We start from the raw sequence: 72,089 nt of genomic DNA on the forward strand, positions 1-72,089 counted from the left end.
CAGAACATCATTAACTAATGCCTGAAAAACAGCTGGCGCATTGGCGAGACCGAACGGCAGAACCCGGTACTCAAAATGCCCTAACGGAGTGTTAAACGCCGTTTTCCACTCGTCCCCCTCTCTGATGCGCACGAGATGGTAAGCGTTACGAAGGTCCAACTTAGTAAAGCACCTGGCTCCCTGCAGAATCTCGAAGGCTGATGACATAAGGGGAAGCGGATAACGATTCTTAACCGTTATGTCATTCAGCCCTCGATAATCACGCAGGGCGCAGAGTACCGTCCTTCTTCTTAACAAAAAGAACCCCGCCCCGGCCGGAGAAGAAGAAGGCACTATGGTACCGGCGTCAAGAGACACAGACAAATAATCCTCGAGAGCCTTACGTTCGGGAGCCGACAGAGAGTATAGTCTACCTCGAGGAGGAGTGGTCCCCGGAAGGAGATCAATACTACAATCATACGACCGGTGAGGAGGAAGGGAGTTGGCTCGGGACCGACTGAAGACCGTGCGCAGATCATGATATTCCTCCGGCACTCCTGTCAAATCGCCAGGTTCCTCCTGAGAAGTAGGGACAGAAGAAACGGGAGGGATGGCAGACATTAAACACTTCACATGACAAGAAACGTTCCAGGATAGGATAGAATTACTAGACCAATTAATAGAAGGATTATGACATACTAGCCAGGGATGACCCAAAACAACAGGTGTAAACGGTGAACGGAAAATCAAAAAAGAAATAGTCTCACTGTGGTTACCAGATACTGTGAGAGTTAAAGGTAGTGTCTCAAATTTGATACTGGGAAGATGACTACCATCTAAGGCAAACATGGGCGTAGGCTTGTCTAACGGTCTGAAAGGAATGTTATGTTTCCGAACCCATGCTTCGTCCATGAAACAACCCTCAGCCCCAGAGTCAATCAAGGCACTGCATGTAGCACCCGAACCGGTCCAGCGTAGATGGACCGACATAGTAGTACAAGATCTAGATGAAGAGACCTGAGTAGTAGCGCTCACCAGTAGCCCTCCGCTTACTGATGGGCTCTGGCCTCTTACTGGACATGAATTAACAAAATGTCCAGCAACTCCGCAATAGAGGCACAGGCGGTTGGTGATCCTCCGTTCCCTCTCCTTAGTCGAGATGCGAATCCCTCCCAGCTGCATGGGCTCAGTCTCAAAGCCAGAGGAGGGAGATGGTTGCGATGCGGAGCAGGGAAACACCGTTGATGCGAGCTCTCTTCCACGAGCCCGGTGACGAAGATCTACCCGTCGTTCTATGCGGATGGCGAGAGCAATCAAAGAGTCCACATCTGAAGGAACCTCCCGGGAGAGAATCTCATCCTTAACCACTGCGTGGAGTCCCTCCAGAAAACGAGCGAGCAGCGCCGGCTCGTTCCACTCACTAGAGGCAGCAAGAGTGCGAAACTCAATAGAATAATCCGTTATGGACCGTTCACCTTGGCATAAGGAAGCCAGGGCCCTAGAAGCCTCCCTACCAAAAACTGAACGGTCAAAAACCCGAATCATCTCCTCTTTAAAGTTCTGGAACTTGTTAGAGCAATCAGCCCTTGCCTCCCAGATAGCTGTGCCCCATTCTCGAGCCCGGCCAGTAAGGAGTGAAATGACGTAAGCAACCCGAGCTCTCTCTCTAGAGTATGTGTTGGGTTGGAGAGAGAACACAATCTCACACTGCGTGAGAAAGGAGCGGCACTCAGTGGGCTGCCCGGAGTAGCAAGGTGGGTTATTAACCCTAGGTTCTGGAGGCTCGGCAGGCCAGGAAGTAACAGGTGGCACGAGACGTAGACTCTGGAACTGTCCAGAGAGGTCGGAAACCTGAGCGGCCAGGTTCTCCACGGCATGGCGAGCAGCAGACAATTCCTGCTCGTGTCTGCCGAGCATGGCTCCTTGGATCTTGACGGCAGTGTAACGAGCGTCTGAAGTCGCTGGGTCCATTCCTTGGTCGGTTCCTTCTGTCATGCAGGTGAAAGAGGACCCAAAAGCGACTTAACAGAAACAGAGTTTATTCAAGTCCAAACAGAAAACGACAAATCCTGAATCCTTAACAGGAAATGTCCAAACAGGGAATAACAGAAATCCTCTAGTCTGTAGAGGGAATAACAGGAGAAGCGGCCACAGACTGCAGGTCGCCGGGTAGGCGCAGGCCGTAGCTGACAGAGACACCTGCTCACACGCAGCATCTGATGAAGGCAAAAACACGACAGGACAGGGCGATACACAATCACAGCACGGTGAATTCTAAACAAGGAACCGACAGGACAGGAACGGAACACAAAGGAAGAAATAGGGACTCTAATCAGGGGAAAGGATCGGGAACAGGTGTGGGAAGACTAAATGATGATTAGGGGAATAGGAACAGCTGGGAGCAGGAACGGAACGATAGAGAGAAGAGAGAGCGAGAGAGTGAGAGAGGGAGGGGGAGAGAGAGGAATAGAAAGAGGGAAAGAACCTAATAAGACCAGCAGAGGGAAACGAATAGAATGGGGAGCACAGGGACAAGACATGATAATAAATGACAAACATGACATTCTGGTGCTCCTAATGTTTATGTTGTGCTCTTAACGTTTGTGCTCTTAAGAGCAGTGCTACCAATGGAAAAACGTTGTCAGTAGGCTTCATGTTCCAACTCATTCTGTGTGCGTGCCCCCTCCAGATTTTTTTTTAAGCTTAAGAGGTATACTTAGATATGCATAAAAATATACATTTTTTTACATACTGTAAAATTAAGCATGTTTTGAGTGAGCCCCCTCAGATATTTGGGGTGCATGAGGCCGTGGAACATTTGTATAGCTAACAAGCTCTGCCAAGACGAAGTGAAGACTACTTTTGTCAAGGGAATTTTCACTGTGTATGTACTTTTATTTGGCTCTGGTACGAGACTTTCTGTAACAGGTAAGAGATCCATTCCTCTGATTTTCGGGCAGAATCAACTAAGCAGTAGTCATTAATAATTAATCAGTCCAACATAATTGACCAAACATCCTGCAGTATTGCTACCCAAATATGCACACCTATTTATGATCAACCCATGTTAGAAAACAAAGCTATGAATTTGAACGTTTGTTATTAGCCTGTATAATTGATTATTCCGATTTTCAAGGAAGCCATATGCACAATTTGCAGTATATTGCATGTCCTTAATATTAGATATACACACTCAGTTAAATGTGTGACCATGTAAAGTAATCTGATATAGGGAAGAATGTCAAACTGTTTACTGAGCTAAGAATCTGATTTAAATCATTTTGAATGTTATAATTGACTTTATTGAAATAATATATTCCCTAAACGATAGCTAAGAAAAATCAGTTGGTTTATTTATGTAAGTAATTGTTAACTTGACTATAGACAGTAAAGCTGGATATAAAACAAATGGTGTGGGACATCACAATTCCTTTTGACAACAGAATACATCTGAATTCTGAACGTGTGATGGCTCTTTAAAGAAGTCTGTAAATGTTATTATTTCTCTTGAAAACCAGACAATACCCTACAAAAACCCAAAGTGACGGTCTACTCAGAGTCCAACCCTGAGTCGAAGGTGAACACCCTGCTATGTCTGGCTGGAGACATGTTTCCAGACTTGGTCAAGATCTCATGGAAGCTGGAGGATAAAAACGGCAGAGCAGTTGAGGTGCCTAAAGCAGAGGGGGAACAGCTGGAGCAGAGGGAGGAAGGACGGACGACCAGTATGATCATCATTGACAAAGAGAAGATGGACAGGAACAAATACATCTGTTCTGTGGAGCATGAAGGGGGCCCTCAAGATGTTTACATGCTAAAAGGTAAAGCCAGTCATTGAAATAGGCCTACATACTAATGTAAAACTGTTTTATATACATCATTATTCATTTAATATGTATGTAATATAATTATGAGTAGGTTATTGTGTATTCAACCTTGTAAAATGTACAAGCCTATTACCTTTTCAAAGAAAAAAAGAAAGCATACAAAAATTGGACTCATACTTGGTAATTGTATTGGAATGTTGTTTAGTTAGTCTCAAGTTTTGAAACAAAATAGCCTTTTTTTCTCAACAATTATCCTCGACAGTAGCCTACAGAATGCTCGGAAAAAAATCTTATTCTGATCTTTTTCCATTTCATTCTCAGATAAACCAACTGAAGCGCCGCGAACCACCGTGGCTGCACCAACCTGTCCGTTCAGAAATGACACGCAGCAGTCACAGACTCTACATCTTGCCGACGGTAAAATTTATGTGTATTTCATGCATGGTTCGGGTCAATTCCAAAATATGGGGGGGAGTGTAAGTGGTTGGATAAATTGACCAATTTAGACAGGTATTAAATTCGATTGCGCTTTGTCACAATTGCACCTTTTATATGGAGAAGGCATTCATGGCTTATGTCTGCTGAATTGAAAATGACCTTTAAAGGGTGCTTTCACATACAGTGCATTCGGGAAGTATTCAGACCACTTGACTTTTTCCAAAATATATTAAATAAAAATGTTCTCTCGGATTAACACAATGAAAACGCAAAAACAGGTTTACATTTTATTTTTTTACAATATATTTACGTAAGTTTCAGACCATTTGCTATGAGACTCGAAATTGAGCTCAGGTGCATCCTGTTTCCATTGATCATCCTTGAGATGTTTTTACAACTTGGAGTCCAAGTGGTAAATTCAAATGAATGGACATGATTTGGAAAGGCACACGCTTCTCTCTATATATGGTCCCACAGTTGACAGTACATATCAGAGCAAAAACCAAGCCATGGAATTGTCCGTAGAGCTCCGAAACAGGATTGTGTTGAGGCACAGATCTGGGGAAGGTTACCAAAACATTTCTGCAGCCTTAAAGGTCCCCAAGAACACAGTGGCCTTCATCATTCTTAAATGGAAGAAGTTTGGAAACACCAAGACTCTTCCTAAAGCTGGCCTCCCGGCCAAATTGAGAGAAGGGCCTTGGTCAATCAGGTGACCAAGAACCTAATTGGTTGGCCGATTTCAAGTTTTCATAACAATCGGAAATCTGTATTTTTGGACCCTGATTTGGCAGATTTTATTTTTAACACCTTTATTTAACTAGGCAAGTCAGTTAAGAACACATTCTTATTTTCAATGACGGCCTAGGAACGGTGGGTTAATTGCCTTGTTCAGGGGCAGAAAGACAGATTTTTACCTTGTCAGCTCGGGGATTCAATCATGCAACCTTACGGTTAACTAGTCCAATGCTCTAACCACCTACCTCTCATTGCACTCCACGAGGAGCCTGCCTGTTACGCGAATGCAGTAAGGTAAGGTAAGTTGCTAGCTAGCATTAAACATATCTTATAAAAAACAATCAATCAATCATAATCACTACTTATAACTACACATGGTTGATATTACTAGTTTATCTAGCGTGTCCTGCATTGCATATAATCGATGCGGTGCGCATTTGCGAAAAAGGACTGTCGTTGCTCCAACGTGTACCATAAACATCAACGCCTTTCTTAAAATCAATACACAGGTATATATTTTTAAACCTGCATATTTAGTTAATATTTCCTGCTAACATGAATTTCTTTTAACTAGGAAAATGGTGTCACTTCTCTTGCAACAGAGTCAGGGTGTATGCAGCAGTTTGGGCCGCCTGGCTCGTTGCGAACTGTGTTTAGACTATTTCTTCCTAACAAAGACAGCCAACTTCGCCAAACGGGGGATGATTTGCATTTGCAAAAGAAGCACAGTCATTACACGACTGTACCTAACCATAAACAACAATACCTAACCATAAACATCAATGCCTTTCTTAAAATCTATACACAGAAGTATATATTTTTAAACTTGCATATTTAGCTAGAAGAAATCCAGGTTAGCAGGCAATTTCAACCAGGTGAAATTGTGTCACGTCTCTTGCGTTCATTGCACGCAGAGTCAGGGTATATTTCAACAGTCCGCCTGGCTCGTTGCAAACTAATTTGCCAGACTTTTACGTAATTATGACATAACATTGAAGGTTGTGCAATGTAACAGGAATATTTAGACATGGATGCCACCCGTTAGATAAAATACAGAACGGTTTTGTATTTCACTGAAAAAATAAACGTTTTGTTTTTGAGGTGATAGTTTCCAGATATGACCATATTAATGACGTAAGGCTTGTATTTCTGTGTGTCATGATATAATTAAGTCTATGATTTGATAGAGCAGACTGACTGAGCGGTGGTAGGCAGCAGCAGGCTCGTAAGCATTCATTCAAACAGCAATTTTGTGCGTTTTGCCAGCAGCTCTTTGCAATGCTTTAAGCATTGCACTGTTTATGACTTCAAGCCTATCAACTCCCGAGATTAGGCTGGTGTAACCAATGTGAAATGGCTAGCTAGTTAGCGGGGTGCGCGCTAATAGCGTTTCAAACTCGCTCTGACACTTGCTCTGCATGGGTAACGCTGCTTCCTGCTTCTAGGCTGGCTGTGGTCGATGTGTTCCTGGTTCGAGCCCAGGTAGGAACGAGGAGAGGGACGGAAGCTATACTGTTACACTGGCAATACTAAAGTGCCTATAAGAACATCCAATAGTCAAAGGTTTATGAAATACCAATTGTATAGAGAGAAATAGTCCTATAATTCCTATAATATCTACAACCTAAAACTTCTGCCCTGGGAATATTGAAGACTCATGTTAAAAAGAACCACCAACTTTCATATGTTCTCATGTTCTGAGCAAGGAACTTAAACGTTAGCTTTCTTACATGGCACATATTTGCACTTTTACTTTCTTCTCCATCCCTTTTTTTGCATTATTTAAACCAAATTGAACATGTTTAATTTACGAGGCTATATTGATTTTATTGATGTATTAAGTTAAAATAAGTGTTCATTCAGTATTGTTGTAATTGTCATTATTACAAATAAAGAAATAAAATAAATTTGCCGATATATCGTTATCGGCTTTTTTGGTCCTCCAATAATCGGTATCGGCATTGAAAAATCATAATCGGTCGACCTCTAAACCTAATGGTTAATCTGACAGAGCTCCACAGTTCCTCCTCAGTCAGACACATGACAGACTGCTTGGAGTTTGCCAAAAGGAACCTAAAGGACTCAGAACATGAGATACAAGATTCTCTGGTCTGATGAAACCAAGATTTAGCTGAGCAGCAACACTCCACATCCAACCTGACAGAGCTTAAGAGGATCTGCAGAGAAGAATGGGAGAAACTCCCCAAATACAGGTGTGCGAAGCTTGTAGCGTCATATCCAAGGAGACTCAATGCTGTAATCGCTGCCAAAGGTGCTTCAACAAAGTACTGAGTAAAGGGTATTTCCTGTTTGCCGAGATGCCATCCACAGTAAATGTTGCATATGTCGGCTTAAAAGGAGAATGTCTTTAAAAACCGCAATGCCTGTAACCAACAATCAGATTGAATCCCGGCCTTACTCTTTTCTCTTCCACAGAATCCTTCCAGTCAACATTTAGTCTAAACCTGGCCTCTCTGGTTTACACAGTGATGATAGTGAAGAGCATGGTGTACTGCTGTGGGCTCTCTATCCTGCTGCACCACAGGAGCTTGGGAAGAGGACCCAGCACCTGTAGACACATTCATTGAAAAGAGACCACCCCCCATGTATGGATAGAATTATACTGGGCGGTAAACAACATGGACTTTACATCCCATTGAGGTCTAACATTCCATTTGTATTGCTTTTATTTTTCCTGCTTTATTTTTTTAGATGCTACAATATTGTGAGCCATAGTTTTCCATGTCTTCTAATAGCTTCAACTGCCAAATATGACAATTGCAGCACATTTAATGTTGTATATGGAGTAATGTTACCCTCCTTATGTGGGAGCTACCCACTGCAGACACATGCATAAAGGTTTTCTGGAAAATAAGCAGAGCAAATCTTGAATGTAAATCAATTATGATTTGAATTTAGATTTGGTAAAGTTGCCCTGCAATATGTCAGAGGTAGGCCTAAATTATACTCACAACTTGTATTTAATTTATACAAAATATTTACCTTAATATGTAGGCCCATGAGTTCGAAACCATTGTCCAATATAATATGTTGTAACTTGTCTTGAGAAATTTGTTTTTCTAACATAGTATTTCACATCTTAATTAATGAGTAGGATCATCAATTGTTGCTTTAAATATCTAAATGCTGAGTGCTTATTGAGCATAAAAATTGGGCTATGCGCAAAATCATTTATTGGTGCTTTTTTACATTTAATACAATGTTTTTTTTACGCAGCTTTTATGAAGAGTAACACAGCCTGCTCAAATTAACCAAGTTGCTCAAAATAATAATATCCTTTCAGATGAGGATGGATTTAATAAACGCTGCCTTTGCGAATGAAAAGTCACAACAATGGTTCTGCAAATTATTGTAAATAACTTTTTTACAGTTGCTATCTGCTTTGTATGAATAAAGGCTACCTAATCCCCCCCCCCAAAAAAAAATATATTTAACATAGCATTTCGTTACTATAAGATCATCTATTCATATTTGTGAATGTTATTTGATTGAATCTCATCAGAAGTGAAACAATAAAATTGTAAGATCTCCTATTCTCTGTTTTCAACTTGTTTGCTTCAATGTGCATGTACCAACACAGATGTTGAGCCTAGACTCAATAGTGGTGGGAAAATGTGGTTAATGTATATTTGGTTTTCTGAAGAAATGTGAAACGGTAGTTACTGGAAACAAGATATAGCTACTTGCATAACCACAGCTCGAGTGTGTGAAGAGATAGTTATCCAAAGCTGCTGGATGGTTCATTTTTATCTTGGTCCGTTTTCAGCTCCATTTGTGGGTTCGGCTCCTGCCATCGAATTGAAGAATATGACCCGATTGGAAGACGAGTCCATAATGGTAGCTTATGGTTCCTGCATTTGTAGAATTATAGCCCTATGACAAAACAAGCTCTTACTTCAGTTTGTGTACTTTGTTTTTACCTTGAAACAATCAAATTAAAAGAAATCAGGGTTGAGTGTTTAGTTTGTTTTTAACACATCTTTGGAAAGGAAACTAACATTGTTATCCAAAGTAGTAAATACAGTAGACTTATGTTTCCGTTATGTTATTACCATTTATTCTGTTTTAATGTAACGCCCGAACAAAATGTTGTCTTAATTGCTTTCTTTTATCTACACTTCCCAAAGAAGAACAATATGTGCAAGTGTTACATTTCATTAAAATCTAAAGAAATGCAAAACAGAACTTATACACGCCTATAATACGATCAATAACAGAAATTAATCATAGAATTGTAGCTTTCACATATACACTTTATTGAATTGACAACCAATGTAATTCATGATCAAATATGGTAGGTCATTGTTAGGCTACTTTATAAACACACACAAGCTTGTCACTGAAAATTAACTTGGTGTCTTAAAAGGTCAACTTTATTCATTTACTGTATTGAATACTAGAGTGCTCTGTTTAGTGGCTCTTCAATATAGAACACTAAGGCCAGGATTAAATCTGATCAGGCTTTGACAGCGTGCAACTTTAAAAGGCAACCCAAAAGGTCTCTGTCTGCCACCCCACGGAAATATTACCACAATACAAAAATCCCCATAACCAGTCAGTTTGAGTTATGAGTTGCATTGAATGCGTCTCAATGCACCGCATCTGTCAATGTTGCACTTCTGCATCTGCGGTGAAAGGTGACAGAGCTAGAGCAGTGTTTGTCAAATCATGAGACGTCCCGGTAATCAGTCTTCTCACAAAAATCATCTGTAGCGTCCGAACGGTTTGGCCTATACCCTATTATGAACGCTCTATGGAAAGATGACACTCCCACGAACACGATAGTGCTCTGTATTTTGTGGTGTCCGAACAGTTTCGGCTACATACCCCTCTGTGGAAAGGTGAGACTCTCACAGGCCCTATAAAGATTATATATGGTTACTGTTTAAAATAAGTGGCTAAAATGTTTCCTGAACTGTATTAAATCTCTCAGATAGACATTTCAAAACAAACGTCTTTCGATTTTTTTTTTTTGGGGGGGGGACTACGTTGTTCCATGTATTGAATCTGTAATTCAATGACTTTCTATTGGCTAATAGCAGTAAGTCCAAAATATTTTCTCAATTTATTTTGTTGATACTTGAAGGGATCTTAAAATAAAAAGCCTAAATGATCCTTGGTATAACCTCCTTAACCTGGAACCCTAAGCTATATGGAATTGTTTTATCTCATGGGGACAGCTTACATTTAAGCAATAAGTGGGTGTGGTATATGGCCAAAATACCATTGACCAAGGGCTGCTTACGCACGACGCATCATGGAGTGCCTTGGCCATATACCACAAACCCCCGAGGTGCCATATTGCTATTATAAACTGTTCACCAACATAATTAGAGCAGTACAAATAAATGTCTAGTCATACCCGTGGTATACGGGATGATATACCACAGCTGTCAGACAATCAGCATTCAGGGCTCTTGAACAACCGAGTTTATAAGTAGCATTTCATCACGTGTAACTATGACAATGATTTGAATTGGCTGATGTGCATTTTGATACATTTAAACCCTTTCAAATGTATGCAAGTATTAACCACAGAAGTTTTATTACCATTGACACTTTCGTACTCTTGTCATGGTGGATAGAAATGGGGGTGGGAGTCATTATATTTAATTCAAACACAGCTTCTGTAAACCACTACAGGTGGCTGTTAGATGCCAGTGTGAACTCCAAAATGAGTTCATAGAAAAAGTATTCTGTCCTGTACAACATGGAAGACATGTTGAATTTGTACATTGATGTAATTTGCAAAGCTAAATGCAAAGTTTATCAAGAAGCTTCCACACTAATGCCCTTCTTTCAAAATGTCAGTTTAGCAAACGAATAGTATAACACTTCCCAGTGGCTTTAATGGTTGTACTGTATGATTACACAATTTGTTCACTTCCTACAATGAAGAGATGGCAGCCATAAAAATGTAAACATTGTGTCATTGAGTTCCCAAAATGCATGCCTTTGGACATTTGTACTGTATATAGAGTCCTGGCCAAATGTTTGGAGGATGACACAAATATTAATTTCCACAAAGTTTGCTGCTTCAGTGTCACTATGGAATACTGAAATAAAATAAGCCTCAAATGCTTTTATTGACAATTACAAGAAGTTGATGCAAAGAGTCAATATTTGCAGGATTGACTCTTCTTTTTCAAGAACGCTGCAATCCACCCTGGCATGCTGTCAATTAACTTATGGGCTACATCCTGACTGATGGCAGCCCATTTTTGCATTAATCAATGCTTGGAGTTTGACAGACTTTGTGGGTTTTTAAGGATTCTTAAGGATTGACCACAAGTTCTCAATGGGATGAAGGTCTGGGTAGTTTCCTGGCCATGGACACAAAATATCCCGATGTTTTGTTCCCCGAGCCACTTAGTTATCAATTTTGCCTTATGGCAAGGTGCTCCATCATGCTGGAAAAGGCATTGTTCGTCACCAAACTGTTCCAGGATGGTTGAGAGAAGTTGCTCTCAGAGAATGTGTTGGTACCATTCTTTATTCATGGCTGTGTTCTTAGGCAAAAATGTGAGTGAGCCCACTCCCTTGGCTGAGAAACAACCCCACTGTTGAAGGAATTTAATTCCTCTGTTTTAATTCCCAATTAAAACTAAACACTCTGTCAATTCATAAGAATTTGTAAGACCCTTATTTTATAGGAATGGACAGAGCCCGGTCTTAAAAGTCAAGTAACAGCCTTTATTCAAGAGATTATTGAGTACACACACATTTTACCACAGGTTATAAACTGAAAATGACGTCAGCATTTTCTAAATGTTCCGTCTCTTCTTGACACTGGTAGAAAGGCTCTATAGCTCTCAAGCCTTCCCTCCTCGCCTAGAGCCAAGGTCAGTCAGTGTAGATAAGCATTCCAGTCAGTCTGGAGATATAGTTAATTCATTCGTACCAAGGAACAGACCGTCATTGTTCTAAACTCTTGACCACATACACACACACACATTATTTTCAGTACTGGGATCAAGAAAGAAAACTAATACATATACAGTAACATTTAGTATTCTGATTAGTACATCCTAATTGAAATGTATACATAATTAGTCATTATAGATTTAAAAAATTCCTTTAACACCCACACATGAATGGTCTCAGGATGCTTTACTGTTGGCATGACACTGGACTGATGGTAGCGCTCACCTTGTCTTCTCCGGACAAGCTTTTTTCCGGATGCCCCAAACAATCAGAAAGGGGATTCAGAGAAACTTACAGTCCAATCCCTGTACCTTTTTTCAGAATATCAGTCTGTCCCTGATGATTTTCCTGGAGAGAAGTGACTTCTTTACTGCACTTCTTGACACCAGGCCATCCTCCAATAGTCTTCGCCTCACTGTGCATGCAGGTGCACTCACACCTGCCTGCTGCCATTCCCGAGCAAGCTTTGTACTGGCGGTGCCCCAATCCTCCAGCTGAATCAACTTCAGGAGACGGTCCTGGCGCATGCTGGACTTTCTTGGGTGCACTGAAGCCTTCTTCACAACAATTGAAACGCTCTCCTTGAAGTTCTTGATGATCCGATAAATGTTTGATTTAAGTGCAATCTTACTGGCAGCAATATCCTTGCCTGTGAAGCCCTTTTTGTAGAGGCAGAGGAACTTTGCAATTAATTGCAATTCATCTGATCACTCTTCATAACAGTCTGGAATATATGCAAACTGCCATCATACAAACTGAGGCAGCAGACTTTGTGAAAAGTAATATATTTGTGTCATTCTCAAAACTTTTGGCCACGACTGTGGATTATGGATTGAACAGCTGTGTTGGTTATGCAGCCTATTCCATTTTCCTTTCCTTTTCTTTTTTTTCTTGATAGTATTCCAAAGGAGATTACTCTGAACTTATGTTCTTATTTATATTAGGCAATCGATTGATATTCAAGTGCCATCATTAAGGACTCAATGGTCATACATTGCCCATGCTGACTTCTCAGTCTTCAACTCTGAACTGATTTTAGAGCCATGGTTTACCAATATAAAGTTACCAATATAAACACATCAGGATCTAGTTTTATATGAAAGAATATGGTTTCAACAAATGTTAACTGTATGCACAAAGTCAAGGAAAAATGTAACATCTTCATCTTTAAATACAACTGTTTGGAAGCTTGAGTGACGAGGCGAATAGAAATGAAGCAGATGTGTAGACGGTGAGTAGGCTGAGGAATGTGGATCTCTGTGGAGGAATACAGAACATGCATGTAACGCTCGTCTGTAGTGGAAGAAGAGGAGGACCAATGCGCAGCGTGGTAAGTGTTCATAGCTTTTAATGACGTACTAGAACACTGAACAAAACAATAAATGACAAACGAAGAGTCCTGTAAGTTGAATGTCAAAAACACTAAACAGGAAATAATCACGCACAACTCAAAGGTGAAACCAGGCTACCTAAGTATGGTTGTCAATCAGGGACAACGATTGACAGCTGCCTCTGATTGAGAACCATACCAGGCCAAACACCGAAATCCCAAATCATAGAAAAAGGAACATAGACAACCCACCCAACTCACACCCTGACCATACTAAAACAAAGACAAAAAAAAGAACTAAGGTCAAAACGTGACAATGCAGTGGTTGTAAGGCAAAGTCTTCCTTCACAGTTAGATGGGTTAGCTGAATTTGGGTAACTTTGGGTTCTATCGCTCAAAGTTGTGATATTCAAACGTTGCAATTTCCAGGATGGCCACTTAAACTGGTACTTCTAAAAAACTAAAAGAAAGCATGTTGTAAGCAAGAAAAACACAAATTAAATTATAACCTTGTATTCTAAAATAAGTGATCAGTGAACCACATAATTAATCAAAGCAGAATTAGTGTCCTAAAAATAATGTAATGTGGAAGTATTTTCATGTCAACATTATCAAAAGGACATTTTGACAATAAAGCCATACAACTTTTATATGTTCTTATATGAAGAAATGAATTAGACCTATTATATACACCATATCAACTTTAAAATATTTGAAAATAAATTTGTGATATATTTTGTTCGTATCGCCCAGCCCAACTCAACCCAGGTGTCAGAACAGCCTTTGCTTTGCCTATCCAGCCTTCTCCCTCGTATCCAGCACGTGTTTGGCATCGACTAAATATATTTTGAGCACAACAGCATTTCGGTTTTGTCCCACTTTGATCTATGGTGCTTAAATAAATTCAGTAGTTCTTAACCTGCTACTGCCTCCTCCACTCTACATCAGTAGAAGAAGCAGGACATTCCACTGTAGTAGCGAAGGCATCCCAGCTCGTTGTATGGGGTTTTGTCCTGCAGTGTGATCTCCTTTGTAATCTCGGTGCTGACAGGCCGGGATCTGGAGTGGGTGCACACCATCTGGGAGAGGGCCAGAAGTGCAGTCCTTATGACAGCTTCACACAACTCTGCCGTGCCATCTTCGACCAACCTACAGAGGGCCGAGTTGGAGGTGAGCATCTCCTCTGTCTACACCAGGGGTCTAGGACAGCGTTGGAGTACGCTCTGGATTTCCGAGTGGTGGCTGCGTCCACTGGCTGGGACGACCAGGCCTTGTTGTCCGCAGCGGACTACAGGCAGATGTCCAGACCGAGCTGGCCTGTCGCAATGAGGACCAGCTCATTGCCATGGCCATCCGCTTGAATAATCTCCTGCTTGCCTGTCGTCACCCATCTCAGGGGTTCGGGTCTGTCCGAGGAACCTCCAGCGAGACTGAGCCTATGAAGGTGGCACGACCCACCTTCCCCCCTGAGGAACGTCAACGCCGCCATCAACAGGGTCTCTGCTCCGACTGCGGGGACTCGGACCACCCCTGGAACACCTATCCCAGAAGGAGAACCAGGCGAGTAAGTGACAGGCCGAGGAGCGCTCCTGCACCTTCCCAGGTTGGCATGGATGTGCCTTACTCCTCTGTCCACCCAGCCCGTCCTCCTCCCTGTCACCTTCCCTAACTATGTAACAAGAATATTTAGACTTAGGGATGCCACCCGTTAGATAAAATACCGAACGGTTCCGTATTTCACTAAAATAATAAGCGTTTTGTTTTCGGAATGATAGTTTCCGGATTCGACCATATTAATGACCAAAGGCTCGTATTTCTGTGTTTTATTATGTTATAATTAAGTCTATGATTTGATAGAGTAGTCTCACTAAGCAATGGTAGGCAGCAGCAGGCTCGTAAGCATTCATTCAAACAGCACTTTTGTGTGTTTTGCCAGCAGCTCTTCGCAAGCACAGTGCTGTTTATGACTTCAAGCCTAATGGCTGGTGTAACTGATGTGAAATGGCTAGCTAGTTAGCTGGGTGTGCCCTAATAGCGTTTCAAACGTCACTTGCTCTGAGACTTGGAGTAGTTATTCCACTTGCTCTGCAAGGGCCGCGGCTTTAGTGGAGCAATGGGTAAAACTGCTTTGAGTGTAGCTGTTGTCAATGTGTTCCTGGTTCGAGCCCAGTTAGGGATGAGGAGGCTCATGCATGCTGACACCGTCACCAGTTGTACGGTTTTCTCTGACACATTGGTCTGGCTGGCTCCTGGGTTAAGCGTGCATTGTGTCAAGAAGCAGTGCGGCTTGGCGGGGTTGTGTTTTTATAATAATAATAATAAAGAAAATAAAAAATTAAAATTATAATAATACTTTGGCAGTAGGCTTCATGTTCCAACTCATTCTATGTGTGTATATATATATTTTAGCTCAATAGGTATGCTTAGGTATGCATAAAAATATACATATTTTTGTGCACACTGTAGAATTAAACATGTTTTGAATGTGCCCCCTCAGATATTTGTGCCCCCGAAGACATTTGGGGTGCATGATGCCGCTGAACCTTTGTATTGTTAACACAAGCTCACCCAAGACACAATGCAGACTACTTTTTGACAAGGGAATATTCACTGTGTATGGATTTGTATTTGGCTCTGGTACGAGACTTTATGTGACAGGTAAGAGATCCATTCCTCTTATTTTCGGCAGAAATAAACAAAGCAGTAGTCATTAATAATTAATCTATGTCTAATCAGTCCAAAAAGAATTGACCAAACTTCCTGCAGTATTGCTCCGAATATGCACGCACTATTTAAGATCATCAAAGTTTTAAAAAATCTCAATTTTTTTTAATTTGAACGTTTGTTATTAGCCTGTATAATTGATTATTCAGATTTTCAAGGAAGCCATACGCACAATTTGCAGTATATTGCGTGTCCTTAATCCTATAGATATACACTCTCATTTAAATGTGTGATATACATGTAAAGTAGTCTGATATATGGCAAGAATGTCGAATTGTTTACTGAGCTAAGAATCTTAATATTTTAAATAATATTGAACGTTATAATTTACTTTATATTGATATGATATATTCCAATAAAGGATAGTTATTATGACAAAAAAAGACGAGTTGGTACGTGGAAATTATTGATATATGTAGTTAATTGTTTATTTGAATATAGGCAGTAAAGATGGATATAAGTAGAAATGGTGTGGGACATTGCGATTAATCTTGACACCATAATACATCTGGTCTGAAAACGTGTGTGTGACGGTCCTTTCAAGAAGAGTGTAAATGTTATTTTTTCTCTTGAAAATCAGACAATCACGTACGTAAACCCAAAGTGACCGTCTACCCAGCGTCCAACCCTGAGTCGAATGGGAAGATCACCCTGCTATGTCTGGCTAGAGACATGTTTCCAGACTTGGTCAAGATCTCATGGGAGATGGAGGATGAATGCGGTCAAACAGTGGAGGTGTCCAAAGCAGAGACGGAACAGCTGGAGCAGAGGGAGGAAGGGCGGACGACCAGTATGATCATCATTGACAAAGACAAGACATACAGGAACAAATACATCTGTTCTGTGGAGCATGAATGGGGCGCTCAAGATATTGACATGCTAAAAGGTAAAGCCAGTCATCGAAATAGTTTTACATTCGTGTGTATTCTCTATGTAAATGTATTCATGTAATATATTTATATGAGTCGGCTATCGTGTAGGCTATTCAACCATGTAAAAAGTGCATACCTTTCAGTACCAGGCATAGGTGACATATTCAGTCGCTTTGGCTCCCTCAGTCGTGGTCGCTGTTTACTGTGGAGAGTTAGAATAGTAGAATACGCAAGGTGTAAATTCGAAATGAGCATGTGCATCAGCAGTTTTTCTCTTGTTTTGTCAGTCACTGACAGTCATTTAATTGGCCATGTCAGCTAACCATTTTCGGGTTGGTAAATTATACCCTTTACAGACAGACTTTACGGCATGTTGCCTGTAAAACAACAAATCGGGAAATGCTTTTTACAGACCAATTCATTCAGTCCTATTTTTACCACATTCTGGGATAAGCCTTTTATATCCCTCAGCAAGTTTAGGAGTGGGACTAGACCTGTGAAGATGTGCGTGGACATCAATCTTAATAACATACACTATCACAAAGAAATCCATTATTAATTCGTTTTAGGTAGGTCCTAAGAAACATGAGACTAATAAAAAAAAATCTCTAAATAATATAATGGCATATTTAGAGTTTAATTTTGGCTACTGGTAGGTGCAGCCTATATGCGCTGTCAAATATAAAAGTCATATTTTGAAGGCAAGCCCATGCTATTTTTTTATCCTCCTTTCAACTCTTTCCTACCCTTACTCCGCTTTGTTAGGGAGCACTTAACATAGGCTACATTATTGCATGCTAAATGTTTCTGAACAGTGTTAGATGAGCATGTGAATAGATGAGCTACACCACCTCCGCGTACCATGGCACTGCCATTAGGCCTAAAACCTAAATATCACCACGGTATTGCATCATTTATACCATGGTATAGATCTGAACAATGGTTTTAGCTTTGAAGTGTGATGGTACTGCGATGCACCTAAATAATACCATAGATGTGGATCATGGAAATACCATGGTTTTAAACTGCATTATACAATCAACCATGGTAACACACAATCATGATAAATGGTGCCAAAAAATGATCATATTGTACCATATTTATTAAGTGAAAAATGCATTTTATCTCAATGAGAAAAACCTGTATAAATAAAGGATACATAAACATTTTAAAAAGTGTGTGTGTTACCATAGCGCAGTGGCAGTATAATGCATTAAATAAATAAACACCACAAGGTCAAAAGAGGTTGCTTGGTATTATATTGATTCATTTATATACCAGTATGGGCAAGTTCCCCATCAAATCAGAGGCAGGCTGCTATTGTTGGTCCTCGTTTGTCTGTAACATCAATGAAACAGGGGTAATACATTCTGTATTAATAGTACCGTTTTTATTTCAGGTTGGCAACACAGGGAACCCAAACATGAGCAAAAAACGGTACGATTGATAAAGAAACTGAAGTAGCTTAATCTTTGTCATTTTGTAATAATTTAGAGTATTTATAGTTAAGGGGTGTTGTGGTTGTTTCGCCCCGCAGAGGGAGCCGCTCGCTCTGGTGGTTGCTTCACGCGCACTCACTCTACAGTGGCTCTTGCGCTAGCATCCTAGTAGTCAGTAAGTCAGTTGCAGTGTTGCCATGTACCCGCAAATTGAGCTACTTTGCAAACAATTTCCCGGTTGCCGGGTCTTGGCCTATTTCTAAATTGCGCCGCGGCATTTCTCTTATTAAAATATATTGTAACGACCCTGTGTTTATAAGCGCGGATATCGACTCTGCCGCTTGAGCATGCTTTTGGGGTACAGTCGATAGCGCGCTGGACTTAGGGCCCAGAAGGTTGAGGGTTCGAGACCTGCTCCCTGCCTGTTTCATTACAATATATATTTCACTGTGACCTGCTGCTTACTGTCAGGCCGTGAGGCCATGTGTGTTGAGAGCGCTACAGTTGTAAGGCTGAGTCACGGAGGTGGTTTAAACTGCATTATTATGTTGACTGCTTATTAAAGAAAACGGTATCAAGCTAAGTGCTTTATGTATAATCATGTCTTGGGTCTCGGGGGCTGCCCGAGTGTACATTTTAAATGGAAGTTACGGAACTCCATCCTGTGGTTCTTTTTATGTGGAAAAGTCTTCAATGAAACTGCCATTGGGCTAAATTTGGAGAATTATACATTTGCCTCTGTTGGCCATCAAGTAGCCTATGAATGTATAAACCATTGTATAGAATACATATTGTAATGAAACAGCAGGGAGCAGGTCTCGGCGCGCTATCGACAGTGCCCCAAAAGCATGCTCCTGCTGCAGAGACGATTTCCGCACATATTAACCCAGGGTCGTTACACTACTCCCTCCTTTCAAAGAGTGCGTCCTAGCGGTAGCTTGTGACTCTACGTCTTACTGGAACGTGCTCACCGGCCATGCACACGCACTGTCGTGGATGCAAGGTCCGATCACTTCTGACACCAGTGTAAGGAAACAGCAGGGAGCAGGTCTCGAACCCTCGACCCCGAGGTCTGGCGCGCAATCGACTGTGCAGAGTCCTTTTCTGCTATTATAAACCCAGGATCGTTACACTATGTTGAAATGACAATATCACTGGAATCATTGCAAATCAATTCATGCCACTTGTGTAGCCTACCTGGAGCTGGTAAACCAATTTAATAAATAGCCTATGACTTCAGTTTGTTGTTGTAGCCTTGTGTTATTTTGAACGCATTCGATTGACGGTAACAGTAGTCAGATAGGCTACAGGTAAAACAAATTCTAAAAAAAATAAACACTGACTGTTGTTGACAAGCATATTCAGTTCATATACATATTATTCATATTTAATTCAGTGATTGAAATTATGACCCCCATCCTTAGTAGTTTATTCCAGCATGCTACTGGGAAACACAAGCACTTCTTATTATGAAAACGCCTTCCTATTCATGAATAAATTCGTCTGTTAATTTGAACTAAGCAAGCTGCTAAATTGAAATTATGCTTTACAGCGAAAGAAATACAAGCATTTGTGTAAGTTTATCAATCGCACGATAAAACATTAAGTACACTTAGCATCAGGTAGCTCGAGTAACGGCTCTCTTCTATCTCCTCCTCTGATGAAGAGGTGGAACAAGGATCAGACCAAAATGCAGCGTGATGATGATTCATGATATATTTTAATGAAGGAAAAACTATACATGCAGAAACTACAAAAATAATGAAATGAAATAATGAAAACCGAAACCGCAAACACAAAGACAGGAACAATCACCCACGAAACACTCACAGAATATGGCTGCCTAAATATGGTTCCCAATCAGAGACAACGATAATCACCTGACTCCGATTGAGAACCGCCTCAGGCAGCCATAGACTATGTAGACACCCCACAAAACCCCAAGACAAAAACACACCACAATAACCCATGTCACACCATAATAAAGAATAAACATAATATATTTCGACCAGGGCGTGACAGCTCGGTCACGAAAATCAGAAAAACAATCAAATTAATCGTTGTACCTTTGATGATCTTCGGATGTTTTCACTCACAAGACTCCCAGTTACACAACAAATGTTCCTTTTGTTCCATAAAGATTATTTTTAGATCAAAAATACCTCCGTTTGTTTGTCACGTTATGTTCAGAAATCCACAGGAAAGAGTGGTCACGACAACGCAGACGAAAATTCCAAATAGTTTCCATAATGTCCACAGAAACATGTCAAACATTTTTTACAATCAATCCTCAGGTTGTTTTTAAAATATATAATCGATAATATATCAACCACAAATGTCTTTCACAGTAGGAGAGGGGAAAACAATAACTATCCAAACTCTGTTGCGTGAGCAAAACTCATGTGACCACTTGACGTGATGTTATCGTTCTGGTTCATTTTTCAAAATAAAAGCCTGAAACTGTCTGAAGACTGTTTACACCTTGAGGAAGTGATGGGAAAAGGAATCTTGTTCATATCCATTTACATGAAGCAAAGGGAAGCTATGGAACATGGAGCTTTCAAAATAGAAGCCACTTCCTGTTTTGATTTTCCTCAGGGTTTTGCCTGCAATATCAGTTTTGTTATACTCACAGACAATGTTTTAGAAACTTTTGATTGTTTTCTATCCAATACTACTAATAATATGCATATATTAGCAACTGAGACTGAGGAGCTGGCAGTTTACAATGGGCACCTTTTCATCCAAGCTACTCAATACTGCCCCTGCAGCCATAAAAAGTTAAGTGATAATGCCCGTGAAGCCTGTGTTTGTTGGATATATTTGCAGGGGTGTTGTTATGCCCGAGAGGAAGTCGACGGCTGGCAAACAGTGCCAGTACATCCTCCAAATACCAGCTTCGAGGGCATTATCATTTTTATACAACAGGTTACCAACATATTCAAATAATGATTGATATACTTTCATTAAAAATGATATTTTGATGAGTTTATTAATACTATTTCATCCTTCCACAAGATATAGTCCCGACACAAATCAAGGGTTGCTACCCAAGCCGGCTGGTCTTTCATTCTATTGGTTCTGTTGCTAGAGACACATCAAACATACAGTAGATATTGGTTACTAGCAATGACACAAAGAAAAGGTCCCTAGTAGATGAAGCCAATTTGACAGCTTGATAGACAAAGAAAGTGGTGGGGACTGAGAGAGCGGAAAAGACTAAATGGAATCACTACACACAATGGATAATTATACTAATTGAAATGCTAATCCTTCATTCAAGAATAATTGCAATACATATATTTACGCCCATATGTCCCTGTTGTCTCACCTTTGAAAACACTTGCTCGTCCTGTAGAGTTCATCAGAGTCTCTGGTTAAGTTCCCCAGAAGTTACAATGTCTTTTGTGGTTGTAGGTGGATAGAATGGTTACTTCAGAGTACCATTCAGAAATGTTCTCATAGAATAGATGCTTTGGCGGGTGTCAGTATTATCATACTAGGTTTACGTCATTTCTAGCTGCAGACTACTAATTTGTGTCATCTAGAATTTGCTCCTTCTTCTGCAGTGATCGATAGTCTCAGATTTTAACCATTTCTAGCCCTGTAGCCAAAACTACAGGTGTAGGGTCTCTGTGGCCTATAGAATTGTAGCCATTCCAACGTGGGGAGTCTGGCCCAGTGATCTCTGACTTCTTAACCATTAGAGACGTCCTGCTTACCGTGGATCTCTTTGGCATGAAATGTAAATTTCATCACGGGTGGTTTTATGGAGTAGAAAAGGGCGGTTCCATAACGCCGACATAATGTCTACGCTCACATGGGCGTGGCCACGTGTTAATCTTTAAATGAAAATCCATAGTCATTTAGAAGGGAAACATCACATTACATCTTTACACAAATAGTTTCATATTTAATCACATACGTTTCACAATATCTAGATGTAAACTTGACAGCTGGGAAATGTACACTTTATTAAGAGATACTGTATGTGTTTCCTGTTCTTCATGAGATCACCAAATGAAACACACTCGACTTGACTGTCCCTTAAGTGTCCACGGACCATTCCCACATTCTCCAAAGTATAAATAATATTTAGTTCTCCCATTTTGGGGATTAAGAGTTTTGAACTAAGAAAAGCTCTTTGTTCTGGTAGACTCTCTCCCTCAATATTGCATGGCAGTTTCAACCAGGTATTTCTAGGAATGGCGTTCCGCTAGCAGAACCCCACCTCAACATTCCACTGAAAATGCAGTGTGCGAAATTAAAAAATATTTTTTTATAAATATATAACGTTCCCACATTAACAAGTCCAATACAACAAATGAAAGAGAAACATCTTGTTAATCTACCCATGTTGTCCAATTTCAAAAATTATTTACAGGGAAAGCACCACATATGATTATGTTAGCTCATAGTCAAGTCACGAAAACACACACAGCCATTTTCCAGCGAAAGAGAGGAGTCACAAAATGCAGAAATATAGATAAATTAATCACTAACCTTTGATGATCTTCATCAGTTGACACTTATATGACATCATGTTACACAATACATGTATGTTTTGTTCGATAATGTGCATATTTATATCCAAAAATCCCAGTTTACATTGGCGCGTTACGTGTAGTAATATTTTGATTCCAAAACTTCCAGTGATTTTCCCAGAAATACTCATAATAAACATTGATAAAAATGCAAGTGTTATTCACAGAATTAAATATAGACTGATCCTCTATGCAACCGCTGTGCCAGATTTTTTTAAAACTTTACGGAAAAAGCATGATCTGAGAATGGCGCTCAGTACCTGCTTATAAACAACGAGACAATTCCTCCATCTTGGAGTCAATGTTAGGTCGAATAAACACTATAAATATTCACATAGCTTTGATAATCTTCATCAGAAGGCAGTCCCAGGAATCCCAGTTCGACAATAAATGACTGATTTGTTCCATAAAGTTCCATAAAGCCCATCATCAGCCCACAAAATATAGAATTCAATTACTTCCCAAATGAGTGGCGTTGTGGCACTACGTGATGGTTGTATGGGGCTTTGGTTATGGCTCTATCACTTCCTAAGTGTCAAAGGAACTGAAACGAAAAGTAATGAAAGCATAAACAAAAGATAATCATATTTTGTATATCACACCAAAATCATCTAATTGAACTGTTTTCTATATACTTCCAAGGTCCTGGCAAAGTGACCATATCATGGCATTGTCTAAAGTCATATCTAGGGTTCCTAATTTGCGGTGTGTTGCTTAGGGCACGATCCCAAGTTGATAACTACATGATTAGTCTACAGCTTGAAGGCACCAGCTTTGGGCAGTCTACAGGGATCACCTATGGACCTCTGTGGAGAAACTGGTAGTACGGTAGCTGTAGAGTCGAAAAGGCGTAAGAGTAAATGTTCAACTTTACTAAGGCTGGTATTTCGTTCGACCCCTTAAATAATCCCAGCATAAATCCTCATTAAATGTTCCGTTGTCCGCGTGCTTATATGCGTACATAATTACACATGCCAAGGGAAAGAACCAAATATCCTGGTAGGTTGCAACCTCTTCAGATTGATTCTGACATCATCAGATGATTTCCAGGTCAATGCCTGGAGGTCAGTAATAATTGATGTTAACATCAAAATGTGTTAAGGGGACCTAAAGTAGTTTTACTACATGTTAATGTGTCTTACACCATTGTAGCGGTGATAGGTATGAAGGAGTCTATTTCATAGCTATGTTATCCACGGAGGAGCTAACCTCATGATGGAAGTACTCTCTAAGCACTGAACCAGTCATACGCGGTGTGATCATGGTTCATGACTTCTAATATGTTTCCTCCTGAATGGAGGGTTCTATTTATTAGTGGCATGTGTGTTGACCATCAGAAGAGTGTTCTGGAGATTCCCTTACACATATTGCAATCTGAGTGACTACTAACTCCTCTGTCACTATTATCAATAACAATTTGACTTGTGAGGTCTCTAATCCTCTTACTGATTGTTGCTGGACTGACTGTGGTAGCATTGGTACTGGTACTCAAAGGGAACAGTTATCCTACCGATTTATTCTGAAATATTATCCCACCGGAACACATGATTAGAGCATTTTACTATTTGTATTGTAGTTGAACTTACACATGGCAAGGCATGATTATTTTTTCCATTTGTTTTGGAGGTGGACAAGTCCACTGGACTTCTTTTACGACCAGTGTGGGATACATCCTTCTCACCCCCCCCCCCCTTTAAGATTTAGATGCACTATTGTAAAGTGACTGTTCCACTGGATGTCATAAGGTGAATGCACCAATTTGTAAGTCGCTCTGGATAAGAGCGTCTGCTAAATGACTTAAATGTAAATGTAATCTTAGATGTGTTCTAAGATTATCCCCTTCTAGGGGCCGGTCTCCCCCTCACTGTTCTCATAAGGGAGTTTACAACTAGATTTGTTTTCTGCTCTGGCGGCCTCGTACGGTGTTGCACGTAGTCTCGACTCCCCCCCCCAACTGGCCTCGATGAGGCTCATCATGGGTCTGGGCCCCACCAGTGGTTGCTGTTGGTATCCGAGGCACAAACGAAAAGGTCGGACCCTATGAATGAGTTGTCAGCGGCCGCGTTATGAGAATGGCTGTAACCTTTCAACCAAATCTCCTAGTGTTTGTGCTTTAAAACTTTCAGTGGCTGTTAAGGCCTGTCAGCCACCACAGCGTCCGTGTGTGGCAACCTCTTCAGTGCCTGCGAACTGAGACGAGGATATCTCTCTGTGATATCGCAAAGTGTTTCACCAGTGGGAGTTATCGGGTCAGTTGCTGGACTGACGCCATTAGTGTCATTGCAAGGCGTGACAGTCCCCCACAAAGCAGAAGATGTATCATCAGAAGCAGAGTACACTCTGCTCATCTATGTTTTTCTTGCTGTCTTGCTAGATATCGTAAATCTCCTTGGATCGGATTCTGCTCCAAGAGGTTTCGAAACATCTTTTTCCCAAGGGTTGCTTTGACAGATACCATTTGTGGATGATTTCGTTGCAGCTAGTGTTAGAAGAAGACAGTGTGGTCAGTGGAGAAGGCACTGTGACTTGTGACCATACATGGTTGGTTCTCCAATCCATCAGTGGGAGTTACCGATCCATCAAGCCTGCTCCGAGTAGCAGGGGTTCAGATTCGAGGCAGGTAACATACGCAGGGTGAATAAGCGATACGCCTTGGAAGTGTAGTTTCAGCATGACTCTCAATGTGAGAGGCGAGGTAGTCTTAGTGACCCCTCAAAGTGTAGTTTCACGTCGTTCCACTTTTAACCAATGTTTAGTTGACTTCAAAGCCCTTTTGAGATCATTGAACAACGTTTGAGAAATGAGCGTTATTGTCGCGCCCGACTCAATTAGCGCATGACAAGTTAAGCAGTCCTCCATGAGTGTTTCCAGGTATGACCGTTTAGAGGTGTGTTTAGTGGACATATTTCCCACAAAGTGGAGTGGTCGTTCACAATGACGTAATGTGTCAAGGTGAAAACAGATCGACTTTTTTGATTTTGAGTGGGCTTTGTCTTAGCAAAGCTTTTGACCTTTTCTTCGCAACCTTTTTATCAGTCTATAGACAAAGCCTGTGGGCTTGTTTCTTTATCAAGCGGGCCCTGGATAGGGTCTCGAGTGAGAGTAGGAGAAATTAGATTTTTAAGGGTGTTAATTCCTGCGGACCTGGTGTCCAGAAATTCCCTGTCTAGTCCTTGTGACTTACCCTATTCTCAAAATGTTCTCTCTTTCTAGAGAACATTGGTCTAGGTTTTGATTGTCCTGTAACTCTTTGTTACTCTTGTGCTCTGACACGTTTTGTGGGTTGAGTGCAGGAACGTAGTGAACAGGTCGATTGAAGAGCGGTAGTCATTTCGATGGCGATGTACTTTACAGTTATTTCGACCACAGAGGTTATTGTATTCGTGGTTTCATGGTAGAAACCGATGTTGCGCGTCATCTCTTAACGCTCCAATACCTGATAATGCACCCTCCAATTGGAGTGAGTGCTCCTGGTCAAACTTGAAAACCGAGTTGTCAAAGCTCTTAGCGTTGCGAGCTTTTGATGCCTCAAAAGCTGTGTTTGCAAGCTCTCTGAGTTGTAAGATAGGCAAGCCAATGTGGGCTGTAGGGCCCAAGAAGGTAATGGTGGGATACATGTTCGACAGAAACATTTGTTTGAATGGTAAAAGCTCTTCCATTCCTCTTTCAGTGAGTAGGCCAAAGTAAGCTGAACAAAGCATATGACGGTAAGCATGTGGGTGTTCATTCCGAGCTTGTTTGTCAGTGTTAGCCAGTGAGCTATCGTGTTTGTGAGTTTGTGGAAATGTGAAAGGAATGTAGGAGAATATAACACAATAGATCTGGTAAAAGATAATACAAAGAAAAAAACGTTTTTTCATTTTCATTTCATTTTTTTTTGTACCATGATCTTTGAAATGCAAGATAAAGGCAATAATGTATTTTTCCAAGCACCAGATGCAATTTAGATTTTGGGCACTAGATGGCATCAATGTATGTGCAAGGTTTTAGACTAATCCAATGAACCATTGTATTTCTGTTAAAAATTTGGTGTCAAGACTGCCCAAATATGCCTAATTTGTTTATTAATAACTTTTCATGTTCAAAATTGTGCACTCTCCTTAAACAATACCATGCTATTCTTTCACTGTAATAGCTACTGGAAATTGAACAGTGCAGTTAGATTAACAAGAACCTAAGCTTTCTACCAATATCAGATATGTCTATTTCCTGGGAAATGTCCTTGTTACTTACAACCTCATGCTTAATTGTATTAGCCTACGTTAGCATAACCGTCCCGTTGAACGGGACACCGATCCCAAAGAAGTTGTTTAACTGATCGTCTTTGGTCTGCAGCCTTTTTGAGTAGAACATTGTTACTTTGAGTATCGTTCCACAAAACTGCATGCATGAAATCAAGCTGCTCGCTCCAGTTTGTAGATAACTCGTCAGATTTATCTAGTTTGGCTTGGACATCATCGTATTTAGTTTAGGCGATTTTAATCCTGTAGAAGATGATTTTGTTGAAGAGTTTCTGCTCTTTCGTCTTCATAAGGTTTTGCAATTACATTTAATTGTTACATTTTCAAACGCAGTTCCATAGCTAGCTAAATGTATCCCTTTTCTGCATTTTGTCATCAGTTTCCCGGTTCTCTCCACCTGTCTCTTTATGTCTACCATTTCCTGCTCGTGCTTCAGGTGTGCACTGCGGTATTGGACCGATGCCAATCTCGGATGGCAACACATCCGGACTAAACTGGAGAGAACCTTTACAAGGCCTGTGCCAGAAGGTTGATTTTGAAGAGCGTTTGTCGCGATTTCTACTGTTTCTCCGCTAATGGCAAAGTTAGGGTTGGTATCGCTGCTAAGGTCAGAGATCAATCATCTTATGGGTGTGGGTTCACTAATTAGCGGGAAGTGGGGACCACTCGCTCTGATAGCTTGCACATTATTAGAACATTTTAAAGGAGAAAAAATGATAATAATAAAGTTCCTATCTTTCCAAAGTTTGGTTTTGGAAAACGTTGGAAGCTTCAGAGACAATTGTAATCTATTTATAGACGTTAATGAACCATCAGTACTGTATCAGTAATGTGGGAGTTGGACGTGAAGGAATTTGCAAAAGCATATTGATTTGGTTAATCAATGATAATGATTAATTATAACTTTATAGACAACTGGGAATTCAACTTTAATTAACCTGAGAAGTTGGTTCATCTAGGTCATTATGGGAATGTTTAAAATGTCTAATTTAAATTAAAGAACCTGCAAATTTCACTTATTAATCAATGTTAAAAACTCTTAAGGATCTGCCCCTTTTTTTGTTGTTGCCTAAAATGACATACCCAAATCTAACTGCCTGTAGCCAAGAAGAAAGGATATGCATACTCTTGGAAACCATTTGAAAGGAAACACTTTGAAGTTTGTGGTAATTTGAAAGGAATGTAGGGAAATATAACACAATAGAGCTGGTAAAAGATAATACAAAGAAAAAACAACAACATTTTTTTGTATTTTTTTCACCATCATCTTGGCAAGAGAAAAGCCAAAATGCATTATTCCAGCCCAGCTGCAATTTAGATTTTGGCCACTAGATGAAATCAGTATATGTGCAAAGTTTTAGACTGATCCAATGAACCATTGCATTTCTCTTCAAAACGTTGTATCAAGACTGCCCAAATGTGCCTAATTTGTTTATTAATAACTTTTCCTGTTATAATAATATAATAATAATATATGCCATTTAGCAGATGCTTTTTTCCAAAGCGACTTACAGTCATGTGTGCATACATTCTACGTATGGGTGGTCCCGGGGATCGAACCCACTACCCTGGCGTTACAAGCGCCATGCTCTACCAACTAATTGTGCACTCTCCTCAAACAATACCATGGTATAATTTCATTGTAATAGCTACTGTAAATTGGACAGCGCAATTAGATTAACAACAATTTAAGCTTTCTGCCAATATCAGATATGTCTATGTCCTGGGAAATGTTCTTGTTAGTTACAACCTCATGCTAATCGCATTAGCCTTCTATTGGTTTTGGAATAAATCCTCTATTGTGCACATGCTTTTAAGTTATGTAACCAGTAGGTCCCTTTGTAGTCACTGGCCTTTTAATTATCCCACATCCAAAGACAAGGAGGTATGGAGAGGAAGTCTTTAGTTACTATGCCCCCAGCTGTTGGAATAGCCTGCAAGAGAACCTGAGGGGGGCTGAAACTCTGGACATATTTAAAATACATTTTAAAACACACCTTTTTAGCTTTGGGGTGCTTTTTTATTCGTTCAGTTTTTATTGTGATTTTTTTATTTTTTTCCTCTTGTGTTTGTTGTGTAGTAAATATTTCAGTTTTTATTTCCATTGTTTGTATTCGTTTTTTCCTGTGGAGCACATTGTGTTGCATTCCATGTCTGAAATGTGCTGTATAAATAAAGCTTGATTTGAAGAAGATGACGGCAAACAAAAAGTAACAGAAAACAGGACTTTATTCAAATAAATTCACTGGTTAAAATCTCAGCCAATATATTATTATTTTTTCCCCAGATCGCTTCTGCTTCATGTGCAGTCTGAACCTGGCCTCTCTGGTTTACACAGTGATGATAGTGAAGAGCATGGTGTACTGCTGTGGGCTCTCTCTCCTGTTGCACCACAGGAACATGGGGAAGTGGACACAACACCTGTAGAAAGGATACCACCCAGTATGGATAAAGATGTTGTAGGCTGGGAATAACATGGATTTCACATCCTATTGAGGTCACTTGAATAAAGGTTAAGTAAAGGTTGTTTGAAAAATAAAATCTTGAAGGTAGACCCTTACGATTTAAATGTAGACTATTTTATGAAAGTTGCCCTTGGGTATCTGTTATAGCTTAAATAACTTTTTACAAAATCTGTATTTGATTTATACAAAAATATTAACCTAAGTATTATATTTACCGATACATTATTAAATATGTAGGGCCATGATATCTAAAAGTCCTATGTAACATTATCCAATATAATATTTAGTAACTTGTCGTGTGTAATGAAGTGTTTTTAGCCCCAATAAATTTGTTTGTTTTCTAACATATTTCATATCATAATTCAATAATTTTGTTCATGAACATGAGTAATAGAAAATAAATATTTTATATTTTCTTTGAAGAACAAAAATAAGTGCTTATTGAGCAGACAAAGTGGTCTATGAGTGAATTTATTCATAGTTTTTTTACATTGATGTTGTTTACATTGATAGGTTTGTATGAAGAGTAACATTTTCCTGCGTAACACATTAATCATGTCCTTTCAGATGGGGAAGGGTTTAATAATCACTGCATGAAAGAAATGTTACAACAAACATGGCCCTGCAATGTATTCTACATACTGTATTGTACTGTATTGGGCTGTTTTGTATGATGAAATTGTCACCATAACAGAAAAAAATAAAGGTTAGTTAAACCCCCCCCAAAATTGTATTTATTTTCTAAAAGATGATCTATTCTTATTTGTGAAAAGTGTTTTATTGAATCTCTTCAGAAGCAGAGACAATAAGATCATACTTTTTTTTCAATCTTTTTGCTTCTATCTGTGTGTTAAGACGCAGATTTTGAGCCTAGACTCAATACTGGTAGGAAAATGTGGTCAATATATTTATTTGGTTTGGTGGAAACAAGATATAGCTGCATAACCACAGCTAGATTGTGTGATGAGTTGTTGGTTATTCATTTTTACATTTAGCGGAGGGTAATTCTTATTCAGAGTGACTAAAACCAATAACAAACTCCTAAAAACCCTACACAGTACTGCTTCTTTGCAGTGGCGGTTCTATCTTGTATTGCTCCCCCTCTATGTAATTCTTGAACAAATGTGGTGTTGTGTTGCAACATGCACACAGGCTTGCCACTGTGAAAAAGTACTTGATGCCTTGAACGGTATACCTTATTATTTTACTGTATTTAATAAGATAATACTCCCTTTAGTGGATTCAATCTGATTCTCTTTGTATTGACAGTTTGTTAGCTACATGAAGCAGAATGTTTTCCCAGACATCAACACTTGCTAATGCCGACGATGGTTGAATTACTGATTATAGTGTAAACATGCTCTGACCATCTCCAATTCAACATCTGATGCCAAAGTAGTCCTTTGTGGCTCAGATAGTTGTGGGTTCGACAATACTTATTTTCCACCATAATTTGCAAATAAATTCATTAAAAATCCTACAATGTGATTTTCTGTATTTTTTTTCCTCATTGTGTCTGTCATAGTTGAAGTCGACCACTGATGAAAATTACAGGCCTCTCTCATCTTTTTAAGTGGGAGAACTTGCACAATTGGTGGCTGACTAAATACTTTTTTGCCCCACTGTAAGGTATTTCAATGTTGTATTTTTTTATAAATGATCTCAAATGTCTGAAGACCTGTTTTCACTTTGTCATTATGGGGTATTGTGTGTAGATTGCTGACAGAAAAAATGAACTTAATCAATTTTAGAATAAGGCTGTAAATTAAGAAAATTTGGCAAAAGCAAAGGGGTCTGAATACTTTCCTAATGAACTTCACTCTTCCTGGAGTCCAGCAAAATTAAGGCAGATATTTAAAAAAAAAAATACATTAGAATACATTCACAACCGATTTCAGAACACGTTAAGTGTGTTCCCTCAGGCCCCTACTCTACTACCACATATCTACAACACAACATTGATGTAGGACCTGCCTTGTTGATAGTGCTGTTAATTAAGGAGGCAGAGCAAGGCTTTATTATGAACAGACTTCTCGCTATCTTACATAGTGTTGTATCAATATGTTTTGACCATGACAATTTACAATCCAGGGTTACTCCAAGCAGTTTAGTCACCTCAACTTGCTCAATATTTATATTATTCACTAAAAGATTTAGTTGAGTTTTAGGGTTTAGTGAGTGATTTGTCCCAAATACAATGCTTTTCGTTTTTGAAATATTCAGGACTAACTTCTTCCTTGCCACCCATTCTGAAACTAACTGCAGCTCTTTGTTAAGTGTTGTAGTCATTTCAGTTGCTGTAGTAGCCAACGTGTATAGTGTTGAGTCATCCGCATACATAGACACACTGGCTTTACTCAAAGCCAGTGGCATGTCGTCAGTAAAAATTGAAAAAAGTAAAGGGGCTAGATCGCTGCCCTGGGAATTCCTGATTGTGTTTATAGGCTTCCATTAAATAACACCCTCTGTGTTCTGTTTGACAGGTAACTCTTTATCCACAATATAGCAGGGGGTGTAAAGCCATAAAACATTTTTCATTATCATAAATTTCTCTCAGCCATTTGTGTAAGTGCTGTACTTGTGGAATGTCCTTCCCTATACGTGTGTTGAAAGTCTGTTGTCAATGTGTGTACTGTAAAATAGCATTGTATCTGGTCGAACACAAAAGTTTACTAAGGGTTGGTAACAGGCTGATTGGTAAGCTATTTGAGTCAGTAAAGGGAACTTTACTATTCTTAGGTAGGGGAAGGACTTTCGCTTCCCTCCAGGCCTGAAGGCAAACCCTTTCGTGTATGTTTAAATTAAAGATATGACAATTAGGAGTGGCAAAATCGTCCACTATTATCCTCAGTAATTTTCCATCCATGTCGTCAGACGCCGGTGGATTGTCATTGTTGACAGACAACAGTCATTTCTTCCTCTTCCACACTCACTAATTTGGTCAGATATACTTGGAGTCAACGTTTGTTGCTTGCATGCCATGCATAAGTTTTCTAATCTTGCCAATGAAAAAGTAATTAAAGTAGTTGGCGATATCAGTGGGTTTTGTGATGAATGAGCCATCTGATTCAATGATGATGGAGCGAAGTTTGCCTTTTTGCCTCAAAATGTATTTAAGGTTCTCCAAAGCTTTTTACTATCATTCTTTATGTCATTTAGTTTTGTTTCATAGTGTAGTTTATTTGAATTTTTATTCAGTTTAGCCACATTATTTCTAAATTTGCAGTACATTTGCCAATCGGTTGTGCAGCCAGACGTATTTGCCATTTATTTTACCTCATCCCTCTCAACCATACCATTTTTAGTTTCCTCATCAATCCACAGGAATATAACAGTTTATAGTCGTTTTACTAATGGGTGGATGCATAAATGTGTCAAGTGCAGAGTCTGGTTGCTTCCCATAACGGACCAACACATTCTTTACATCAACAACGTAGGAATACCTACAAAAGTTATTGTATGACCTCTTATACACTATTTTAGGCCCAGATATGACTAGCATGTTGTGACCACTACATCCAATGGATTTGGATACTGCTTTCAAGCAAATCTCTGCAGCATTAGTAAAGCTGTGACCAATACATGTTGATGATTTAATTCATGTGCTGTTTGTAAATACCCTGGTCGGTTGACTGATAACCTGAACCAGGTTGCAGGCAATAGTTACAGTTTGAAGCTTTATCTTGAGTGGCCAGCCTGATGAAAGCCTGTCAATATTTAAATCAAACAGAAAATATACCCCTCTGTTGATATCACATACATTATCAAGCATTTCACACATGCTATCTAGATACTGACTGTTAGCACTTGGTGGTATATAGCAGCTTCCCACCAGAATGGGCTTTAAGTGAGGCAGATGAACCTGCAGCCATATTATTAATAGTATTAACATGAGATCCTCTCTAAGCTTTACAGGAATGTGGTTCTGAATATAAATCGGCCACACCTCCACCTCTGGCATTTCTGTATTTTCTGTAGATCTTGTAACCATGTATTGCTACCCCTGTATCATCAAATGTATTATTATAAATGTACAATTGAGAGGAATATGTTAGTTAATGTAGAGACAAACAATTCTGCACATTTTTTTGTCTAAGTTCATTTACAAAAATCACTATTTAGCTGACGAGCTAGCATTAGCCAGCTAGCTAGCTAGTGTTATGACATGAGAATGAAATTGTAATTTGTGTTGTTAAATGCTTTAGGGACTCCTGAGAAAACCAGCAAACCAGACTGTCATCTTGTGAAACAGTGGATGTGAAGAATCTAGCTAGATAAAGTATTTACTGCAAATTTAATGTACAATTGTGTAAGCTTGCCTTGCTTATATTTGCCATGCAATGCAGCTGAAGAAACATAGCTAGCTAACTATTTACTTGCTTATTGTGTAGTGGAGGATAAAAAAAACTGTATGCCTATGGATGTGTAGCTAGCTACAGTATGTAGCTGATCTGTGTATGGACACTAAAACGTTTGGTATGAATTAGGTTCTGAACTATCTATGAACCTCAGTTATCATAGTTGTTGTATCGACTTCAAGTCTGAATGGCATTAATGAAGCCTATGGATTGAGTAGAATATAATAACTTTATTGTGCCAAGGATGCAAGTCCTTCTGTAGCTCAGTTGGTAGAGCATGGCGCTTGTAACGCCAGGGTAGTGGGTTCAATCCCCGGGACCACCCATACGTAGAATGTATGCACACATGACTGTAAGTCGCTTTGGATAAAAGCGTCTGCTAAATGGCATATATTATTATTATTATTATTATTATTACTATATACATGTAGTTAATACCATGCATGAGATCCCCACATTGTAGCCTGCACATTGAATATGATCATATACTCTTCCTTGGCAAATAAAGATGTGGTTCCCTAAGTTGCCTAAGTTGGTCTTTGAAGTTATTACAAATATAAAATGTTGTTGAGACAACATGTTGGCATAGGCAGACGTTGCAATTGGCAAATGCATTTAACGCATATTCTATAACAGGGGAGGACGGCTCATAATAATGGCCGGAACAGAGTAAATGGAATGGCATCAAACACATGCAAACCACATGTTTGATATATTTGATACCATTCCACTGATTCCGCTCCAGCCATTACCGCGAGTCCGTCCTCCCCAATTAAGGTGCCACCAGCCCCCTGGGTTCTATGATGATATTCAATAGGCTACATCTATCAGTACAAACTTGATTGAGATATAAAACAAAAACTGGCACCTGCACCTAAAAAAAAGTAGCAGTACACCACTGAATGTTACTATATTAACCGTGTTTATGTCAAATATGGATATTTGGATATTTGACATGGTCATAGGTCTGTTGTTCTTTACTCAGATCACACATCAATACTTTTAACTGGTGAACTATAAACATTAAATGGTATATTAAAACGCTGTAAATGAATAATAACAGAACATCAGGGATAGCAGATCGTCTAGACAAAATCATCAGTCCCAGTTAATATGATTGAAAAGATATAGTCACTGGTCTGTTATGTGAACCATTTTTCAATTCAACTTCATTTCTCAAACGTGATGTATAGGCTTATGTGTTATCGCCATCTTGTGGAGAAAGACACAGCGGACCAATATTAGCAGTAATGGAGCAATCTGGGATTGCTACATCGAGGTCTACAGTACATCAAAAGTAAAACATTTTGTTAGGTGGACCTTGACCAAGGATACCTCTGTAATGTATCACTTATAAGCTGAATTTGAGAAGTATTGATACATTTGGTAAAAATACTAGAATGGCTGAATTTAGACGGTGAATAATATCCCACTGGGCACATTTAGTTTTCAGTTAAATTTGGTTGAATTGTCAACTATCCATGAATTCAGCGTGAAATCAACTAGAAATGTGCTAGCGTCATTGAATTAAAGGTTAAATGTTGGGTGAAAAAAAAGACAAAATGCCCGTATGTCGAGGACTTTTTACAAATCTAAATTGTTTTCCACATCAACACTTTGGTTTTTTTGGTTGACATTCAACCATTTTTTCCCCAGTGGGAACTCCTTTCTCCGCAAGTATTAGATCGGTGGAGGTATCGGCTAGTGGCCTTTCCAAATTTACCAGACACAATTATCTAGAGCAACTTATAGGAGGGTAAGTGCCTAGCTGAAGGTTAAGGTTAAGTGCCTTGCTAAAGGGCACATCTTTCAACTAGTCAACTTGGGGATTTGAACCAGTGACCTTGCAATTACTGGCCCAACGCTCTTACCTGCTCCCATTTTCTTTCAAATCAGTAAAGGGAAGTGAACAAGTGCACACTTTGGGAGGAAGGAAGGATAAGTAGATGATACAATTGGAACATAGCCCTTGTCAACTACCACATGAAGTGACATGAAGTTGGAGGAGCAGTTAGAAACCACGAGGCCCAAGTGACAGTTTAACCTCATGTCTTCATCACTTCTCTACCTGAACACAGTTATCTTCAGGTTCAATAGAGGACACATCCAAATCATCATCTCCAGGATCTGTTGTCATTCTTTACTTTATTGAAGTAGGCTGTGTGTGTCCATCACGTACAATCTATTTTTTTATACAATACACCCTGGTCATTAAACAACTGGAAATGACTGGAGGAAAATAGTGTCTCTATCTGAAATTGTCTATGATTGATGCAAATATTGTGGACACATGTAATTGCTTCAGACTTCTGCTAATATACTTTTGTCTCAATGTGCTGTTGTTGATGAGCTGTTGTTGTTTTAAATGCCACTGTATTGTTGCTATATTCTTCTGCTGAATCTTGTAAGGTCACACAAATAAGTGAATAACCTAAAGGGATTTTATCATAGTGTTACGGTTTTCTTTCGTCAAAGGAGAGTCGGACCAAAATGCAGCGTGGTTGATAATATACATCTTTTAATGAAGATGAACACGAACAATACAAAACAACAAACGGACCGTGAAAACCTATACAGCCTATCTGGTGAAATACAAAACACTGAGACAGGAACAATCACCCAGAAACACTCAAAGAATATGGCTGCCTAAATATGGTTCCCAATCAGAGACAACGAGAATCACCTGCCTCTGATTGAGAACCGCCTCAGGCAACCATAGACTTTGCTAGAACACCCCACTAAGCCACAATTCCAAAACCTACGAGAAACCCCAATACACAAACACACCACAAAATAAACCCATGTCACACCCTGGCCTGACCAAATAAATAAAGAAAACACAAACTACTAAGACCAGGGCATGACACATAGATAAATAAAGGTTAAACAAAACATTGAATAATTATATTCTGTACTGAATAATAATTCAACCCTTGTGCATGTTAATGTGTACATTTTGAAATTGCAATCAATGTCAGTGGCAGGGTGTAAATTGGACAAGCAGATATCATGGACCTGAACAGAGGGACAGGCCGTCTTCTTCAGCTGCGAAGACAATGATCAGTGTACAACTTGTTGTTGGTGCCAAAAGAGAGTGGGAGAAGCTTTTACCTTGATTCTCAACATACAAAAGCATAATTGCATGGTCTATAGAGGCTACAACTATCCCACAAAAAGGAGAACACCTGTGATCTGATGATCAAGTCAGTTAAAGTGGTCCATTCTGCCACCTACTACCGTGCCTGTTATCGGGCTGGGGAACTCACAATGTTATCGGGCTGGGGAACCCACAATGGTTTTAATCAAGCTGTGAATAAATAAAAAATTCTCCATAGGAAGTGACATATTCATGTGGAACTGTTTGAGAAGACACACCCCAGCTGAGGTGAGTTCAATTCACTTGAATGTTTGCTACAGAACGGCACGTTTCCCCAAAAGGTTTTCTACGTTTTTAAACAGACTTTGAGGTCCGTTTTGATATGGTGGGTGTGGTGTGGCTTGAAGCAATGAGTGACGTATCTAAAGGGCTGTGGCCATGTTGACAGCGTTCCCCCAACCCACAATCAATGACATGCCCACAACCCCAACCCCTTCCCATTTTTTTAACTGGTCATTCAGTACAGCACCATTTCTCTTCAATTGAACATTCTATAAAGTAAAAAAGTATTGAACACAGACCTGGTGCTTCACCTCTCATCTTCAAAATCAACTATATTATCCAAACCATACTTCAGTAAAGATTTATGAAATCAGTTAGAATGTCTGTGATCATTTCTTATTCTTATTCATATTGTTCAATGGAGAATATGTATTTTTAAAACCACATAATCACTGAACAGGGACTGTGATATAACAATATGCCTTTTACATTAATTGCAGGACCTTTCATTTTAAACATGGTGCAAATTGTGTTCCCTCCTTAAAAATAAAATGAATATCACATTTGACTTTTGATGATTGTAGGACCTACCCACTGCAGACACTAGAATAGAGGTATATTTAAGGTTTTCTGGAAAATTTAGGAGAGAAAATATTTTCTGAAAGTTGCCCTGCAATATCTGTCATAGGTAAATTATCTATGTATTTGATTAATACAAAAATATTTCCCAAAATATTATATAAATATCTAGGCCAATGAGTTCTAAATACGTATTTAGATATAATAATTAGTAACTTATCGTGTGTGTATTGAAGTGTATTTTTTCAAGAAATTAGAGTTTGTTTTCTAATGAGGTATTTAATATCTTTAAATTATTTCATTATTATACCATGTATTATAGAATATCCAGTTTTTTTTGCTTTAAAGAACTAAATGCTAAGTGCTTATTGACCAGCTAAATTGTTCTATGAGTGGAATCATACATTTGTGATATTTTACATTGATATTCGATTTTTTACCTTGATAGGGTTTGTATGAAGAGTGACATTTTCATTGCATAACAGCCTGCTCAAAATAACCAAATTGCTCAGAATAACTATACTGAACAAACATGTAAAGTGTTGGTTTCATGTTTCATGAGTTGAAATAAAAGATCCCAGAATTTTTCCATCCACACAAAAAACGTATTTTTCACAAAGCTTGTGCACAAATGTTTTACATCCGTGTTAGTGAGCATAATCCATCCACCTGATGTAATGAACTTCGTCTGTTGTTTGTAGAGAGTCAGACCGAAATGCAGCGTGTAGGTTACTCATGACTTTTAATGAAGAAAATAGCGGTACATGAAATAACTGAAAATACGAAAACAACAAACGAGTGAAACTAATACAGCCTATCTGGTGACTAACACAAAGACAGGTACAATCGCCCACGAAATACAACGCGCACTCAAGCTACCTAAATACGGTTCCCAATCCAAGACAACTAGAATCAGCTGACTCCAATTAGGAATCGCCTCAGGCAGCCAAGCCTAACTAGACACACCCCTACTAATACACACTCCCAATTAATACAAACCCCAATACGAAATACAACATATAAACCCATGTCACACCCTGGCCTACCCAAACATATAACAAAAACACAAGATACAATGACCAAGGCGTGACACCTGACAGGTGTGGCATATGAAGAAGCTGATTAAATGGCATGATCATTACACAGGTGCACCTTCTGCTGGGGACAAACGTCCAATCAGCCTCACAACCGCAGACCATGTGTAACCACACCAGCCCAGGACCTCCACATCCAGCTTCTTCACCTGTGGAATTGTCTGAGACCAGCCACCCAGACAGCTGATGAACCTAAGGTATATTTATTTCTATATTAAAGCCCTTTTGTGAGGAAAACAAATTCTGATTGGCTGGGCCTGGCTCCCCAGTGGGTGGGCCTACCTCCCAAGTAGGTGGGTCTATGCCCTTCCAGGCCCACTCATGGCTGCGACCCTGCCCAGTCATGTGAAATCCATAGATTAGGGCCCAATGCATTGATTTAAATTGACTGATTTCATTATATGGAGCTGTAACTCAGTAAAATCGTTGAAATTGTTGCATGTTGCGTTTATATTTTTGTTCAGTATACAGTATATGGTTTCACATGATGATGTGTTTAATGTTTGTTGCCTTTGTGAAAGAAATGCTTCTAAAAAAGTACTAGAAATGGTGTTCAGTTCTGTGCTGTTTTGTCACAGATAATATCTAATTAAATCCCAGAAAACACCGTATTTCTTTATTATAAGACAATCTATTCTTAGTTGTGATTTTTTATTATTGGATCACTTCAGAAGCTGAACATTTTTTTCATTTTACTATGCAAGTCAGTTAAGAACAAATTCTTATTTTCAATGACGGCCTAGGAACGGTGGGTTAACTGCCTTGTTCAGGGGCAGAGTGACACATTTGTACCTTGTCAGCTCGAGGATTCAAACTTGCAAACTTTCGGTTACTAATCCAACGCTCTAATCACTAGGCTACCCTGCCGCCCCAACAATAAAATCATAAGTTCACCTCACCTCACCCGTTTACTTGAATCTGCATCTTCCGACGCAGATGTTGAGCCTAGACACTCTTGTGGTGGAAAAATGTGTTTTTTTATTTGGTTTTCTAATGAAAGGTGACACGGTAGTTACTGAAAACAAGCTATATGGGTGGCAGGTAGCCTAGCGGTTAAGAACGTTGGGCCAGTAACCGAAAGGTCTATGTTTCGAATGCTTCTGATAAGTGCATCTGATAAAATTACGTATATGTAAATGATAACCCCAGTTTGAGCGTGTGATGAGTTGTTGGTTACTCAAAGCTGCTAGATGTTTATATACAAAAAACATTTAACCTTTTTCATCTCTTTCCTTGGGTTCGAGGCTGACACCTAAAGCTTTTTAACGAGCAGTGATACTAGCAAGAGCAGTGTGCGTGTTTATTATTATTTTTTCTCATCTGGGTCGTGAGGGAGTTTGTTCCACCATTGGGGGGTCCAGGGCAGCGAACAGTTTTGACTGCAATATTCAGGTGAGAGGCCAGAGTACAGTGATGGGCAGACAAGACAATTCCACATATCTTAACCATGGTTCTTGCATTAGCAGAATTGCGAGCCTATGTCAAAACAAGCTCTTGCTATTGTTTATGTGTACTTTTAATTTGAAACAATCACATGAAATAAAATCAGGGTTGGAGTGTTTAATTTGTTTTTTGTATATTTTACCAGGAAATGAATATGGTTGCCAAACGAAGTTCTTGGCGCTCTGGGAGGCCTACATAAATTAGACTTAATGTAATGTTTCCACGTTATAATGTTATTACCATTTATTCTGTGCTGTAATGTAAAGTGCTATCGAAATGTCTTATTAATTGCTTTCTTTTCTCTACACTTCCCAAACAGAGCACACCAGTGTTACATTTGATTTAAATCTAAAGAAATGCAAAACAGAACTTATAGGAGGCCTATAATACTATCGAACAGCCGATAATCTAGAAATTAATCATTTTAACTTTCTTCCCCCCAAAATGGAATGTTTCTCAATCTACAGCATTCCGCCAATGCGATGAAAGGTTTTGGCAGAAAAGCTCGAAAGTGTTTGTCAAGCATGAGACATCCAGAAAATCGATCTTCTCACAGAATTGTCTGTAAGGGACCCGAAATGGTTTGGCCAAGCGACCTAACTATGGAAAGATAGAAAGAGGTCACACAGGGTAGGGCACTCAGAATGGCGTTCTCTGTTTTCGGACTCCTCGGTACAGCCGATCTGCCCATTTCTATCTTTAGTGGTCAATGCAAGTTTGGGCTACATCCACCTGTGTGGAAAGGTGAGACTCTCACACTCCCCTCAAGACTCGTCTAAAGGTCCCCGGCCTGGACCAGTTTAAAAATGAATGGAAGTATGAGAATGATATGGAAGAGGAGAAGTAGCAGAGAGCGAAGGTTTAGTCCCAAAAATAAAGGGTTAGACACATCACTAAAAATAATAATAATCAGCTGAAATGTCTTATATCTCTCAGAAATAGGACACACAATGACTGATCTTATGTTACTATGAAAAACAATTCTCATTTAGGAGACTAAGATCACATTGTTATCTTTCAAGGCATTCCTATACTCAAACCTCATAAATTATTTTATACAACATTCAGATGCAAACAGATGGGTAATAATTGAGGATGAGGGTATACCATCACGAGAACACGTGGGCGGACGAAGAGAGAGCAGTAGGAGTAGCAGTTCCATGTTTCCGTCAGTAAGACCCAAATGCAGACTGTGTTGAAGTAAAAATGTTTATTTCAGCAACAGGGGCAGGCAAACGACAGGTCAGGTCAGGCAGAGGTCGGTAATCTGGAGTAGGGGCAAAGGTACAGGATGGCAGGCAGGCTCAGGGTCAAGAAAAACAAGGTACAAAATCAGGAGATACAGGTGAGTAGGAGCTGGCAGTGGGTGCGTTTTGACCTCCTTTTCTTCCGAAGAGTGTAATAGTTTCTGCAGTGTTGCTATTCGGGGCTAGGATCGGAGGACCAATATGCAGCGTGGTAAGTGTCCATGGTTCTTTTAATACGAAATAGTACACATGAACAACTGAATACAAAAACAATAAACGTGGAATGAACTAAACCCAAAACTGTACCTGTGGCTGGTGCAAAACAAATAGCTGGCTAGAACCTCGGTAAATTAAGATAATCACTCTAAGACTACACAAAACCTAAACAACACAATTATCTTGTGAAACCAGCAAAGACAGCTATGTAGTAGCTACCTAAGTCGTTCATGATTCTCAATCAGAGACAACTAATGACACCTGCCTCTGATTACGAATTATCTTTGAACAAAGACTATGTAGCTAGCTGAGAGGAAATTGCTAGGATAAGACAATCAAACCGTTGTGAATAATGAAATATAATGAAAAAGTTAACTACCCGTAGACTGCAGATGCCACCCTCCAACTCAACCCTGACCATACCCATCTCTTTCCTTGGGTTCGAAACCTAATGACAGTGAAACAAAGAGCAATTAATTTTCTCATCTGGTCAATATTGCAATATTCAAGAAGAGTACAGTGACAACAAGACAATTCCACATATCTTAAGGTTCTTGCATTACAGAATTGTAGGCCTATGTCAAAACAAGCTCTTGCTATTGTTTATGTGTACTTTTAATTTGAAACAATCACATGAAATAAAATCAGGGTTGAGTGTTTAATTTGTTTTTTTAACAAACAAGAATATGGTTGCGAACTAGTAGGCCTACAGTACCAACTAGAAACATATTCAATCAATCCCTATCCCAGTCTGTTGTTCCCACATGCTTCGAAGTACCATTGTTCCTGTTCCCAAGAAAGCTAAGGTAATGGCTAAGATGGGTGACTCACTTCCCTGAAGTGCTTTGAGAGACTAGTCAAGGACCATATCACCTCCACCCTACCTGACACCCTAGACCCAAGCCTACAAATAGGACAGACGTGCAATCTCAACAAACTGAACCCATCTGGACAAGAGGGAATACCTAGGTGAGAATGCTGTTCATCGACTACAGCTCAAAGCATTTAACACCATAGTGCCCTCAAGCTGTCATTCTCGACCCTGGGTGACTGAACCTTAAGTGTGCCAATGGGTACTGGACTTCCTGACGGGCCGCCCCCAGGTGGTGAGGAATAGAAAAACATCTCCACCCCGCTGATTCTCAACACTGAGCCCTATCTCTGTTCACCCGACTTGGCCACGCACGCCTCAACTCAATCATCAAGTTTGCGGATGGTACTCCAGAGCTCAGAAGCAGTGGTGTCAGGAAAATATTCAACGTCAACAAAACTAAGGAGATGATTGTGGACTTCCACCCCCTATCCTCTGGGACAGTAGTGGAGAGGGTAGTAAGTTTTAAGTTCCTCGGGGTCGTACACATCACAGACAAACTGAATTGGTCCACCCACACAGACAGCATAAGGCCTTGTCAAAAAACTCACAAACTTCTACAGATGCCCTCATCCTGTCGGGCTGTATCACCGCCTGGTAAACTGGCCCCAACTTGTCCAGAGGGTAGTGAGGCCTGCACTCACCGCAAACTCTCCCTCACACCTAACCACCCGATGTCACAGGAAGGCCATAAAGATCATCAAGAAGCAACCACCCAAGCCACTTGCCCCCGCTATCACAAAGGCGTTTGCATCAAAGCTGGGACCGAAGACTAAAAACAGCTTCTATCTCAAGGCCACAGACTGTTAAACAGCCACCACTAACATTGAGCCAACAACTGACTCAACTCCAGCCACTTTAATAATGGGAATTGATGGGAAATGATGTAAAATATTTCACTAGCCACTTTAAACAATGCTACCTGTTCCCTACATTCTTCATCTCATATGTAGTAGTTTTATTGAGCTTGCAGCTGTGGTTAACTATGCCACTTTGTTTACATACTCTTCAAAAGGCACTCAATAACATCTACTGTATTTTGCCTAGTGAAGAAAAAATGTACATATTCTTTATCCCCTTAGCTGATGTGCTCTTCTTGGCTGACTACTTGTTTTATTACTGCATTGTCGGAACTAGAAGCACAAGCATTTTGCTACACTCGCACTAACATCTGCTAACCAATGTGACTAATTTGATTTGATCTGATTTGATTTGAGCCATGGCTCTGAGAGTGCAGCTGAATTATTAAGGTGACACACTTCACTCTGGGTCATCTTGTGTGTGTATGGAGCCCCGTACCTACAGGAAGAGGCCTTATTCACCCAGTCAGTAGTTGCCACATTAATGATTGTTATGGGGGGTCTGAAAGGAGGTGGATCTGTAATAGGTTTAATGCTGAGGCAGCAGTTCAAGCCCATGTGATAACTGTAATTCCCAAGCCCTAATATTTTGTATTTGTTATATTGAAACCTTATTCCAAGACTGTGGCACCACTCAAATCACTGACGGCTTAATGCCGTATCAAGTTTAGGTTTCTTGGACTGAGAAAGAGTGAGCGTAGTTTACAGGTTTTACCATAGTGCCTCATGGAACAATGCACTGGATGAGCCTCACTGTTGGTAACACGTGGGTAGTGCCTTTATAGTTCAGTTCCGTACAACAGCAATGACAGTATATGGCTAATCATATCAATGGAAGATATAATGTACAGGGAAGGTCAAATTAAATCTCAGTGTAGTCTTATACGTTTATTTACACCTATAGGACTGCATTATAACACAAGTTGTAGTCTATCATTTTTCATCTGGTAAATGACAACAATGGACAGGATATGAAAAGCTGATTATTGCACACTGCCACCTGCAGCATCACAACCATGCTGTGCTTTTTCCTATTTTGGTTTGTCACTGTCACACTCAAAAGAAAAGAACCCATCTGGCTTCCAGTTGAAGCTCGCATCCGCTACAAGACCATGGTGCTTGCCTACGGAGCTGTGAGGGGAACGGCACCTCAGTACCTCCAGGCTCTGATCAGGCCCTACACCCAAACAAGGGCACTGCGTTCATCCACCTCTGGCCTGCTCGCCTCCCTACCACTGAGGAAGTACAGCTCCCGCTCAGCCCAGTCAAAACTGTTCGCTGCTCTGGCCCCCCAATGGTGGAACAAACTCCCTCTTGACGCCAGGACAGCGGAGTCAATCACCACCTTCCGGAGACACCTGAAACCCCACCTCTTTAAGGAATACCTAGGATAGGATAAGTAATCCCTCTCACCCCCCCCTTTAAGACTTAGATGCACTATTGTAAAGTGACTGTTCCACTGGATGTCATAAGGTGAATGCACCAATTTGTAAGTCGCTCTGGATAAGAGCGTCTGCTAAATGACTTAAATGTAAATGTAAATCTAGATATGATCTAATTGAGTAGTCAGAAATAACAGTAGAGAAAAATATCAGGCAGGGATTGGATGAAGGGATTATTGTACCCAATCAGCCTATCTAGATGTTGATGTAGATTACAGGAGTGTCTGGTTTTACAGATGTGTGATCTTAATTTGACCCCTTTAGTCGCAGGACAACTTGAATATCTGAGTAAATATTTTGAATCGCCACCAGGGGGCAGCTGGAAGTGGTCTTTGTATACAATGTAGTACTGTAAATATGTTGTAGGCTACAATATGTATGCTATGTGCAGGCTATAGTGCGTCTTGTATGAATTATTTGTAGGGGGTAGGTGTATTTTTTGTGAGGGAAAATCTTGTAAGAGAATTTTGTAAGGGAAGTAAACAAGTGCACACTTTGGGAGGAAGGAGAGATAATATAATTGGAACATAGCCCTTGTCAACAACCACAGGAAGTGATATCAGAATGGAGGAGCAGTTAGTGACAGTGTTTCACCTCACATCATCTCTGCTCCAACTAAACACAATTATCTTCAGGTTCAATAAAGGACATCTCAGAATCCTCACAGAAACGTATCAAGGCTCTGTTGTCATTCTTTGCTCACTTTATTTAAGTACTGTACTGTACATTTTTTCCTACAATGCACCCTAGTCGTGGAGCAACTGGAAATGACTGGCATAAAAGAGTGTCTCTGTCTGAATTTAAGTCTATGATTGATGCAAAGCTTGTGGACACATTTAATTGCTTTTCACTTGTGTCTATAAGTTTTTGTCTCAGTGTGTTGTTGTTGTTGTCAATTGTCATTGCAGTGTCAATGGCAGGGCAGAAATTGGGAAAGGAAATATAATGGATTAGGACAGAGCAAGAGGCTGTCTGTCTCCTTCAGCTGCAAAGACAATGATCGGTGTACAACGTATGTCTACTGGTACCCGGAAGGAGGATGGAGAACATTTACCTTGATTCTCGAGCTGGGAATTAATCAAAAAGAAAGTGTTTTGCACCACAGGAAGTGACATTGTCAGAGGAACTGTTTGAGATGACACACTCCAGCTGGTTTTTCACCTCTCATCTTCATAATCGACTATATGATCCAAACCATACTTCAGTAAAGATCTGTTAAATCAGTCTCATGTTCAATGTTATTTATAACGTGTAGCTTTTCATTTCCCCAATTCTTAAGCACATGTTCATTGAACATGGACTGTGGTATAATAATATTCTCTCTTTTTCTGGGTAAGTGGTTCATCCAACCGGTATCCATATATTTGAATGGAGTAACTCTACTGTGAATTTCTTAGTGATCCACTTCTGTTTTACAGTGGCTGCTTCAGGACAGCGGCTGCAACAAGATCAGATATCAAAGACTAAGAAAGCGAAAGAGAGTGTCTCCTTCAGCTGCAAAGTTACTGGTTCGTGTTCAGGTGACACAGTCCACTGGTACCAGAAGAAAGAGGGTGAAGCCTTCACTTGGATTAATGTTGATTCCAATTCTGGCAGCAGTGCTACCACTCATCCTCAGGGAGCAGATTTCATTGTTTGGAGGGAGTCTGCGTCTCACCCCAGTGAGCTGAAGATTAAGTTAGTTAAAGTGTCCCATTCTGCCACCTATTACTGTGCCTGCTGAACCCACAGTGAGAACTGATCCACACAGCCTGTACAAAAACTCTGTGGTTATAATCAAGCTTTGAATTCATGAAAAAGGTTTCTATACCAGAAGTAAGTGACATAAGAGGTTAGAGTGCAGTGTCTTCTTCAAATCCAAAGTGAAATGCAATTGTAAAAGGAATTATAAATACATCATATAAGCAATATGTCTTGCAAATGAGCAAAAAGTGTATAAATCGCATCTTCTTGCTGTGTCCTGTATACATACATTGTGTGCAAAGGCTTGGCAGAGGTTTGTGTGCTATCTGGGAAAATGGTCTGAATGTCGTATTTACAGTTCAAGTCGGAAGGTTACATACACTTAGATTGGAGTCATTAAAACTCGTTTTTCAACAACTCCCCAAATTTTTGTTAACCAAATTATGGTTTTGGCAAGTTGATTAGGACATTTACTTTGTGCATGACGCAAGTAACTTTTTCAAACAATATTCCAACAATTGTTTACAGACATATTATTTCACTTATAATTCACTGTATCACAATTCCAGTGGGTCAGAAGTTTACATACACTAAGTTGACTGTGCCTTTAAACAGCTTGGAAAATTCCAGAACATTATGTCATGGCTTTAGAAGCTTCTGATAGGCTAATTTACATCATTTGAGTCAATTGGAGGTGTACTTGTAGATGTATTTCAAGGCCTACATTCAAATTCAGTGTCTCTTTGCTTGACATCATGGAAAAATCAAAGGAAATCAGCTTCAGGAACAAAATTGTAGACCTCCACAAGTCTGGTTCATCCTTGGGAGCAATTTTCAAATGCCTGAAGGTACCACGTTCATCTGTACAAACAGTAGTAAGCAAGTATAAACACCATGGGACGAAGCAGCCTTCATACCGCTCAGGAAGGTCTCCTTGAGACGAAAAGTGTAAATCAATCCCAGAACAACAGCAAAGGACATTGTGAAGATGCTGGAGGAAACAGGAACAAAAGTATCTACAGGATATCCACAGTAAAACTAGTCCTATGTTGACATAACCTGAAAGGCCGCTCAGCAAGGAAGAAGCCACTGCTCCAAAACAGCCATAAAAAAGCCAGACTACGGTTTCCAACTGCACATGGGGACAAAGACTGTACTTCCTGGAGAAATGTCCTTTGATCTGATGAAACAAAAATATTACTGTTTGGCCCTAATGACCATCGTTTTGTTTGGAGGAAAAGGGTGAGGCTTGTCAGGAATTGTGAAAAACTTAGTTTAAATGTATTTGGATAAGGTGTAGGTAAACTTCCGACTCCAACTGTACACAAGTATTCAGATCATTTGCTATGAGACACAAATCCAGGTTTCCATTAATCATCTTTGAGATGTTTGTACAACTTTATTGGATTAAACCTGGGCAAAATGTAATTGATTGGGGACATGATATGGAAAGGCACACCCCTGTTTGTGTAAGGTCCCACAGTTCACAGTGCATGTCAGAGGAAAAACCAAGCCTTGAGGTTGGAGGAATTGTCCGTAGAGCTCCGAGATAGGATTGTGTTGAGGCACAGATCTGGGGAAGGGTACCAAAAATATCTGCAGCATTGAACGTCCCAAAAAACACAGTGGCCTCCATAATTATATAGTAACGTTATTAATATGCATGACGAAGCCTCTGTTTTGAAACCATTGGATACAGTATCCATTCAGCAATACTGTAACGGCTTTCGATGGTGGAAGGAACAGTGGACCAAAGCGCAGCGTGGAAAGTGTTTATGATATTTATTTTCAAGAAACACTCAAAAAAAATAATTAATTCAAAAAACGAAAGCGAACAGTTCCGTCAGGCACAGACACTAAACAGAAAATAACACCCACAAAACCCAAACGGAAAATCACAACTTATATTTGATCCCCAATCAGAGACAAGGATAGACAGTTTCCTCTGATTGGGAACCACACTCGGCAAAACAACAAAGAAATAGAAAACATAGATGTTCCCACCCGAGTCACACCCTGACCTAACCAAACATAGAGAATAAATATGGATCTCTAAGGTCTAAGGTAATACGTTTTATCATTGGGGACGATTTTAGAACTCATCACTGTATTCTTTACAAACATGTGGGATGGACCTCTCTGTCAGGTTCTGACCTTAGTTCCTTTATTTTTGTCTTTGTTTTAGTATGGTCAGGGTGTGAGTGGGGGCGGGCAGTCTGTTTGTTTTTCTATGTTGGGTTTTGAGTTCGACCTAGTATGGTTCTCAATCAGAGGCAGGTGTCAATTGTTGTCCCTGATTGAGAATCATACCTAGGTAGCCTGGCTTTCACTTTTGGATGGTGGGTGTTTGTTTTCTGTGTCAGTGTTTGGTCCACATGGTACTGTTTCGGTTTTCATTCGTTCACTTTATTGTTTTGTATTTCAGTGTTCAGTTCGTTTCATTAAATATTACATCATTGAACACTTACCATGCTGTGCTTTGGTCCGATCCTTCTTCCACCTCTGAATGCCGTTACAGAAACACCCACCACCAAAGGACCAAGCTGCGTGGTAACGGGCAGCGGCAGCGGCCGAGGCCGAAATCTGAAGACTCCTGGACATGGGAGGAGATTCTGGACGGTAAGGGACCCGGGGCACAAGCAGGGGAATATCGCCGCCCCAAAGCAGAGCTGGAGGCAGCGAAAGCAGAGAGGCGCCGATATGAGGAGGCAGCACGGCAGAGCGGCTGGAAGCCCGAGAGGCAGCCCCAAAAATGTATTGGGGTGGCACACAGGGAGTGTGGCAGAGTCAGGAGTTAGACCTCTGCTTACCGTAAGGAGCCAAGGATGGAACCAGAGCCAGTCAGGGCGGTATTGGAGGTGAGCGAAGGGAGCGAGGCAGAGACAGTGAAGGAGTTAATGGGGAGAATGGAGGAGAGATTTATGAGGGAGTTGCTGTGTTGGTGCATGAGGCACGACATCCGCCAAACAGAGCGTGTCAGGGATTTGATGTCACCTGGGTCAGCTCTCCATACTCATCCTGAGGTGCGTGCTAGCCATCTGGTGAAGTCTGTGCCAGCCCCACGAACCAGGCCTCCTGTGCGCCTCCCTAGACCTGCACGTCCTGTGCCAGCCCGGCGCTACAGCTCTCCAAGCCGTGCTTACCATGGCGGGCGTCATACTGGTCAGGCACCGTGTTATGCGGTGGAGCACATGGTGTCCCCAGTACGCGTGCTTAGCCCAGTGCGCTACATCTCAGCTCACCGCATCTGCCGGGCTAGGGTGAGGATCCAGCCAGGGCGGATGGTGCCAGCCCTGATCTCCAGACCTCCAGTGTGCCTTCACGGTCCTGTCTATCCGGTGCCACCTCCACACACCAGCCCTCCGGTGGCAGCCCCCCGCACCAGGCTGTCTCTCCGTCTCCTCCCTACAGGTGCTCCCGCCTGTCCAGCACTGCTAGAGCCTTCCTCCTGCCCAGCTCTGCCAGAGTCTCCCGTCTGTCCTGAGCTGACAGAGTCTCCCGTCTGTCCTGAGCTGCCAGAGTCTCCAGTCTGTCCTGAGCCGCCAGAGTCTCCTGTCTGTCCTGAGCCCCAGTCAGCCAGGAGCTGCCAGAGCCGAAGAAGAAGACTCCTCAGCCAGAAGCTGCCAGAGCCGCCAGTCAGCCAGGAGCTGCCAGAGCCGCATGTCAGCCAGGAGCTGCCAGAGCCGCCAGTCAGCCAGGAGCTGCCAGACCTGCCTGTCACGCCGGCGATGCCGGAATCGCCCTTCACTCCGGAGCTGCCAGATACTCCCGCCTGTCCGGCGCTGCCGGAGTCGTCCTTCACTCTGGCGCTGCCGGAGTCTCCCGTTTGTCCGGCGCAGCCTGAATCTCCCGTCCATTCGGGACCCGTGGTTTGAGTCCCCAGTCGAAGGTCGGCGGCGAGGGTCGCCGCTCAAAAGAGGCCACGGAGGCGGGCTAAGAGGAAGACAAAAAGTATGGGGAAGTGGGGTCCACGTCCCACGCCAGAGCCGCCACCGTGAACAGACGCCCACCCAGACCCTCCCCTATAGGTTTAGGTTTTGCGGCCGGAGTCCGCACCTTTGGGGGGGTACTGTCACGTTCTGACCTTAGTTCCTTTGTTTTTGTCTTTGTTTTAGTATGGTCAGGGTGTGAGTTGGGGTGGGCAGTCTATGTTTGTTTTTCTATGTTGGGTTTTGAGTTCGGCCTAGTATGGTTCTCAATCAGAGGCAGTTGTCAATTGTTGTCCCTGATTGAGAATCATACTTAGGTAGTCTGGTTTTCACTTTTGGATGGTGGGTGTTTGTTTTCCGTGTGAGTGTTTGGTCCACACGGTAGTTTCGGTTTTCGTCCGTTCACTTTATTGTTTTGTATTTCAGTCTTCAGTTCATTTCATTAAATATTACATCATGAACACTTACCACGCTGCGCTTTGGTCCGATCCTTCTTCCACCTCTGAATGCCGTAACACTCTCTGTCTGTAAGACGAGAGCTGCACTCTCTTATATGTATTTACTATGCAGTTTTGAAACCCTTTGGTCTCTACAGAATTGGGAAAATATGCTTTTAGATTTTTTGCCCCTTGTGTGGAACAAAATGCAGAATTCCTTGCAATTATACATTCTGGTGCCTTTCAGGCAAATACAATTATTGATTGGAGACTTTTACATTACAGAATGCGATTGCTTTTCTTAAATACATTATATTTAATGTTGTGTATTATGTGTTTAATTACACTGAATTGTAGGGCTGTTGTGTTTTATTTATGAATTTGGTTTTATTTGTAAATGTATACAGAGCTCTCTTGTAAAATAGTTTTATCTCAGTGTGACTCCCTGTTAAAAAAAGTTAATAAAAAAAAAAAAAAAAAAAAATTTTTTAAAGTTAATAAAATTCTTAAATAGAAGAAGTTTGGAACCATCAAGACAATGTCTGGATAGCTGTGCAACGACGCTCCCCATCCAACATGACAGAGCTTCGGAGGATCTGCAAAGATGCTCTCCAAATACAGGTGTGCCAAGCTTGTAGAATCACACCCAAGAAGACTAGGCTGTAATCGCTGCATCAAACAACAAAGTAATGAGTAAAGGGGTCTGAAAACGTATGTATTTATTCCATTTTAAAATAAGGCTGTAGCGTAACAAAATGTGAAAACACTGTATGCATCTGTTGGTCACAGATATCTTTTTAAGAAATGGACTGGCGTAGCTCAGTAAACCAGTCAGTATCTGGTGTGACCACCATTTGCCTCATGCAGCGTGGCACATCTCCTTTGTATAGAGTTGATCAGGCTGTTAATTGTGGCTGTGGAATAATCAATTATCTAGCAACAGCTCTTGTGGACATTCTTGTATGCCAATTGCAGACTCCCTCAAAACTTAGTGTTGTGTGACAAAACTGCACATTTTAGAGTGGCCTTTTATTGTCCCAAGCACAAGGTGCAACTTTGTAATGATCATGCTGTTTAATCAGCTTCTTGATATGTCACACCTGTCAGGTGGATGGATTATCATGGCAAAGACGAAATGCTCACTAACAATGATGTAAACAAATGTATGCACACATTTTGAGAGAAGCAAGCTTCTTGTGAGTAAAGAACATTTCTGAGATCTTTTATTTCAGCTCATGAAGCATGGGTCCAACACTTTACATGTTGCATTTATATTTTAGTTCAGTGTGTGTGTGTGTATATATACAGTGGGGAGAACAAGTATTTGATACACTGCTGATTTTGCAGGTTTTCCTACTTACAAAGCATGTAGAGGTCTGTAATTCTTATCATAGGTACACTTCAACTGTGAGAGACGGAATCTAAAACAAAAATCCAGAAAATCACATTGTATGATTTTTAAGTAATTCATTTGCATTTTATTGCATGACATAAGTATTTGATACATCAGAAAAGCAGAACCTAATATTTGGTACAGAAACCTTTGTTTGCAATTACAGAGATCATACTTTTCCTGTAGTTCTTGACCAGGTTTGCACACACTGCAGCGGGGATTTTGGCCCACTCCTCCATACAGACCTTCTCCAGATCCTTCAGGTTTCGGGGCTGTCGCTGGGCAATACGGACTTTCAGCTCCCTCCAAAGATTGTCTATTGGGTTCAAGGCCACTCCAGGACTTTGAGATGCTTCTTACGGAGCCACTCCTTAGTTGCCCTGGCTGTGTGTTTCGAGTCGTTGTCATGCTGGAAGACCCAGCCACGACTCATCTTCAATGCTCTTACTGAGGGAAGGAGGTTGCTGGTCAAGATCTCGCGATACATGTCCCCACCCATCCTCCCCTCAATACGGTGCAGTTGTCCTGTCCCATTTGCAGAAAATCATTCCCAAAGAATGATGTTTCCACCTCAATGCTTCACGGTTGGGAAGGTGTTATTTGGGTTGTACTCATCCTTCTTCTTCCTCCAAACACAGCGAATGGAGTTTAGACCAAAAATCTCTATTTTTGTCTCACCAGACAACATGACCTTCTCCTATTCCTCCTCTGGATCATCCAGATGGCCATTGGCAAACTTCAGATGGGCCTGGACATGTGCTGGCTTGAGCGGGGGGAACTTGCGTGCACTGCAGGATTTTAATCCATGACGGCGTAGTGTGTTACTAATGGTTTTCTTTGAGACTGTGGTCCCAGCTCTCTTCAGGTCATTGACCAGGTCCTGCCGTGTAGTTCTGGACTGATCCCTCACCTTCATCATGATCATTGATGCCCCATGAGGTGAGATCTTGTATGGAGCCCGAGACCGAGGGTGATTGATCGTCATCTTGAACTTCTAATTATTGTGCCAACAGTTGTTGCCTTCTCACCAAGCTGGTTGCCTATTGTCCTGTAGCCCATCCCAGCTTTGTGCAGGTCTACAATTGTATCCCTGATGTCCTTACACAGCTCTTTGGTCTTGGCCATTGTGGAGAGGTTGGAGTCTGTTTGATTGAGTGTGTGGACAGGTGTCTTTTATACAGGTAACAGGTGCAGTTAATACAGGTAATGAGTGGAGAATAGGAGGGATTCTTAAAGAAACACTAACAGGTCTGTAAGAGCCGGAATTTTACTGGTTGGTAGGTGATCAAATACGTATGTCATGCAATAAAATGCAAATTAGTTACTTAAAAATCATACAATGTGATTTTCTGGATTTTTGTTTTAGATTCCGTCTCTCACAGTTGAAGTATACAGTGGGGCAAAAAAGTATTTAGTCAGCCACCAATTGTGCAAGTTCTCCCACTTAAAAAGATGAGAGAGGCCTGTAATATTCATCATAGGTACACTTCAACTATGACAGACAAAATGAGAAAAAAATCCAGAAAATCACATTGCAGGACTTTTAATGAATTTATTTGCAAATTATGGTGGAAAATAAGTTTTTGGTCACCTACAATCCAGCAAGATTTCTGGCTCTCACAGACCTGTAACTTCATCTTTAAGAGGCTCCTCTGTCCTCCACTCATTACCTGTATTAATGTCACCTGTTTGAACTTGTTATCAGTATAAAAGACACCTGTCCACAACCTCAAAAAGTCACACTCCAAACTCCACTATGGCCAAGACCAAAGAGCTGTCAAAGGACACCAGAAACAAAATTGTAGACCTGCACCAGGCTGGGAAGACTTAATCTGCAATAGGTAAGCAGCTTGGTTTGAAGAAATCAACTGGGAGCAATTATTAGGAAATTGAAGACATACAGGACCACTGATAATCTCCCTCGATCTGTGGCTCCACGCAAGATCTCACCCCGTGGGGTCAAAATGATCACAAGAACGGTGAGCAAAAATCCCAGAACCACACGGAGGGACCTAGTTAATGACCTGCAGAGAGCTGGGACCAAAGTAACAAAGCCTACCATCAGTAACACACTACGCTGCTAGGGACTCAAATCCTGCAGTACCAGACGTGTCCCCCTGCTTAAGCCAGTACATGTCCAGGCCCGTCTGAGGTTTGCTAGAGAGCATTTGGATGATCCAGAAAAAGATTGGGAGAATGTCATATGGTCAGATGAAACCAAAATATAACTTTTTGGTAAAAACTCAACTCGTCGTGTTTGGAGGACAAAAAATGCTGAGTTGCATCCAAAGAACACCATACCTACTGTGAAGCATGGGGGTGGAAACATCATGCTTTGGGGCTGTTTTTCTGCAAAAGGACCAGGACGACTGATCCGTGTAAAGGAAAGAATGAATGGGGCCATGTATCGTGAGATTTTGAGTGAAAACCTTCTTCCATCAGCAAGGGCATTGAAGATGAAACGTGGCTGGGTCTTTCAGCATGACAATGATCCCAAACACACCGCCCGGGCAACGAAGGAGTGGCTTTGTAAGAAGCATTTCAAGGTCCTGGAGTGGCCTAGCCAATCTCCAGATCTCAACCCCATAGACAATCTTTGGAGGGAGTTGAAAGTCCATGTTGCCCAGCAACAGCCCCAAAACATCACTGCTTTAGAGGAGATCTGCCTGGAGGAATGGGCCAAAATACCAGCAACAGTGGTGAAAACCTTGTGAAGACTTACAGAAAATGTTTGACCTTTGTCATTGACCTCTGTCATATATAACAAAGTATCGAGATAATCTTTTGTTATTGACCAAATACTTATTTTCCACCATAATTTGCAAATAAATTCATTAAAAATCCTACAATGTGATTTTCTGGATTTTTTTTCTCATTTTCTGTCATAGTTGAAGTGTACCTATGATGAGAATTACAGGCCTCTCTCATCTTTTTAAGTGGGAGAACTTGCAGAATTGGTGGCTGACTAAATACTTTTTGCCCCACTGTACCTATGATAAAAATTACAGACCTCGACATGCTTTGTAAGTTGGAAAACCTGCAAAATCGGCAGTGTATCAAACACTTGTTCTCCCCACTGTATATACACAGCAGAGGCGGACTGAAACAATAATTCAGGCGGGAATTTGACTCCATCCCAGGCCACCCTGTTCACACAAACAGACAGACCATTAATTTTGTAGGCTAACCCTAGGAGAGCATACTTATACCCTTGGGCCTTGCTTTTGATGCCAGGCTTTATGGTCACATCCTTTTCAATTATTTCCATAGTGATGACCACATCCGTGTAAAGTGCACGGTCAGGCTTTGCAAAGCTTCCAAATACTTACCTCAAGGCCTCGTCTTTGGCCCACCAGCATGTTTCACCAATTACATCAAGCCATCTGTGTCTCCTGTCCTCACTGGTTTCATCCCATAGCTTCATGCGCTTGCAGGAATCTCGAACGAACACTGCAATATCATTCAGCGGGTAGAAAAGGGATTCACCTGCCACAACAACCCCAGTAGTGTCAGTTAGCACAAGGTTGAGAACATGTATGTAACACCATATGTGTATTTGGTTAGGAGACTCATCCTGTGAGCATTGTAGAGAAGCCCAGATATCGTCCCTGCATATTAGCTACTCCGTCTGTCGAATTACACCTTTTGATATCTATGTCCATCGTCGCAAGGGTCTGTTTCACAAGATCCACAAAGTACTGTCCAGTCGATGACTCACAGTCAATGACCGCAATGAGTCTCTCTTGGACAACATCAGTGACATCTCGCAGGACTACTGCACACTGGACTTTGTGGTTAAATCCTGTGTTGTGTCCATTTGTATTGAGAACATCCCTGCCTTTCTCACTTCAATAGCAACTGTCTGCTGAATCGACATTCTGATGACTTGAATTACTTTATTTGCTTTTGTTTTGGACATCATAGTTACCAAGGGCCCTCTTCCTTTACTTCCCATCTGCTTCTTGCTCTTCTCAATGCAATCACTAACATGCAGACATCATATTTGCTTAGCAACAATATAAGCTCAACAAACTTGCCATTATTGACGGCCATGTTTTCCAAGTTATATGCAGCTTCGTGTTTGTGTCCTCTGTAGCTCACATTTACCAATAACTTTAACTACATCAATCACATGTTCCATGACCCCCCTCCTCTTTCTGTCCTGGTCTTGTTGAACTGAGTTTCACTTATCACTCAGAAGGGTACGGATGTCTACTTTGCTGACTCTGAGGAAAAGGGCTTCTGCACTTTCTCTATGGGTCTTGCTACTCTCATGTTCCTGTACTCTCTGATGGGCATGTTTCTAGGCCTGCATGCCTCCTTTGACAAATGCACTACACTGGCTGAAGGTTTTGCGAATGCAAGACACGCTGAGCAGAATAAGGAGTGAGTTACTTCATTGTAGGTCAGCCATTTTCTGTTTGTGCTATCTTTGGAGTGGAATACATTGGGAATGACTGTTTGAGGGGTTTGTTTTGGGTGGTACTGAAAAAAATAAGTCAAAATTCTTGGACTGAGGACGGGCAAAATAATCACATTTTCAGTGCTTTCGCCGTCCCTTTCTGTTTTCCCTGTACTGGGGTCAGAACCTCTCTCTCTCTCTCTCTCTCTCTCTCTCTCTCTATGCACATCTGGTTGCTCTGCAGAATGAGATTATTGTAAATAACCTAAACTTAAATGTATATTACTTGTGCAGTCATCAATTGTATGCCACCCGATTACAGTCCAACTGATAATCTCATAAATAAAGTACATATTAATCTAAAATCATAGCCTACATGTTTAGGTTTGTGCTCTTAAGTTGTACCTGAAGGTTCCTGCTCTGAGTCTGACTCTGAACTGACCACCATCTCGCTTTCTGCAGGAGCACCTGAAGTTCTGGTGGTGGTGCTGCTTCCTTCTCCACCTTTGCAAAGAAAATACTCTTATCATACTTACTATCATTAGTGTATGGGTAAGCTACATTAATACAGCTCTGGAAAAAATGAGTGGTCTCTCAATGTGAAGTGGTCTCTTAATTTTTGCCAGAGCTGTATATTATTGTAGTAATTTAAAATGCTGGTACTAATGATCTTTGTCATTGCCTGTGCTGTGTCACACAGGCTACTGTGTTAAGTTCATGGATGTATTATGGTTAGGTTACTGTAGCCTGTTTCGCTGTACAGTGTATGTGCACTTTACCTAGCTTATGTGGCATGAGTCATAACCAAATGCTGGCAAGTCCATAGTCTAGGTTTACTATGTTTTACTAGTTGAAACATATTGCCTTCAATGTTATATGATGATCGCTATGTTGCACTCATTGCTATGATATAATACCTCCACGAAGACTTAAGATGTGCAAACTGTTTAGCCTACTGGCCGTTGTGTCACTGTTTTTAGCTACTACTTAGCTTGCCATATTGGGTGTCGTGTGTGTGTGTGTGTCAGTGAGTGTGTTTTAGATAGTGTTTTTGACTGACATGGTCCCTTATTTGCGAACATGTCACTTATTTTGCAGCATTTAGTTGTGTCTGTGGTAAGGGCTTTTCTAATTTAATTTTCTCCCTCTCTGATCCACCTTTCCTTTTCTGACCGTCCATTACGCCATGGGACCTTTCTAAAATGCTATCGGTAGAGAAGCAGGTAGACGGTTTCTATGTGCGTGGCGGAGAGACCAGTTGTCAATTTTGGCGCGCTCACCCTCGCACGGGGACACGACAGCGCCTGATGCATGGATTCTCCGTCAACTCATTCCTGCTTGCTATATTATCGCTGGTCAAGTTGACTACTCACGGCATGCCAAAATGGCCCTCAGGGTTAGGGTTAGGGTGTGATTCCGGCTTTCATTCGCAAATTGCTGCAAGGAAACCACTACTAAAGAACACCAATAAGAAGAAGAGACTTGAATGGGCCAAGAAACACAAGCGATGGACATTAGGCTGGTGGAAATCTGTCCTTTGGTTTGATGAGTCCAAATTTGAGATTTTTGGTTCCAACCGCCGTGTCTTTGTGAGACGCAGAGGAGGTGAAGGGATGATCTCTGCATTTGTGGTTCCCACCATGAAGCATGGAGGAGGAGGTGTGATGGTGCTTTGCTGGTAAAACTGTCAGTGATTTATTTAGAATTCAAGGCATACTTAAGCAGCCTGGCTCTCCGGACTTCCAAAGACAAGGTCGCATGCAACTTCCCATATAGCATTCTGTATTCCTCCACCACCACCTCTCTGAGACCCATGGTTGTTGCCTTGCAGATTTGGTCGTCCGTTCACCACAACCATTAGTGTGGACACAAATGTCAGAATTGGAGGCTGTTTTCCTAGCTTTTTGAAGATTCATAAACTGGTAACAAAGGCGTTTCCCAAAACTTGTTGGCAAGACTGTCAATAGATCCTCCCATCGCACAAAGGCTCAAAATGCTTCAAGTTGGTCCAATTTGAATGAAAACCCTTCATTGGTCGTTACTAGGTGGCAGTGTAATCTCTCTATTTTATTTTCAGAAAGCTCCATCACATAGTTTTTCTCCCCAACAGATTAACCTTTTCACTAGTCAGTTCCAAATATCTCCAACGGTCTCCCTAACATTACTTTTTTATGTGCATGATGTCAGAATGCACTCACTGCCCTCAAACAAAGCCTGCTATTTATCTATAGGCTATGTTTCAAATGATCAACTTGTATTGTATTTTCTAACAGTTTAGTGTTAACTTCTTCGAGATAGGGGGCGCTCTTTTAATTTTTGGATAAAAAACGTTCCCGTTTTAACAAGATATTTTGTCACGAAAAGATGCTCGACTATGCATGTAATTGACAGCTTTGGAAATAAAAAACTCTGACGTTTCCAAAACTGCAAAGATATTATCTGTGAGTGCCCCAGAACTAATGCTACAGGCGAAACCAAGATGAAATTTCATACAGGAAGTGCCCCAGATTTTGAATGCGCTGTGTTCCAATGTCTCCTTAATTGGCTGGGTATGGGTCACGAATGAGCTTAGACTTTCTGTCGTTTCCCCAAGGTGTCGACAGCATTGTGACGTATTTGTAGACAAATCATTGGAAGATTGACCTTAAGAGACTACATCTACCAGGTGGCCACTTGGTGTCCCCCGTCACAATTATTGCATAATCTCCAGCTGCGTGTCTTTTTCCGTTTGCTTCGAGGAGAAACACAGCTGCCACGAATGATTTATCATCAAATAGATATGTGAAAAACACCTTGAGGATTGATTCTAAACAACGTTTGCCATGTTTCTGTCGATATTATGGAGTTAATTTGGTAAAAGGTTCGGCGTTGTAGAGACTGCATTTTCAGATTTTTTTCTTAGCCAAACGTGATGAACAAAACGGAGCGATTTCTCCTACACACATAATATTTTTGGAAAAAAATGAACATTTGCTATCTACCTGAGAGTCTCCTCATTGAAAACATCCGAAGTTCTTCAAAGGTAAGTGATTTTATTTGAATGCTTTTCTTGTTTTTGTGAAAATGTTGCCTGCTGAATGCTAGGCTTAATGCTATGGTAGCTATCAATACTCTTACACAAATGCTTGTGTAGCTATGGTTGAAAAGCATATTTTGAAAATCTGAGGTGACAGTGTTCTTAACAAAAGGCTAAGCTTGTGAGTGAATATATTTCTTTCATTTCATTTGCGATGTTCATGAATAGTTAACGTTGCGTTATGGTAATGAGCTTGAGGCTATGATTACGCTCCCGGATACGGGATTGCTCGACGCAAGAAGTTAAACAAATACACATTTATCCCCCACCCCCTTCCCACCTACACGACCTGCTTAATTAAGTACATACAGCACCAGTCAAAAGTTTGGACACCTATTCACTCAAGTGTTTTTCCTTATTTTTGTAGAATAATAGTGAATACATCAAGACTATGAAATAACACATGGAATCACATAGTAACCATGATTCCAAGAGTGTGCGAAACTGTTATCAAGGCAAAGAGTGTAAACTTTGAAGAATCTAAAATATTTTTTGATGTTTAACACTTTTTTGGTTGCTACATGATTCCATATGTGTTATTTCATAGTGTTGATGTCTTCACTGTTATTCTACAATGTAGAAAATAGTTCAAATAAAGAAAAACCCTGGTACCCTGGTATAGGTGTGTCCAAACCTTTGACTGGTACTGTATGTTGAAGTGATCATTTTATACTGTCAAGTGTTGTAGTCCATATGTTAATATTCTCAGATTTTGCACAACGCAGTTGAGAGACAGTTCAAGTTTAATAACTACAGTATGTACATGAAAAAGTAAATCCACTTCTGATGTTGCAGAGTGTGGTGCTTGCCATCATAAAGCAACCATTCTCTTGGGAAATAAGCGAAGCTGCCATCTCTATCGGCGAGGAAACCAAGATGGCCATCAAGGAACTTCACTGGACTTTATGTAAACTGGAAACCATATATCCCGAGGCTGCATTTATTGTAACTGGGGATTTTAACAAAGCTAATTTGAGAACAAGGCTACCTAAGTTCTATCAGCATATCGATTGCAGTACTCGAGTGAGTAACACACTCGACCATTGTTACTCTATCTTCCGCAATGCATACAAGGCCCTCCCCCACCCTCCTTTTGGCAAATCTGACCATGAATCCATGTTGTTGCTCCCCTCTTATAGGCAGAAACTTAAACAGGAATCACCCGTGCTTAGGTCTATCCAACGCTAGTCTGACCAATCGGATTCCACGCTTCAAGATTGCTTCGATCACGTCGACTGGGATGTGTTCCGGGTAGCCTCAGACAATAATATTTACGTATACGCTGACTCGGTGAGTGAGTTTATAAGGAAGTGTATTGGAGATGTTGTACCCACTGTGACTATTAAAATCTTCCCTAACCAGAAACCGTGGATTGATGGCAGCAATCGCCAAAACTGAAAGCACATTCCACTGCATTTAATCATGGTAAGGCGACTGGAAACATGGCCAAATACAAACAGTGCAGTTATTCTCTCTGTAAGGCAATCAAACAAGAAAAGCTTCAGTACAAAGAGACAAAGTGGAGTTGCAAAACAACGGCTCAAACACGAGACAAATTAAACAACTTCTTTGCACGATTTGAGGACAATACAGTGCCACCAACACGGCCCGCTACCAAAGACTGTTGACTCTCCTTCTCCATGGCCGACGTGTTAACCCTCGCAAGGCTGCCAGCCCAGACGGCATCCCTAGCCGCATCCTCAGAGCATCTGCAGACCAACTGGCTTGTGTGTTTCCAGACATATTCAATCAACCCCTATCCCAGTCTACTGTCCCCACACATTTCAAGATGGTCACCATTGTTCCTATTCCAAAGAAAGCTAAGGTAACTAAACTAAATGACTATCGCCCCGTAGCACTCACTCCTGACATCATGAAGTGCTTTGAGAGACTACTCAAGGATCATATCACCTCCACCATACATGTCACCTTAGACCCACTCCAATTTGCTTACAGCCCCGATAGGTTCACAGACGATGCAATCGCCATCACACTGCACACTACCCTATCCTATCTAGTCAAGAGGAATACCTACAGCTCAACATTCAACACCATAGTACCCTCCAAACACATCATTCATCTTGAGACCCTGGGTTTTGACCCCGCCCTGTGCAACTGGGGTCCTGGACTTCCTGACGGGCCGCCCCTAGGTGGTGAAGGTAGGAAACAACATCTCATCTCTGCTGATCCTCAAAAATGGGGCCCCACAAGGGTGCGTTCTCAGCCCCCTCCTGTACTCCCTGTTCACCCATGACCGCATGGCCATGGATGATTCCAACTTAATTTAAAGTTTGCAGACGACAGTACAGTTGTTGGCTTGATTACTAACAATGACGAGAAAGCCTACAGGGAGGAGGTGAGGGCCACCGGAGTGTGGTGCAGGAAAATAACCTCACACTCAATGCCAACAAAACAAAGGAATCGATTGTGGACTTCAGGAAACAGCAGAGTGAGCAGCACCCTATCCACATCGACCGGACAGTATTGGAGAATGTGGGAAGTTTAAGTTCCTCGGCGTACACATCATGGACAAACTGAAAAGGTCCACCCACACAGACCGCGTGGTGAAGAAGGCGCAGCAGCGCCTTGTCACCAAAAACACTCACAAACTTTTACAGATGCACAATCAAGAGCATCCTGGTCGTGAGGTAGTGAGGTCTGCACAACGCATCACCGGGGACAAACTACATGTCCTCCAGGACACCTACACACCCGATGTCACAGGAAGGCCAAAAAGATCATCAAGGACAACAACCACCCGAGCCACTGCCTGTTCACCCCCTGTCATCCAGAAGGCGAGGTCAGTACTGGTACATCAAAACGGGGACCGAGAGACTGAAAAACAGCTTTTAACTCAAGGCCATCAGACTGTTAAACAGCCATCACTAAGATTGAGGGGCTGCTGCCAACATACTGACTCAACTCCAGCCACTTTAATAATGGAAAAATGTATGTAATAAATGTATCACTAGCCACTTTAAACAATGCCACTTTATATAATGTTTACATACCCTACATTACTCATCTCATATGCATATACTGTACTCTATACCATCTACTGCATATTGCCTATGCTGTTCAGCCATCACTCATTCAAACATTTTTATGTACATATTCTTATTCATTCCTTTACACTTGTGTGCATAAGATAGTTGTTGTGAAATTGTTAGGTTAGATTACTTGTTAGATATTACTGCATGGTCGAAACTAGAAGCACAAGCATTTCGCTACACTCGCATTAACATCTGCTAACCATGTGTATGTGACAAATCAAATTTGATTTGATAATAACCTGTTCCAAGAACGTGAGGACTTAGATCCCCACGTTGAAAGGACAAAGACCACCTACAGAACTAAGCCAACCTCAGCAAGAACCTAATGAAATTGGCATCGAATTTAATATTAAGGTGAGGACCTACACGCCGGAAGAATGAATTTCGACTATACCAGCCAGAATATAGCATGAGCTTAAAGTATGGCAACTTGGTATGAAATTTGAACTCTTATTCACTAAAGAAGTGCTAACCCCTCTGCCCGCTAAACATGGGCAAGGAGAGGACGGACAGAGTATTCTTTCTACCATGCTCCAGTTCACCAAGATACATTCTTCAAAGGACAAACTGGCCTTCCTTCGACGACCAATCTACTGAAGCGCAGCTCAGAGTAAGTATTTATTGCATTCTCCTCCTCCCAGCTGCCCACTGCACTGAGGATAGGAAACTCTTGTCACCACCGATAAATCCACTATAATTGAGAATTTCGATAAGCATTTTTCTACGGCTGGCCATGCTTTCCACCTGGCTACCCCTACCCCGGTCAACAGCACTGTACCCCCCACAGCAACTCTCCCAAGCCTTCCCCATTTCTCCTTCTCCCAAATTCAGTCAGCTGATGTTCTGAAAGAGGTAAAAAATCAGGATCCGTACAAATCAGCCGGGCTTGACAATCTGGACACTTTCTTTCTAAAAATTATCTGCCAAAATTATTGCAACCCCAATTACTAGCCTGTTCAACCTCTCTTTCGTGACGTCTGAGATTTCCATAGATTGGAAAGCAGCTGCGGTCATCCCCCTCTTCAAAGGGGGGACACTCTTGACCCAAACTGCTACAGACCTATATCTATGCTACCCTGCCTTTCTAAGGTCTTCGAAAGCCAAGTCAGACAGATTACCGACCATTTCGAATCTCACCATACCTTCTCTGCTATGCAATCTGGTTTCAGAGCTGGTCATGGGTGCACCTCAGCCACACTCAAGGTCCTAAACGATATCTTAAACGCCATTGATAAGAAACAATACTGTGCAGCCATATTCATTGACCTGGCCAAGGCTTTCGACTCTGTCAATCACCACATCACATCACCACATGGTGCGGCAGGGTAGCCTACTGGTTAGAGCGTTGGACTAGTAACAGGAAGGTTGAAAGTTCAAATCCCCAAGCTGACAAGGTACAAATCTATTGTTCTGCCCCTGAACAGGCATTTCAGAAAATAAGAATTTGTTCTTAACTGACTTGCCTAGTTAAACAAAGGTTAAAAAAACATCCTCATCAGCAGACTCAACAGCCTTGGTTTGGTTCACCAACTTCTTTTCCGATAGAGTTCAGTGTGTCAAATCGGAGGGCCTGTTGTCTGGGCCTCTGGCAGTCTATATGGGGGTGCCACAGGGTTCAATTCTTGGGCCAACACTTTGCTCTGTATACATCAATTATATCGCTCTTGCTGCTGGTGAGTCTCTGATCCACCTCTACGCAGACGACACCATTCTCTATACTTCTGGCCCTTCTTTGGACACTGTGTTAACAACCCTCCAGGCAAGCTTCAATGCCATACAACTGTCCTGCCGTGGCCTCCAATTGCTCTTAAATACAAGTAAAACTAAATGCATGCTCTTCAACTGATCGCTGCCTACACCTGCCCGCCCGCCCCGCATCACTACTCTGGACGGTTCTGACTTAGAATATGTGGACAACTACTAATACCTAGGTGTCTGGTTAGACTGTAAACTCTCCTTCCAGACTCACATTAAGCATCTCCAATCCAAAATTAAATCTAGAGTTGGCTTCCTTTCAGTATCGGTTTAATAATCGCTGCATTCGTGAAAGAAATGTTACAGCAAACTTGGTTCTGCAAAGTAGCCTATTGTAAATGTTGTACTGTTCCGGGCTGTTTTTTATGAGGAAACTGTCACCATAATATAACATAAAGGCTACCCCCCCCCCCCAACGTTGTATTTATTTTCTATAAAATAATCTATTGTTATTTGTGAAAATGGTATTTTATTGAATCGGAACAAGATCATAAGATCCCCCTTTCTCTGTTTTTAAGCTGTTTGCTTCCATTTGTGTTTCGAAGCAGGTGTTGAGCCTACTCACCCAATAGCAGTGCGAAAATGTGGTTAATATGTTTCTTTGGTTTTCTAATGAAAGGTGAAACGTAGTTACTGGAAACAAGACATAGCTGCATAACCGCAGCTCGATCGTGTGATGAGTTGTTGGTTATTCAAAGGGTGATGGATGTTACATTTTTTTGTGGGTTCATTTTGACATTTGCATTTGAGTCATTTAGCAGATGCTCTTATCCAGAACGACTTACAGGAGCAATTGGAGTTAAGTGCCTATCTACTCCGATTTCAGAGCATTCTCGTCTGAGTGTGCCAGAGCGCTGCTGTTGAATATGCCCGGAGTCGGTAAAGGTCGACAAAAACATGTATTTAAATTGTTGCCAGCAGCATAGTTGCAGCGGATAACATGAACACAGCCTAACCAGCTTTGCTAGGGCGAGTACAATTGTCAGAAAGGTGTTCTCTCATTTGTATTTGGAAGTAGCTAGCTAGCAAGCTAGCCAACGTAAGCCAGTTAACCCAGTGCGCACACAGAGTGAATTTACGAACGCACCCCTAGTCGGCTCGTCGACATGAATTCATGAACATTTCGGTTACTGGCGCAAAACTCTTTTATTCAATAAAATCAGATGTTATTTGTCACATGCGCCGAATACAACAAGTGTAGACTTTACCGTAGCGGGAAATGCTTATTTTCAGCCCTTTCCCAACAATGCATTTCAAAAGTAACACAATTAGCAAATAGATAAAAAGCAAATAGCAGCATTTAGGCCTAAGGGGTAATCAACAAGGAGGCTATAGCTAGGTTCCCTGGTAAATAATGAATAACCTGGAAGGTATATTTCACGCCATGCTAACCGGGTGGAACTAACCTTCCACTGAGTTGCTTTATTTTCCAGAGAACGCATAAAGCCCCGAGTTCATCATCCTTTTCATATCATGGCTGTAATGTACACATTTGCCGGTAAGAAATGTGTCTAAAATCCACTGAAATAGCTAGAAAGTTTAATAGATAGCTACAGTAGTTACCTTGGTAACCAAACAGACGTTCTAGTTTAGCTAACCAAACGTTTATGAAAATCCAATTCAAGAATTACAATGTTTTCAATTCGACTTTTGCTTTCAAAAGCAGCTATGTAAGAAAGAACTATAGCCATTTAATTCTACCATGTGGAAATACCATATTTTTTAAGCAATAAGGCCTGAGGGGGTATGGTATATAGCCAATACCAGGCTAAGGGCTGTTCTTACCCACGACACAACGCAGAATGCCTGGATACAGCCCTTAGCCATGGTATTTTGGCAATATACCACAAACACCCAAGGTTCCTTATTGCTATTATAAACTGGATACCAATGTAATTAGAGCAGTACAAATACATGTTTTGTCATACCTGTGGTATATGGTCTGATATACCACAGCTTTCAATGCATGCTCTAGGATGCCATTTAAGCCAATCAGGTACAAGTATGCAACAATGACATGGTATGATATCAAATAAAACAACAAAATAACAATAAAAATTATATATATATATATATATATATATATATATATATATATATATATATATATATATATATATATATAGCATTTTTATATATATATATATACACACACACAAGGAGTAGCCTACTGTACAGAGTCAGTGTACTGGGATAAGAGGTAGTTGGTGTGAGTGAGGTCATGTGTACATGTAGGTTTGATTGATGTACTAATACACTGTAAGCCTACATGTAAGCAGGGGTGAAAAGCAGAAAGTCCAGGTAACCATTTGATGAACTGTTCAGCAGTCTCATGGCTTTGGGGTAGAAGCTGTTAAGAAGCCTTTTGGACCAAGCCATCAAATTTGAGAATATGACAGTGATGGGCAGACAAGACAATTCCATAATGGTAGCTTATTGTTTTTGCATTTGTAGAATTGTAGGCCTAATGCAAAACAAGCTTGTCATACTTCTGTTTAAGTATAGGCTACTTTTTTTATTTTATTACCTTGAAACATTCAAATTACACAGAAATTAAATGAAGTCAGGGATGGAGTGTTTCATTTATTTTTTCACTTAGACTAACTTTTACCAGGAAATTAATATGATTATGAAATACAGTAGAATTAAAGTCCGTTTCCAAGTTATTATCATATTAGTACCTATTTATTTTGTGCTGTAATGTAATGTGCTACCGAAATGTCTTATTGATTAATTGTATTTTTTTATCTTCACTTCCCAATGAAGGCCCTTTAACAATATGTTCAAATGTTACATTTTATTTAATTATATTCAAATACAAAAATGAACTGTCACGACTTCTACCGAAGTCGTTGCCTCTCCTTGTTCGGGCGGTGCTCGGCGTTCGACGTCACCGGTCTTCTAGTCATCATTGATCCATTTTTCATTTTCCATTGGTTTTGTCTTGTCTTCCCGCACACCTGTTTTCAATCCCATTCATTACCTGTTGTGTATTTAACCCTATGTTTCCCCTCATGTCTTTGTCAGAGATTGTTTTATTGTTAGTGTTGTTTATTTGTTGTGTTGGTGCGCAACGGGTCCTCGTAGCCACGTTTTTTCATGTCTGTAATTTTTAAGTGTTATGGTTGCATGTTCTGTGGACATTTATTAAAAGACTCCATTTGCACACCATTTTGACTCTCCTGCACCTGACTTCCCTGCCACCTATACACACAGCGCTGACAGTAACATCTTTAATACTATAATTAACAGAAATGAATGATACAATTTTCACTTTCATCCCAAAAATGAAATACAAAGACGAGTAAAACTAATGACAAACGAATAAAAAGCTAGATAGCCTGCACGGTATTGCTTCACTGAATTAATTAAGCAAGCATTGTAATTATTGATCAAATGTGGTAACATGCACATAGGCTTTCCACTGTGAAAAGTAACTTGGTGCCTTGAACAGTGAACCTTATTCATTTACTGTATTGAAAAAGAGAAGAGAATGCTCTCTTTAGTGGGTATGAAACAACAAGGCCGGATTTCAATCTGGTTAACTTTGTCGGCTACAGGATTGACAGTTAACTACATGCAGCAGGATGTTTTTTCTCACACATCAACACTTGCTAATGGTGATGATGGTTGTGGCAGTTATGTTGTTTGATCAGTGAGAGATACAATTTTCCAGTAAAGTAGGCAACCTAATCTTATCTTCAACATGAGTGTCTTGGTAGGCTATATTTTTCCAATGCCTTTGAATTATTGATTATTACGTAAACATGCTCTGACAATCTCCAATTCAACCTCTGACGCTACTTTACAAAGCATAGTAGTATGGTCCCGTGTAGCTCAGTTGGTTTTGGGTTTGATTCCCAAGGGGGACCAGTAAGCTATTAACCGCTAGGCTACATGCCGCCATATTTCTTTCAAATCAGTGAAGGGAAGTTCACACTTTGGGAGGAAGGACAGATATGTAGATAATACAATTGGAATATAGCCCTTGTCAACAACAACAGGAAGTGGCATCAGATTGGAGGAGCAGTTAGAAACCACAAGGCCCAAGTGACAGTGTTTCACCTCACATCTTTGTCTTTGCACCAACTGAACATAAGTATCTTCAGGTTCAATAGAGGACACATCAGAATAATCATAGAAATGTCTCTCGGCTCTGTTGTCATTCTTTACTCACTTTATTTAACTAAGTGCTTACCAAACAATCTTTTTTTCTGAACAATGCACCCTGGTCATTGATGCAAAGTTTGTGGTCCCACAATTTATTCTAATTTCTGCTAATATATTTTAATCTCAGTGTTTTGTAGATTTGTTTTTGTTGTTGTATTCTCCTGCAGAATCTTGTCAGATCACAAAAGGTGACGTGTGGCTTGAAGCAATGCGTGAGGGATCTATTTAAAGGTCAGTGGCCATGCTGACAGCATTCCCCAACCCAAAAGCAATTACATTATGCCCACAACCCCTACCCAACCCCATCCCGTTTTTCAACTGGTCATTCAGTACATCACCGTTTCCATTCAATTGAACTCATATTTTTAGATGTTCCCAATTCTTAACAACATAATCATGGAAAATGGACTGTCATATAATCATATCACATCAACTGCAGGACATACACATTTGTATATGGTGTGTATTGTTTCCCTCCTTAAAAAAATGAATATCACATTTTACTTAAGGACTTACCCATTGCAGAAACTTAAACAAAGGTTAAGTTAAGTTTCTCTGAAAAATAAGGAGAGCAAATCTCAAATCAAATCAAATTGTATTTGTCACATACACATGGTTAGCAGATATTTACATTTACATTTACATTTAAGTCATTTAGCAGACGCTCTTATCCAGAGCGACTTACAAATTGGTGCATTCACCTTATGACATCCAGTGGAACAGCCACTTTACAATAGTGCATCTACATATTTTAAGGGGGGTGAGAAGGATTACTTTATCCTATCCTAGGTATTCCTTAAAGAGGTGGGGTTTCAGGTGTCTCCGGAAGGTGGTGATTGACTCCGCTGTCCTGGCGTCGTGAGGGAGTTTGTTCCACCATTGGGGAGCCAGAGCAGCGAACAGTTTTGACTGGGCTGAGCGGGAACTGTACTTCCTCAATGGTAGGGAGGCGAGCAGGCCAGAGGTGGATGAACGCAGTGCCCTTATTTGGGTGTAGGGCCTGATCAGAGCCTGGAGGTACTGAGGTGCCGTTCCCCTCACAGCTCCGTAGGCAAGCACCATGGTCTTGTAGCGGATGCGAGCTTCAACTGGAAGCCAGTGGAGAGAGCGGAGGAGCGGGGTGACGTGAGAGAACTTGGGAAGGTTGAACACCAGACGGGCTGCGGCGTTCTGGATGAGTTGTAGGGTTTAATGGCACAGGCAGGGAGCCCAGCCAACAGCGAGTTGCAGTAATCCAGACGGGAGATGACAAGTGCCTGGATTAGGACCTGTGCCGCTTCCTGTGTGAGGCAGGGTCGTACTCTGCGGATGTTGTAGAGCATGAACCTACAGGAACGGGCCACCGCCTTGATGTTAGTTGAGAACGACAGGGTGTTGTCCAGGATCACGCCAAGGTTCTTAGCGCTCTGGGAGGAGCACACAATGGAGTTGTCAACCGTGATGGCGAGATCATGGAACGGGCAGTCCTTCCCGGGAGGAAGAGCAGCTCCGTCTTGCCGAAGTTCAGCTTGAGGTGGTGATCCGTCATCCACACTGATATGCCTGCCAGACATGCAGAGATGCGATTCGCCACCTGGTCATCAGAAGGGGGAAAGGAGAAGATTAATTGTGTGTCGTCTGCATAGCAATGATAGGAGAGACCATGTGAGGTTATGACAGAGCCAAGTGACTTGGTGTATAGCGAGAATAGGAGAGGGCCTAGAACAGAGCCCTGGGGACACCAGTGGTGAGAGCGCATGGTGAGGAGACAGATTCTCGCCACGCCACCTGGTAGGAGCGACCTGTCAGGTAGGACGCAATCCAAGCGTGGGCCACGCCGGAGATGCCCAACTCGGAGAGGGTGGAGAGGAGTATCTGATGGTTCACAGTATCGAAGGCAGCCGATAGGTCTAGAAGGATGAGAGCAGAGGAGAGAGAGTTAGCTTTAGCGGTGCGGAGCGCCTCCGTGATACAGAGAAGAGCAGTCTCAGTTGAATGACTAGTCTTGAAACCTGACTGATTTGGATCAAGAAGGTCATTCTGAGAGAGATAGCGGGAGAGCTGACCAAGGACGGCACGTTCAAGAGTTTTGGAGAGAAAAGAAAGAAGGGATACTGGTCTGTAGTTGTTGACATCGGAGGGATCGAGTGTAGGTTTTTTCAGAAGGGGTGCAACTCTCGCTCTCTTGAAGACGGAAGGGACGTAGCCAGCGGTCAGGGATAAGTTGATGAGCGAGGTGAGGTAAGGGAGAAGGTCTCCGGAAATGGTCTGGAGAAGAGAGGAGGGGATAGGGTCAAGCGGGCAGGTTGTTGGGCGGCCGGCCGTCACAAGACGCGAGATTTCATCTGGAGAGAGAATATTAATTAATATTAATGTGAGTGCTTGTGCTCAAGCGAAATGCTTGTGCTTCTAGTTCCGACAATGCAGTAATAACCAGCGAGTAATCTAACCTAACAAATTCACAACAACTACCTTATACAAACAAGTGTAAAGGAATGAAGAATATGTACATAAAAATATGTGAATGAGTGATGGTACAGAACGGTATAGGCAAGATGCAGTAGATGGTATCGGGTACAGTATACGTATGAGATGAGTAATGTAGGGTATGTACACATTATTTGACATTATTATAACATTATTATTATTATATATTTTTCAGGTAGATAAATTATGATTTAATTTTAGACTGTTTTGTGAAAGTTGGCCTGCAAAATATGTCAGAGTTTAAAAAATTATTTTCACAAAATCTGTATTTGATTTCTACAAATACATACAGTATATATATATATATATATATACAGTGTGGAGAACAAGTATTTGATACACTGCCGATTTTGCAGGTTTTCCTACTTACAAAGCATGTAGAGGTCTGTAATTTTTTTATCATAGGTACACTTCAACTGCGAGAGACGGAATCTAAAACAATAATCCAGAAAATCACATTGAATGATTTTTAAGTAATTAATTAGCATTTTATTGCATGACTTAAGTATATGATCACCTACCAACCAGTAAGAATTCCGGCTCTCACAGACCTGTTCGATTTTCATTAAGAAGCCCTCCTGTTCTCCACTCATTACCTGTATTAACTGCACCTGTTTGAACTTGTTACCTGTATAAAAGACACCTGTCCACACATTCAATCAATCAGACTCCAACCTCTCCACAATGGTCAAGA

General features: G+C 41.0%; 1 protein-coding gene and 1 gene segment (V, D, J or C); both read left to right on the plus strand.

The window, feature by feature from the left end:
• The first annotated feature begins 2,780 nt into the window (after positions 1–2,780).
• LOC124034892 lies at positions 2,781–8,618 on the plus strand. The segment is given in 4 exon segments: positions 2,781–2,907; positions 3,498–3,800; positions 4,128–4,223; positions 7,419–8,618. Coding segments are annotated over 4 exon segments (678 nt in total).
• A 6,750-nt stretch (positions 8,619–15,368) lies between these two features.
• Positions 15,369–30,983, plus strand: LOC124036018. 2 transcript variants are annotated; one of them, XM_046350064.1, is made up of 4 exons: positions 15,369–15,470; positions 15,755–15,915; positions 16,562–16,867; positions 29,365–30,983. In XM_046350064.1, exons 2-4 carry the CDS (start codon positions 15,786–15,788, stop codon positions 29,502–29,504), a joined length of 576 nt encoding a protein of 191 aa, XP_046206020.1. In that variant the 5' UTR covers positions 15,369–15,470; positions 15,755–15,785; the 3' UTR covers positions 29,505–30,983. The 2 variants fall into 2 exon arrangements, with proteins under 2 accessions (XP_046206020.1, XP_046206019.1); XM_046350063.1 differs by lacking the exon at positions 15,369–15,470 and having other exon boundaries at positions 15,482–15,915.
• The last annotated feature ends 41,106 nt before the right edge of the window (positions 30,984–72,089 follow it).

This window comes from Oncorhynchus gorbuscha, linkage group LG05, assembly GCF_021184085.1.
Source record: "Oncorhynchus gorbuscha isolate QuinsamMale2020 ecotype Even-year linkage group LG05, OgorEven_v1.0, whole genome shotgun sequence".
Lineage (NCBI taxonomy): Eukaryota > Metazoa > Chordata > Actinopteri > Salmoniformes > Salmonidae > Oncorhynchus > Oncorhynchus gorbuscha.

What these genes read in the sequence shown, in the direction of transcription:
- LOC124036018 (XM_046350063.1), top strand. Translation starts at nt 15,741, where the DNA reads ATGTGCCCCCTCAGATATTTGTGCCCCCGAAGACATTTGGGGTGCATG. An exon ending in TACGAGACTTTATGTGACAG is followed by an intron (nt 15,916 to 16,561) that starts GTAAGAGATCCA and finishes CTTGAAAATCAG; the next exon opens with ACAATCACGTACGTAAACCC. An exon ending in AGATATTGACATGCTAAAAG is followed by an intron (nt 16,868 to 29,364) that starts GTAAAGCCAGTC and finishes TTTTTTCCCCAG; the next exon opens with ATCGCTTCTGCTTCATGTGC.